At 51.5% G+C, this 70,361-nt stretch overlaps 2 protein-coding genes across 4 annotated transcripts in view; one reads left to right on the top strand and one right to left on the bottom strand.

Annotated features, from left to right (window-relative positions):
- Positions 1–16,170, bottom strand: part of SEZ6 (seizure related 6 homolog (mouse)) — a 45,471-nt gene extending 29,301 nt beyond the window's left edge. For 2 of the 3 annotated variants that reach the window (XM_012648305.1, XM_012648306.1), the window contains exon 1: positions 15,556–15,803. In XM_012648305.1, the coding sequence (XP_012503759.1) occupies positions 15,556–15,610 (55 nt within the window). In that variant the 5' untranslated portion in view covers positions 15,611–15,803. Of the gene's footprint in view, positions 1–15,555; positions 15,804–16,095 lie in introns of those variants that run through there. The other variant, XM_012648308.1, reaches the window with a different exon arrangement.
- Positions 16,171–50,075: 33,905 nt separating this feature from the next.
- On the top strand, positions 50,076–62,225 carry PIPOX (pipecolic acid oxidase). Its single transcript, XM_012648304.1, has 8 exons — positions 50,076–50,405; positions 52,112–52,260; positions 58,803–59,016; positions 59,288–59,470; positions 60,007–60,153; positions 60,464–60,622; positions 61,211–61,286; positions 61,567–62,225. The coding sequence occupies exons 1-8, from the start codon at positions 50,292–50,294 to the stop codon at positions 61,695–61,697; spliced, it is 1,173 nt and encodes a 390-aa protein (XP_012503758.1). The 5' UTR covers positions 50,076–50,291; the 3' UTR covers positions 61,698–62,225.
- Positions 62,226–70,361: the final 8,136 nt, after the last annotated feature.

Below are 70,361 nucleotides of genomic sequence, written 5' to 3'. Positions count from 1 at the left end.
AAGAAATGATGACATTGGGGCCCAGAATGGTTGCACAACTTCTCCAAGGCCACACAGCTAATGAGTGGCAGAGCCTGGGACTAGAGCCCAACGCTGGGCAGCTCCACAGCTCGGCTCCATCCACTGCTCCCACTCGCTCTCAGCCGTCGTGCCTGGGGCCTCCTATCTCCCCACCAACCTGGATGCCTGGAGCCCTGCAGCCTGTGCTGATGGGGAACAAAGTCCTGGTGGTGTCCTGGAGGGGCAGTTGTTGGGGTGGGCACAGGGATATACTCAAAAGGACCTTGTCATTGCCAGAGCAGGTGGCTTCCCCATATTTGCCCCATTTGCTCACGTGATTCCACCCTCTTGCTGTGGCTTCTCTACTCCTTGTCTCTGCAAACCCTCCCCATCCCTCAAGGCTCAGGTCCTGCACCCCCTCTGGGGAGCCATCCCTGCCTGGCCCTCCTCTTGACCTCCTGGGGGCACTTCCTGATGGGCCCCCAGCACACGATGGCTGTGTCCATGGGCAAGGTCCCAGCATTAGGCATCTCTCTCCCCATTTCTCTGCCCACAAATACTGACCCCTAGTGCTAGGTACAGTGAAGGGTGGGCTCAAGCAAGGCACACAGTTTCCAAGCGCAGATTCTGCCTCTCTGCACACTCAGAAGGCATCCTGCTCCCCAAAGTGCCTGGCTGTTGGCCAGCAGGGGTGGGCAGAGGAGGGCAGCGGTGTGTCCTGCGGGGAGAAGATGGGCAGCCAGCCCTTGGCAGTGCCCCAGCACAGCCCCAGCTGGCAGTTGATGGGGAGTGTCTGCTGGCACAAGCTGGTGGGTCCCCTGCCCCATACTACCCTCCCTTCCCCTGCCACGGACCATCTCCATCACACCCTCCTACCACCCTCTCTTTCCCGGTCACTCTGGGCAGTCCAATCAAATTTGGATTGCAAATATGATCGGGGGCCCCTCCTCTTGGCCAGGCTCCAGGCGAGGCAGCAGCTGGTTCCCGGAATCCGAGCCCTCGTGGCCTTGGTGAGCATCTCATCCCTCCCTCATTTATCCAGGAGGAAACTGAGTCCAGAGGGTTTTCACACAGAAAACCTGGGGCAGGGCTGGGACTCAGGATGTTGGAGCTTAGAAGGCATCTGGCCCAGCTGCTCTGAAAAGTGAACCCTCCGTTGCTTCTGGGGCTATCTGCCATCTATAGGCATGTCTCCAAGGACGGAAAGCTCACTGCCCCCTGAGCTATCCTACGGAGGGGTGGGGGTAACTCTCGGCTTTAGCATCTTCAAGGTTGGGGTCTTATTGCCAGATGGAGGGAGCACGGGTGGAAGTAGTGGGCACCGGCCAGGAGCTGGGCCACCCCATCCTGGTCCTGCCTGTAACAGGCCGGGTCCCTCTGCACATGTCATTTCCTTAACCTGAGCTTCCATATTCCCACCAGGAAAATGGAGAAAGTATCTACGGGCCCAGCCAGTTCTCACATTCCAGGATCCGGTGAACCATGAAAGGCTCTGTGAATAAAAATATTGAATACTACTGTTTACTGAGCATTTACTACCTGCCCAGCAACCTTCTTTTTCTTTTTTTTTTTTTTTTTTGAGACAGAGTCTCATTCTTTTGCCTGGGCTAGAGTGAGTGCCATGGCGTCAGCCTAGCTCACAGCAACCTCAAACTCCTGGGCTCAAGTGATCCTACTGGCTCAGCCTCCCGAGTAGCTGGGACTACAGGCATGCGCCACCATGCCTGGCTAATTTTTTCTATATATTTTTAGTTGTCCAATTAATTTCTTTCTAATTTTAGTAGAGATGGGGTCTCGCTCTTGCTCAGGCTGGTTTCGAACTCCTGAGCTCAAACAATCCGCCCGCCTCGGCCTCCCAGAGAGCTAGGATTACAGGCATGAGCCACCGCGCCCAGCCTCTTTTTCTTTTTTTGTTCCTGAGATAGGGTCTCTGTTGCCCAGGCTGGAGTGTAGTGGCATTATCATAGCTCACGGCAACCTCAAATTCCTGGGCTCAAGAAATCCTCCTGCCTCAGCCTCTCAAGTAGCTGGGACTACAGGTGCATGCCACCATGGCTGGCTAATTTTTAAATTTTTTGTAGAGACAGGGTCTCACTATGTTGCCCAGGCTGGTCTCGAACTCCTGACCTCAAATGATCCTCCCGCCTCAGCCTCCCAAAGTGCTAGGATTACAGGCGTGAGCCACCACCCTTAGCCCCTAGCAACATTCTAATGCTTCATCAGAATTTACTCAATCCCCACAAAAACTCTATGAGATGTGAACTTTTACTATCCCATTGTATAGACAAGGAAACTGGGTACCCAGGGAAGTGCAGTCCCCAAGTTTACCAGTTTGGATGTGTCAGATTCAAACAGCCCTAGAGCGGCACTGTCCCATAGAACGTTTTGTGGTGATAGAAATGCTTTATATTCTGCATGTCCCAAAATGGTAGCCAATAGCCACACATGGCTATTGAACACTTGAAACGAGGCTAGTGAGAATGAGGCACTGAATTTGAAATTTTATTTTACGTCAAAGAGTTTGCATTTCAATAGCCACGTGCGGTCAGTGGCTGCCATAATGGGAAGTGCAGCTCCATAACCTGACCCCTCAAGCCCCGCAGGATTCCCCACCTCTCAGGAGGGAAGAGCCTGGGGTGGGGTCCTGGAAAAGAGTTAAGATGGGGTGTCTGCTCCCCTCCTTTGGGGCCTGGGGTAGGGCAGGGAGGGATGATGACTGTCACCCACTGATGATGTTTGCTTCCCAACCTTGGCGCAACACTGGTGTTCTGAGGGTTGAGTGTTTGACGGGCAATTTGGGAAGCTCAGATAGAGCCAGTGTGAGGGACTTTATGGGTGGAGGACAGCCAGGAACACTTAGCCTCATGTGATTTGCCCTTAAGTGATTTGGCCCAGGATGGGGCCAGGGTGCGTGGATGCTCCATGGGAATGCCTGCTGCGCCCTAATCACTTGCCCCAGCCTCACTGCCCAGTGAGCAGCACAGAGGGCAGGGTGACTGGCCTGGCTACTACCCCAGGGCTCCTGGGACAGTCCTAGAGCAGCTGCCTGGCCTTGGGGCAGGCATTTACTGAGCACCCCACTATGGGCCAGGCATATACTTCCTAAAGAGCTGTCTTCCACCCACAGTGGCAGCCCGTTGTGTTTGGAATCAATATTTTACATTCTACATATGGAGAACCCGAGGCTGAGAGGCAAAGCGAATCATCCTAGTTCATACAGAGGGAAAGTGGCCAATAAGGGTTGAACTGGGTCTGTCTGTTCCAAAGCCTGGGATCAAAATTTCCACTACATTAGTTGCTGCTTCCTGGCAACATGTGTGTGTGTGCATGTGTGAGTACGTGGGCATATGTGTGCACATGAGCCTGGGCATGTGTGTGTGTGTGTCCAAACACATGCATGGGCCACAAGTCACCACCATATGTCCTTGCCCATGGACGCCACACCTGGAACCTGGCTTCACACAGTCCTCAAGCCCAGGAAGGCCGTACTCTCCAAAGAAGGGACATGTTTCTCCCCAGGGTGGCTGCTGTGCCCCCTCCCTTTCACTCTGTCCCCTTCTTGGACGCCATCGTGACCCTTTGCAGGGCCTCCGTCTTGGACAGCTCCTCAGGATCTGGGTAGGTGGGGGAGGGGAGACGCTAGTCTGGGCCAGTCCTTTTTGCCCCACTGTCATCTCTGTCCCTTGAGGCTGTGACCAGGGGCACAGGGTAGAGGGAGCTCCTGGCTAACTGCTACGTCCTCTGCTTTCCAATTTAAAATCTAATATGGTCTCGCCACTGCAGAGCTGGGGGCTGGAGAGGTGATTAATGAGGCCTCTGCTACAGCGTCACCTGCGGTGCTCTACACCTTCCCCTGCAGCCCTGTGTTCCCCCCTCCTGTCTGCCTGCTGGCCCTGGGGACCTGGGGGCCCTAGCCCTGCCTGCTCGCAGTTCCTGGGACTGGGCAGGTGGGATAGGAGCTGGAGGCCTGAGTGGGTGTTAGGGGGAGAAAAGGAACTGACTTTGGAGGCAGGCACAGGAGAGCTGACCCCAGCCCCGGGGGTGGGCTGGAAGGAATGGGAGGAGCAGCAGGGGCCCCCCCTAGTGTCACCCCCCTCTCACCAGTCTGCCAACTAATCAGTCTGCTGTACCTCACCCTGATTGCGCCAACTCCCAGTAACATGGCCGGGGCAGGGGTCTAGGTAGGGATGGGGGTGGGTGCTGGGCTTCCTTTCCTCCCTGGAGGGGGCTCTGTCCAGCAGCTCATTCTGTCCACCTGCTACCCCCAGGCCCCTTCACCTGCCTGCTGTGTTAGGCAGGGGCAGAGGAATGAGGAGCTACCGGCTGGTCCCAAGGTGGAGGTGTGGCGTGGGTGGGCAGAGGAATGTGGCCCTCAGCTGGGTGTTCAGGGCACAGTCCTCCCCCAGTGCCAGCCGCTTCCACCACCACCATGTCAGCAGCAGAGCCCGTATTTCTCGGAATGGAAAACCTTGGAAATGTCAGCAGGGATGAGGAGGGCTGCGGAGGCACGAACTGCATTCTCCCTGGAGCCAGTACCAGGGCCAGCTCAGGACAAGGGTTGATCCAGGGAGGAACAGCCATTCCCTGCATCCTTTTCTCCCCTGTGTGGCTCCAGATACCCACCAAGGACAGTCCCTTTTAGCCATGGAGCCCGGCAAGATGGGGCTAAAAGGTGCTAGGGCCCCAGACCCCCCCACCCACCCAGAGGTTCAAAAGCCAACACCATTGAGGCTATTTCCAGCACTTGTGTCCACTTCTGAGCTGAATCATCAGTCTGGTAGCCCCAAGATTCTGTGGTCTTTGGGTCAGATGAAGGGGCTTATTCTGTGCCCCAGGGCCAAAGTCACCTCCCTGACCTTGTGACCTTTGCCCTGTGGCTGTTTTTGTCTGCTGTATCTGGGAGGAGCTGAATAGGGGAGCTTAGCAGGGGATGGAAGGGCCCTGAGCCCAGACCCCTGGGCAACCCTGGTGCTGAGGGAGGCTCTGGCCACTTCCCATCCTGGAAGCCTCTAGGGTGTCTGTTCTTCGCTGTGGAAACCGAGGAGCCTAGTGAGGCCTTGTCAGAACCCTGGCTCCTGTGTGGAGGTAGCTCTGCCCTGACAGGCTCTGTGACCTTGAGCTTGTCCTGCCCTCTCTGGGCCTGTCTGGTTTTTCATACAGTACTTGGCTCCTGACTTTTTAGAGAGTCTTTGGGTGGGTGGGACAGAGTCATGGCCCCTCTGTTGTCGGTGCCCAAACCCAGAGGCTGATGGAGCCTCCAGGTGGGAAGGGGCTTGGCAGGGTGGGGGACTGTGCTCTGTTGAATTGCCATTTTCCTTCTGTGTGCACTGGAGCCCATCTCCTTGTCGCCATCTGCTGAGAATCTGGAGGGCCAGGCTGTGTGTGTGTGTGTTTGTGGGTGTATGTGTGCATGTGTATGCATGTGGGTGTGCGAGCATATTTGTGTGCATGTATGTGAGGAGGGCATCAGGTGGGAGTGGGGGATGGAGGTGTGAGAAGAGGACCCAGAGAGAGCTCTCACATTTCGGGGCACCTACTGTGTGCCAGACTCTGTGCTGCCCCTTCACCTACCCTGGCTGATTAATCCTCCCCGCCCACAGGTAAATAAATGGGGTCAGAGAGCTGACATGACCTGTGGGAGGTGGGCTAGCTCTGCCTGGGAGGTAGACCCTGGGGCATTCCTGCCCTGCTGAGCTCAAGAGACAGACAGATGCAGGAATGAAAGACTTCTGAAAGCAAAGCCAGCCTGAGCCCAGAGGCCAGGGCTGCCTCCCTCCTTGGTCCCTCAGTTCAGGCCCTTTGGACTGCCCTACCCTACCCCCTCCCAGCTGGTGCCAGTTTCCAGCAGCTGGGGCAGTGACGGGGGTGTCCGGAGCGGAATGAGCTGCAGAGCTGGGCTGCAGCAGGGGCCTGAAACCCCTCTGGGAAGTGCAAGGGCAGGTCCAGCAGTGCCTGGGTGGGTAACCTCATCCAGCTGTGCCTCGGTCCTCTCCACGCCCTGACACTTTGAGTCCCTCTCTGCCTATCCCATCTTCTTCAGGGGAGACCCAGGGGTGCCAGCCTTATTTCTAAATGGCCTAGGGAGGAGTCACTGAAGGCCCGGGCTCTGCCCGTAGGGACTTGGTGAGATTGGGGTGGGGGGACAGGGTAGAGGGAGGGCAGCCTGGGACCTTCTCCCAGCCTCAGGCAGGTAGGATGGAGCTTAACCTGCCCCGAGGTGTGGGCCCTGCACCTGTGAGCTACCCCAGGCTGCCCTTGCCTCCAAGGCCTGTGGGATGGAGGGGAAGGGGCCTCACCTGCCCAGCACTCCAGCTCAGGAGGCTCCCGAGGAGTGGCCTGTTCCTCCACTTCCTAAGCAAGCCTGAGTGGGGGAGAGGAGGGGTACAGAACTGCTAAAAATAGCAGCAGCAGTTCCAGCTATGAGTCTCCTTGAGGGGTCAGTGAAGCCCAAGATTGGGGAAGAAGAATGGAGTGGGCTACAGGGAGGGGAGACCAGCCTGAGCTGGGGCCTCCTGTGCCCACACCCAGACCACAGCCCTAGGATGCAGGGACAGAGGGTACAGATATGCAGGGTCATATGGACACAGACACCACAGACAGGTGAATAAGCCAGGCAGAGGTGCACATGGGCACAGCTACCTGCACATCTTGGGCTGCTTCTCCTCCATATGGGCCCAGCTGCACAGTCCCCAACCCCTCAGGGCTCTCCCTTGCCTCAACCTTGCTTTGACCTCCAAGGACCCCACCAAGCTGGGTGTGTGGACACCTTGAGTAGAGAGCACTGCCTCCTCCAGTCTCCTCTGCATGAGGCCCAGGGTGGGGAAGGCCCAGGGGGCACCAGAGGTGGCATCAGGGATACAGGCACAACACAGACCAGAGTTAGGGCACCACCCAGTGGCTGGGCCTCAGGAGCACCACCCCGGCCTGAGCAACAGGCAGCTGGGGGGGGGGGCATGGGAGAGATGTGATTGGACCCAGTCGGGCAGGAGTAGGGCTCTACCAGGACATGGTTGGGCAGTGGGGGAAGGGGAGAAGGAATTCTGGGTAAGGAAACGCATGGACGACTTCTCCTGTGTGCCTTGTTTGATCTCACCTTCACACCTTTGCCTGGAGATGTCAGGGGCTCTTCAGTTCTCAAAAGGTGACTCCATCTCCCACATTTCCTCTAACCAGCCAGAAAATAGGGCCTCATGACAGCAGGGCCCTGCCAGCTGCTGGGCCAGATGTTTCAAATCACCAGCACATCTCTTTGCTGGATGCTGATGACATCTAAGACAATGTCCATCGAGCTGCCAGCTAGGGTGAAGACTGGCTTCAGCACCCTGAACCCAACCTTCGTCCCTCTGCTCTGCCGGACTCACCCCCCACCCTGCTGCAACAGCCCAGGCCTGAGCTCCTGGGGCAAATGATTCAGGCTCCCCAGTGACTTCCTTTGATTCCGACGCTGTTCCTTGAAAGAAGTAGGACAGGGACAGGTACCATAAATTCCCAAGGAAACTGAGGCACACAGCTTGCCCAAGTTCACCCAGCCAGAAAGAACCAGTACTGGGTGTAAATCCTGGGGGCCTGGCTTCCTGACCAGCTCCTCTTATCATGTTCTTCCTTTGGGACTGCCCCCTCCTCCCTGAGGCATAACTTGGCTCCCCACACTGCCTGACAACGCCTCCCCCCACCCCAGGCTCTGGGACTCCGTAGGCACCTGCTGGATGGTGGGACTCAGGCCAGACACTCAGCAGGTGGCTGCTAGGGGCACAAAGGAGCTGGTGCTCAGCTGCTGGGCTGGGAGGGAGGGAGGGAGATGCTGTGGGGAGGAAGGAGGGCTCTGGGCTGGAAGTGGGGGGGCAGGGTCTGCTGCCTTTAACAGTCAGCAAACAGCATGCAAATGAGCATGGGGGGCTCAGCGGTTCAGGCACTCTTCACAGCATCCCCCAAGTTCTGCCCTGGCAGCCTGAAGACCAGCTAGAGGGAGGGGCCGGAGAGTAGAGGGAGGAGCGTGTGGGGAGGGGAGGAGTGGGGGACTGGGAGAGATGCTGAGGTTGATGCCAGGGTGTCAAGATGCTGGCTGGGCCCCGGGGGACAGTGTGGCAGGAGGGGGTGGGCAGGGAGAAAGAGCAAGGGAAGGGTATGGGGGAAAAAGGGGAGACCCACTGCTTGGATTCTGCAGCACATGCAGTTTGGTGGCAGGAGGTGCCCTGCACCCGCCTTGCCTTGTTGGGGGTTAGGGGCGCACCAAGACCCAGCAGACATGGGAAGAGTTGTGAGGGAGGGCACCGTCATGGCCTAGTCCAGGGACCCTAGAGGCTTGCTAGGCCCTCACAGACCCAAAAGGCGAAACCTTTTGCTACAAATGAGAAACTGAGGCCCTGAACAGCCCCCAGCCAGGAGTCTCCTCCTATCCCTCTGAAGGCCAGAGTAGTTGGATCATGTGGGTGCTGTTCAGCATCTCATCTGTATCTCATTCTGTTAAAATCAGAGAGTTGCTGGTCTGGCTGGAGAGGTAGTCACAGATGAGCTTATCAAGAAGGGAGGGCTGGGTTCGGTGGCTCACGCCTGTAATCCTAGCACTTTGGGAGGCCGAGGCAGGAGGATTGCTTGAGGTCAGGAGTTCGAGATCAGCCTGAGCAAGAGCAAAACCCCCTCACTACAAAAAAAAAAATAAGCAGGATGTGGTGACTTGCACCTGTAGTCCCAGCTACTTAGGAGGCCGAAGCAGGAGGATTGCTTGAGTCCAGGGATTTGAGGTTGCTGTAAGTTATGATGACACCACTGCACTGTAGCTTGGGCAACAAAGCAAGATGCTGTCTCAAAAAAAAAAAAAAAAGGAGAAGGGAGCTCCCCTCCAGACTGGGTGCCTTAAGGATGGGGATTATGTTGTATTCCTGCCTATCAAAGCACCTGGTAGGGTTGAATAGAGGGTTGTTGAGTGGAGAACAAATGGGTGGATGAAGGATGGACAGGCTAAGTTCTGTATGGGTAGCACTGGGTGTTTGGAAGACATCTGGGCTGGGTGGTTAGGAAAAGGGGGATGAGAGAACTAAAATAAGCAGAAGGACCCAGGACAGCATTCCAGGTGTGGAGAAATGGCTGAGTAAAGCTGTAGAGGCTGGACCAAACAAGACATGCACGGGGTCTAGGATTCACCCCAGCATCCTCACTGCGTCTCCCCATTGCCCCCTTCCCATTGTCCACTTGGTTCCTGCTCATCTCCCAGCAGAACTCCTTGCTCCTGATAGACGCAGCCAGGACCTCCCAGCCCACTCCCTCCCTTCCTGCCTGACTGCCTGACTGCCTGCCAGCAAGGCTGCAGATTGCAGCCAGAGACCCGGAGACCCAGATTGTTGTTGGAGAAATGGCAGGTTTGTGGATTGTTGTTGGAGCAGTGGCAGGTTTGTTTGCTCCAGAGCCCACGAGAAATCTCAACAATCAATGGCCAACAACACTCTGCCTGAGGCTGCAGCATCGATCCTCCCTTCCCAGGGCTGGCGGCTGAGGGGCAGGTACGTAGGTGGAAGGAAGCTGGGGCCTGTTCAGGCCCTCCTGTATCGGGGCTGGGCCTCAGGGAGGTTGAAGGGGGTGGAGTGGGGCAGCGCAGGATGCCAGGAGAGGAGTGATTGGTCCTCTCATTCACCAACCCCCAAAGGGTTGGACAGTAAGAGTCACCCAAGGTCACTGACATCTGGCCCAAGACTTCAGGGAGCACAGTTCACCTGACTCCCAGCCCCACGCTCTTTTCTGGCCTCTAAGTTTTAGAAAGGATGTTTTATTCCTTTGCCAGTAAGGACTAAGCAAGATGAAATGTCCCTAACCTGCAGCAGTAAGGACTGAGAACAGACATCAACAGAGAAGCAACTGTCATCACCAGAAATGTGCCAGAAGAAAGTTAGGGGCTGGTTATGTCTTGGGTCTGTGTAACATCATGGATTTGAACTTGGTCTATAAAAGGCAGATAGATAATAGCTTCTATTGCATAGAGATGATAAGAGGACGAAATGAGCTAATGTATATAAAGCACTTTGTACAGTACCTGGAACAGAGTTGGTACCTAATAAATGTTTGTTATTATCCTTGCTGTTATTATTATTATTTGGGTAGTGATTCTCTCCTGGGTCCCCATCTACCTGTACTGAAGCTCTGCCCTAGGAAGGAAGAGTGGACACCATGCTGGCTGAAGCTAGGTTTTGTAAAACGGGCAGGCACTTTGGAATAGCCTTACTACTTATTGGCAGTGTAGCCCCAGGGTAAATGACTTAATCTCTCCAAAACTCAGTTTTCCCATCTGTAAAGTGGGGATAACTAATCTTATTGTGAGTATTAAATAGAAAAGGCATGTGAAAGGCTTGACCAGTGAAGGCTGGGCCCTGGGGGTCCTGGGCCAGGCCTCATACCTCAATACATGTTTGTGGAATGACTGAATGAAAGGCGGGGATAAACTCCAGGGCCTGATCTTTTAGGATCTGTGGACCTGAATTGCTGTGGTCCTCAACGATTCTTAGGCCTCCTCCTCTCCATCGAAGGGCACGTGGGCTCAGAGCTCCCCATAAAGTTTCATGTTGGTCCCTCTAAGCTGCTTGAGTGTGTCTGAAGCTGAGATGGATGAAGGGGCTATGAAGCCAGATGATATGGCATTGTCCCTCGCTTACCTCTGTCTTTAACTTCCCACAGGGCAACCCTCTCGCCAGCAGGGGTGTTGTGGGAGGGAGTCAGGAAGCCTGGGCTCTGGGCTTACCTCTCCCTGATATCCACCTTTGCAACTCTCATTAATTTATTCAACATGTATTTAATGTCTGCCATGCTGGGCTCTGTGCCACTGGGAACACAAGTAGCGCTAGCATTATGGGGTGACTAGGGAGAGGCTTTAGCCACTCAGAATGGCCATCAGCACCCCACCCCCAAGCCACCTCAGCCTCATGGCCTGACAGCTTAATTTGTAGAAGGGAAAAACTAAGTAAAGGCTATAATTTACAGTTGGGATAATTGCCCAACTGTTAGGAAAGGGAAAAAATCCTAACATACAATCTATATAAAAATAGTGTGCTTGCTACGCAAACTCAGCTTCAAGATGCGGTCCCAGCTGCCACGGGCCCACCTCGCCTTTCTAACCAAGCAGCTGACCCTCAGCTTCTCCGAAATAGGAATTCTGGAGCTTCCCCAAGGCACAGGGGCTGAGAGAAACAGATGGGTGTCCTCTTCTGTGAGTTCAGTCTTGCTGCTGGGGAGGAGTGTCAGCAACTAGGCTCTGGTGACCCAGCAAGATGGGAACCTTGGCAGGGGAAGCTAAGGGATAGCGGGGTGGGGTGGGGTGGGGTACAGAAAGGTCCCCTGACCCAGGCTGGAGGACAGGTGAGGCTCCCCTGAGAAGCTATGCTGTAGCTGCTCCATAAATACGTACTAAAGGATTACAGGAAGTCCCAGCTAAGTTAACACTGGAAGCATGAGGTAGAGAGAGCCCAGTTGGCCCAGCAGGGGAAAAGAATTTCAGACAGAAGGAATGACATGAGCTCAGAAGCTGCTGCGAACTTGGCTAGTTTGGAGAACTGAAGCTGAAACTCCTTTGGCCTGGCTGGGTGAGTTGGCTTCCTGGAATTGCTGCTTCCAGTTGGAATTGGCCTGGGAGACCTCCTAGTGCCTGCTGACCCCCTCCCAGCTGGCATCACTGTCTCCTCCGAAAGCCTCTTCCATACAGAACCGGCTCCTGCACCCCGAGAGTGGTTCAGTAAGCTGGGGACCAGAAATCTGCAGGACTCGACAAGACCTCTGAGGCCCTGAAGTGCTCCCAGGCCTGGCAACCTTACATTGAAGGCTCCAGAAGTGGAGGCCCAGAGAGCGCAGGGCATGCCTGAGGCCACATGGGAGCCAGGCTCTTAGCCATCGGGGCTGAGAGCTTCCTTCACTAAAGTAACCCCTGCTTATAGGCCCTTTTCTGCACCCACTTTCTTCTTTTGGGGAGATGGTGGAGTACTGAACCCTGACAGCTCTGCCCAGGTGGGGGCGCAGCATCCCTGAGCTGATCCTACCCTGGCAGTCGGGGCCTGGTTGGGCTAGGAGAGGTGGGGAGAAGGAGGACTGAAGGAGGCTGGAGGGAGGGAGGGGCTGAGGAGGCAGGCTTGTCATATGCCCCCCATATTCAGGCCGCCATGGTGGCGGTGGTGGTGGTGGGGAACAGAAGCCCAGTTTCTAATTAAGCAAGCCCAGTCCCTGTGTCTTCTTGCTCCCCATTAGCACCCCACGGTGTCCCCAAGGCATTTTAAGCTGCCACTCTGTTGAGGAGGCCGGGATGGCCGCCAGGGCCTGCCAAGCTTGATGAGCTTCAGCCTGTGAGGGGCAAAAAGCCAACTCAGACTTCCCCTCCTGCATGTGGCAGTCTCTGGGTCCTCCAGTCTCCTCAGAAGCCCAGGGATGCCTCCTGCTCGCCATGCCAACCTCTGGGGCTCTGAGTGAAGTCCAGGCTCTTTCCCATGGGGCCTTGGCCCCAGCACCCCTTCCTGACACTGAAGTGCCAGGCTCGGGGACAGGGGGCAGGGCCTAGTACCAATAGCAGCCCCCAGACTCAGGAACTGTGCTGGTAGAATCCAGCACCTACCCAGGAGTCTGCAGGAAGCAGCAATTACCATTTTAGGTTAAGGCAGCCCTGCTTTGTTAACCCTTGTGGCACTGGGGCTCCTGGAAGCTAAGTCGTCCTTCCTCTTCCCTCCTTCTTCCTCCAGGCCTGGCCTCGAAGACACCACCCCCCAGTTCCTGGCAGAGTAGGCAACCCAGACTTGCCATCCCCAGCCCCCTCTTCCTACCACACTCTCAAGTGGAGCTCAGAGAGGTGGAGCAGCAGGTCCAAGGTCACACAGCCAAGGAGGCAGCCTCTTTCCCAAGAGACCCAACTTCACCCCAGTCTTAGCTGCTTCCACCTTCACAATCTCCCCAGGCCACATTCACACACGCAGAGTTTAATTAACTTTATTGATATTCAGAAATTAGGAGAATGACTAAAGGTAATTGCTCATTAAAAATCATTAAACTTACACAGCAGGCCCAGGCACGCGCAGCCCCTCCCACACCGCCGCCTTCCCCCACTGTGTCAGGATCGCCCAGGAACCGCCCACAGGTGGCGAGGACACCCTATTGGCCCACAGTACCCCTCACGCCTGAGGCCAGTTGTGCCCTGGAGGGTGCAGGAGGGGATAGGGGATGGAGCCTGTGGGTTTGGGCCCCAGCCTCGCACCCTCCCGCCCTACCTCCGCGGCTTCCGCCTACCCGGCCTCCTGCGGCTTCTGGGCTTCGCCTGGCTGCATCCTGCGCCTGCATCCCGCCTATGAGCAAAGCTCTGAGGGCCTTGTCTTGAGGCCACAAGGCCGGGAGGCTGAGGGACACTCGACTCTGGCCGCAAAGGCTCACAGCCTGAGGCCTTTGCTCCTCGAGGGTCGCCTTTGTACAGCAGAGGTGCCCAGGAGCCCCGAGATGGCGGAATGCACTGCTCCCCAGTGGGACGACGAAGTATCCCAATGACAGGGACCTGCGGCCCCGCTGAGGAGGGAGGGGCCACCAGGCCACCCAGCTCCCTTCACCCTGAGCTTTGGTAGTTGGGGGCCGCTTCCTCATCTCCCTTGGGGAACAAAAATAAAGGCTTTCCTCAACAGTCAGACCCCTACCCACATACCTTGGGCGAGCGGCCCCACGGGCACTGGAGATCCCGGCGGAGCAGGAACACTGGCCAGGGACACCCAGAGTGAGCAGATTCCTCCCAACACTCATACTCACACTCCCGGTGGGGCTCGTCAGCCTCTCAGCCACGCCGGCCTTCCTCCCGGATACCCAGTCTCACTCCAGCCCTGCAGGGAGCTCTCTGGCTGAGGCTGCAGAACACACTAGTGGCCTCACACCCTCCTCACACCCGTTCACTGCTGAGCCCTCACCCAACATTTGGACCTCCTGAAGTGCAGGCACACTGGGACCTGCTACTCCAGACACGCAGGAACCTGATTACACTCACCCAGACCCATGCACCCACACAGCAGGCCACAGACTACATGCCAGGGGACATACACAGGCCCTGTGCCCCTGGGGAGCTGTCCAGCGCCAGGATGCCAGACCAAGACCGGTCCTGAACTCCTAGGGGCATGCCCGGCAGCTGGGCCAGGATGCAGGCTACTCCTCCCCCATCCCCGTTGCAGGGGTGGGGCTTGTGGGACTCTTCCCCCAACCCCCAACATTAACACACGGTTCCGAGTTCCCAGCGCTGCTGGAGGAGCCCCAGTGGGCAGCCAGGTGACAGGGTGAGAACACTGGGCTGTGTGCGAGCGGAGCTAGAGGCTTAGAGGGGGACTTCTGCATCCCTGGGGCCACAGAAGAAAACTGACATCCAGGGGCCCAGTCTAGCCCTGGTGGTTCTGCCCTGACCTCGGACCAGGCCTGGAAAGACTGAACTCAGAGGTTAGAAACTCCACCTTCTCCCCTCTCCACAACAGGCGCTGAACCATGTGGCAAGGGAGGGCAGGTCCCAACTCCAAGCGCGGTGCCGGCGACCCCACGAGCCGACTGGCTGCAGCAGGAGTAGGACCTGGGCGTCAGTAGCTTCAATGAAAGCTTGTTTGAACTGGGACGCCAGGTCCAGAAGAAACCTTCCTTCTCCGGGGCGCAAAACCCTCATCCTCTCCCCAACACTCCCTTGCTGCCCACTGCATGGCCAAGCTTCCCTCGACCCTAGACCGATGAAGTTGGGGACCAGACTCCCAGAGGGGAGGCTGGCGGCCGCCGGGTGGGGGACTTGTCCTCCCTCCACCAGTCTGCTGCCATGGGGTGGACGGGGGCCGGGCAGGACGGCAGGCCCAGAGGGAGGCAGAGATTCAGGCGTGTGGGGTGTGTGTGTACAAGGAAAGGACTTCGGGGAGGACAGAGTCTCTATCCCAGGACCAGCTGCTGCAGCCCAGGGCAGAGCGAAGAGCCGGATAGGGGGCCCGGGACTCTGCGAATTTCTCCCTAGAATTGTGTTCTAGGTTTCGGCTCTGGCGTGGCAGCGCCAAGACGGAGGGAGGTGAGCGATGTCCCAACCCCGGGTCTAGCCGCCATCTGGCTCGGTCCCTCCGCAGTGAGGACGCGAGAGGCCCCGGAACCGGCGGCAAAGTCGAGCGAAGTTTGGCGGGCGGCAGGCGAGGCGGGACCGCGGGCCGCCAGCCAGACCGTCCCTCCCGACTCGCCGCCCCGCGCCCCCCCGCACGCGCCCCGGCGCCCCTAGACGCCCGGAGTGTGGCGAGGTAGCGCGCGGGCGAGCGCGTGTGTGGGCAGGGGGTGGCGCGTTGAATTGCAGCAGAGAAATCCCATTAGATCTGGGGAGATGATTAAAGGCGAGGTCTCGGCCGGGCGCGGATGGCGGGAGCCGCGGCAGCTTCCCGCCCGCGAAGCCCGCGCCCCGCCCGGCTCGGCCGGCTCCGGGGACAGCGCAGCCGGCGGGGCGCGATGCTTGGGCTGGGCAGCCGGACGCGTGGAGCCGGGCGCCGGGTCCTCCTTTCCCACCCCTAGAACCGCGCTCCCGCCCCGGTCCCGCCGCCGGACGCCGGGGTCCCTTACCGTGAGCCAGGAGCGCCAGCAGCGCGGGCAGGAGCAGCAGTGCTGCCGGGCGCATGGTGCTGGTCGCAGCCGCGCCCCGGCCCGGGGTCGCGGCGGGAGGGCGCGAGGGTCGGCGGGGCGTGAGCGCTGGGCAGGTGCAGAGCCGGGTCCGGCCGGGCAGAGGGAGCGGGGCCGCTGCCGCCACCGCCGCCGCCAGCGCCTGACAGAATCAGCACCACGGCCAGCGCCTGGCGTCGGCGCCGGGGATCGCCGCGCGGGGCTGGGGGCGGGGGCGCGGGAGGAGCGGCTTACCGTAAAGTCTCAAGCAAAGGCGCAGAGACCCAGCGGCAGGAGCACAGGCTCCCGCGCCACCGCCAGCTCAGGGAAAGGACTGCCCTACTAATGTGGGCACACGGCCCCCGCCCTTCCGCGCTGCCCACGCCCAGCCAAAGCCTGCCACCCTCTCTCCGGTTAGCAGCCTGCCAAGGAGGTGGGTTCTATCCCGATTCTTCATGAGAGCAAGCAACCCTCTCCCCATCTCTCTCCACCCCATCCTGGTACCTGAGGGCGCCAAGGGTGACCTGGGAAGACATCGAGAGTGAGGCAGCTGGGAGGCTCGCGTGCCCTTGTGGCAGCTCCGTCCTGGGCCGATAATGAAGATGGCCTTTGAGCGTACAAAGGACAATAAATTATTACTTTGCGTTCAATAAATGCCAGGGCTCCAGGCAGCTGCATCAGCAGCAAACTGTGCTCACAGAAAAGCTTAATTATCCTGATATTATAGTTAAAAGCCAGTGGCACTTGTGTCCTGGAGAGACATTCTTCACTTGGCAGGAGGCAACCCAGGCCAAGCTGTGGGCAGCTGAAGGTAGCATCCTGGGTCCCCATGCAGCCCTGGATCTCCAGGCCCCTGCCTTGGCCCCTCTGCAGGACCAGAGAAGCCAAAGTGACAGTCAGCACAGACCCTTCATGCTAATCCCTGTCCATTTTCCTGGAACTGGTGTAACAAATGGGACAGTCATGAGGCAAGGTTCCCTGGGGCCATTTTAGATAGAGATTTGCAGGATACCCAGGAGAGTAGCCAGGGAGGCTGTGCTATGGAAGGTATGGAAAAATATGCTTCCAGGGCCCTGCCTGGGCTAAAGAGCCCCGATGAGTCACAAGGGAGCAAGGAGACAGTCACGGCTGTGCCATCCCTGGGCTGCTCTTTAGACCGAGGGGTCCACGGATGGGCTCACTTGAAGAGCTTCAATGGGCGCAATGGAACATGACCCTATGGCTGATGTTATTATTTATTCCCTGTAGAGGAAGAGGAGGGCTGAACTCCCTTTGGCCCCCTGGGAGAAGGGCAGCTTTGTGTTTAGTTCTTTTCACATGAACTTGACTCCTCCGCAAAGCCCAGACCCCAGTCATTGTCCAGTGCCTTTCCTGACCTCATCCTGGAAGCAGGTGGCAAAATTTCTACCCTTAAGTCAAATTTGTTAGCGAGTCTTTGGATCCTTTTTTTTTTTTTTTTTTGAGACAGAGTTTCACTCTTTTGCCCGGGCTAGAGTGAGTGCCGTGGCGTCAGCCTAGCTCACAGCAACCTCAAACTCCTGGGCTCAAGCGATCCTCCTGCCTCAGCCTCCCGGGTAGCTGAGACTACAGGCATGCGCCACCATGCCTGGCTAATTTTTTCTATATATTTTTAGTTGTCCAATTAATTTCTTTCTATTTTTAGTAGAGACGGGGTCTTGCTCTTGCTCAGGCTGGTTTCGAACTCCTGAGCTCAAACAATCCGCCCGCCTCGGCCAGAGAGCTAGGATTACAGGCGTGAGCCACCACGCCTGGTGGTCTTTGGATCCTTTTGAGCTCTGGAGTCTTCCAGCTCTGCTCATCGGATTCCCTCCAGGTCCTCTTGCTGGGGGCTCTAGGGAGCCACCTTGACTGCTGTACAGAATCCCAGGCAGCAGGCAGGTGGCGTGTGGAATTAGATGCTGGGATTTCTGGACAGGCGTTTTGAGAAGGGGAGGAAAAAGAGGGCAGTGGCAGAAGGAGGGCAGAAAGTGGGAGGAGTTGATGAAAGAACCAGAGGTGAGGAGAGGAAGCCAGGAAACAAGGCGCAGAGGGGAAGGAGAAGGAGAGTTGCCGACAGAGGAGAGAAAGAGGCACAGGGTAGAAGGTTCTGTGGCTGCCAGAAGTTTAGGGACTACTGGCAAGTGTCATGGGATTCCTCCTTTTCTCCTTGAAAGTATTCCTGGGCTCCTCTAGTGTCCTTGGGTCCTTCAGGACTAGGCAGCTTGGGCAAAGGGGGGTGAGTCATGACTTAGGGATACACCTTGTGTGCCAGGATGATTCATGGGGACATGGGAGCTGGTGGCAGGCTTGTCTGATTCTCCTGGCAACTAGGCTTCTTGGTGGGCTGGGCACTACCTACAGGAAGGGCAAGCAGAGCCATCTGGGATCTTGCCACATGACCCTCCCTAGGCAGTCAGGAGGGGTCCAATGGGGACTACAAGTCCCAGAATACGGCACTCTTCCCTGAGCTCAGAGAGTGGGCTTGTGTTGCATGATGGGACTAATAATGCACCTGCGCTGTCCCTCCCTCCGAAGGATGGTCAACATGGCCTCTGTGCAATGGGTTCCCAGTTAGGTTGAGGCAGAGCCTGGGCCAAACTGGGAAGCAGTAGAGTTCCCGTCAAACACCCTCTGTCATACCCTCCGAGAGGCCTATTCTACCCAGACCTCGGCATCACCCACAAATTGAGGACAATAAAATGCCCAAGGGAACATTCAGCTGTATACAAGGCTTATAGGCTTATAGTGTACTTAATTCAAATACATATTTGAAAGTGGCATCCTCAGGGGGACTCACAAGGGTCCCCTCACTGGTCTCATTTCTCCTGTTCTCTGTGTTCCCCACCCAGCCTTTTTGCTCCCCGAGGACCCTGGGCTTCCCCTTTCTATGTAATTGCTGACTTAATTGTCTGCCTTCTCAACTAGTTGTCAATTCTGTGAAGGCACAGACTATGTCGGTGTCATTACCCACAACCTAGCCCAGTGGCCAGCACATAGTAGATGCTCAATAAATATTTGTGAGTAAGTGATGGGGGTGGGGAGTGTCTAAAGCCCAAGGCAGATCATTGGTGCCAAATGAGTGCTGTGAGCTAATGGGGAAGAGGGCAATTGCTTCTTCTGGGGATGAGGCAAGGTCAGTGAAGGTTTCACACAGCAGATGGGTGAAAACAAGTCTAATTATTTATTTATTTTTTTTGAGACAGGGTCTCACTCTGTTGCCTGGGCTAGAATGCAGTGGTGTCATCATCTCTCACTGCAACCTCAAACTCCTGGGCTCAAGTGATCCTCCTGCCTCAGCCTCCCAAGTAGCTGGGACTATAGGCACATGGCACCATGCCCAGCTAATTTTTTAAATATATATTTTGTAGAGATGGGGGTCTCTCTGTGTAGCTCAGGCTGGTCTCAAACTCTTGGCCTCAAGAGATCCTCCCACCTCAGCTCCCCCAAATGCTAAGATTGCAGGCATGAGCCGCTGCACCTGGCCCTCAAATATGTTTTGTGTTTCAATGGAGAGAGAGAAATGCATCCAATGTGGGGGACATGGCTTATGCAGAGGCAAAATGTTGAGAAATGCAATATAATCTGGGGTCAGTGAGAAGACTGGTTGGTGGTGGGGAGCATGGTCCTCCCCTTGACCCCCCCAAAGCAGGAGGAAGGGCTGGAGTTGGCTGGGGCTTGGCTGTGAGAGGCTTTGTGGTCATCTGAGCTGAAGGATATCCTTGGTGGCTACACTGAAGAGGTTACCTCATCACAAAGATATTTGCATGAAACAGGGGAGTCTGGAATCATTAAGGTAGGTTTTCAAGCACTAAGGCAAGTGGCAAGTGATAGGAACTGTGGGGTTTACTGCTGACTCAGAAGGTGGGGGTGGGGGTGGGGGTGAGATACAATGGCTGAATTAGGATTGAGAGTCAGAGAAAAGGAAGAAGGGGATCTCCAATCCCAGAGACCCTGGCAGCCCCTGCCCAGCCAAAGCCTGACATCCAGACCCCATCCCTGGAGAAGCCAGCCTCACTTCCCCACTTCCAAACAGCCCATCAATTTGCAGGATCACAGGCACATTGGTGACTCATTTTGAAGTCTCTGCTGGGATGACACTTGCTTTCTGAGCGAGAGGAGGAGAAAATTACTCTCTTCCAAGACAGCTTTCAAACCCGAGATATATCTTCTGTGGCGCCAAAGGGGTTTTGGGGTTTCAGGGAAGGAGGGGCAGGGGATGCCACCTTACTCCAGAGACTCCCAGGGACACAGAGCTGGCTGCTCACCTCAACCAGCTTCTTGGAGCAGGCTCCCGGACCTTGCAGTCTGGAACAGTCGGGGATGCTAGGGCTCCAGCCGGGCTCCCTGGATCACCCAAAGTCAGCCCTTTGATTTAGGGGCAGGAGGAGGGCCCTGCTCTGATAAATGGAGAGTCCCGGCTCCTAGGCATTTGCTCCCACTCCAGGAGCGGGATCAGACCAGCTGCAGCAAGAGCCCAGGGTAGACGGAGACAGCAGCAGAAAGTGGTTTGATGTGAGCTACTTTCTGTCTCCAAACGGAGGCCTCTAGCCTGCCCACCACCCCCAGCCAAGGCCTTTGATCCTCCACAGCTCCATAAATGTTTAATGCCACCGGCTGGGCAGAAATGAGGCAGGTGCTGGAACAGGGAGACTGGGGATAGTACTTAAGATCCACGGTGTTGGCTGGATCATTTTCACACAGGAGCTCTGGGATGGGGGGGAGGAGGCCTTCCCCCTCCACATGGTGGGAGAAGTCCTAGGGTTTGAGTTTGTGGCACTAATAAAGAAAACTCTTTGAGAACCACCAAGGGGCTGAAAATAAAATGAATAATCAATTGCAAAAGCCCAATCTCTGGTTTGATGAAGGAGAAAGATGGAAAGTTAAATGACAATCAAATGCAAATACAGCTCAACAAACACCACAGCAATTACCAGGCACGGGAACCACATGGTGCTTGCAGGCAGCAGGGGTGGGGGATTTGGAAGCCTGGGCCTGTGCAGAGGTGATGGGCATGGGACTGTTTTAATGGACAGTTAAATAGATGCAAAAAGCCCTGCATCTACTTTGCATACACTGTTGATAAGTGGAGAACTGGAATTTTGGCATCCAGAGGGAGGTTGTGCTACCTTCTGTGGCTGCCTCTGCATCATTTCAGAAGGGAGGAGGCCCTGAGTGCCTGGGAGGTGAGGCCAGAGTGAGCCCCTGTGCCAGTCTCATGGGATTCTTCACACCAGCTGGTGCTGAAGGTGCAGGGATGAAGTTGAAGGGAGGCCGTAGAGTCCTCCACAAAGGACTCAAGGCACTGGCCTTCCAACGGCTCAAAGGCCCTGGTAAGAAGGGCCTTCTCCTTTGAATTTGCATAATGCTTTGCATCTCATTTGAATATTATTAATTTGGTGTCAGGCTAGGTTGGCACAGTGTAGGAAAGAGAACAGCTGGCCTTCTCCCTCCCCTCTGTACCCCAGGGCTTACTCTACGCGTAGCCTTCCCCAACTTGGGGGGCATGAGGCCTCCGCTTTCACTATGCCCTCAGTGTTCCCTGACACTTGGAGTGTCTCTTGGTGAAGCCAGCTCCTAAAAGCCAAGGCTGCCTAGACAGTGTGGCTACCTGCAGAGTTATGCTAAAGGAAGAAGAAAAGGTCCCCCAAGGTCACCTTCACCAGACCCAGAGACACCATGGGAGGATGCTGGGAGCCTTCGTCTCCCCAGCCAATGAAGGCAGCTTGGCTTGGAAAGTGTCCAGTGATAATAACCAGGAGAGGGAGGGAACAAAGACAGACGAGAATCCCAGAGAAATATAGAGGGCTCTAGAAATAAAATTCTCTGAACTCAATATTTCTAGTGCTTGAACTTCCATAAAATACATTTGTCCAGAGACACTGGGTTTATGGTGCTGCTCTGGGACTGGGGACCTGGTGCCAGGTTGATGGCCATGTGATGAGGGAGTGGGTCACCAGGTGGGGTGAGCTCCTGAGAAAGAGGAAGGAGGGCCCAGGTACATCCTGTGGGCTGCCCCAGGAGGTGGGCATCGAGGGGCTACAATGAGATGAGTATCAGTTATTTGATGGAAGAAGAAATGAAATGCATTCGTGCAGAGGGAACAGCATGTGCATGGGTAGGCAGGACTGAGGGATGGTTAGTGTGGCTGCATGGCAGAGAATAAGAAGTGTGCTATGGGCTGTAGCTAGAGAGGTAGGCAGGTGTAGAGCTCCAAAGCTTAGGGGGTTTTATGTGATCTCTGGGCTCCCTCCCTGCCCACCCATCTGTCCATCTATTTATTCATCCTTCACCCAACCACCCACCCAGTTCATTCATCACCCACTCACTAATTCATTTACTGAATGAAGGAACATTTGTTGAGCACCGTGTGTGTGCCAGGACCTGAGCTGGCTGCTGGAGGGGTAGAGCCCCCAAGGAGCGCCCAAATCAGAGAGGGGAGACAGAGTCTCCACACACTGTAATGCAGCATGTCCATGTCTACAAGGTACTTAAACAAGGCTCTGGAAGCCCTAGAGGCGGGGTCTCCCATGGTTCAAGCTTCCTGAGGCAAGGGTCCATCATTCCCTCCAGGGAGCTCTTCCAGCCACACGGTTCCTCCTGGCGTCTAATTCTCTTCCTTCCTGCTACAAAAATAGCCTATCTCTTACAGCTCTAAAGTGGTGGGGAGTGTTTCTGATGTCCCTTTCCACTGACCCTTTCTTTGGGTCTCAGAGCCATTGCAGTCGTAGGAGAACCCAGGAGAACTGACAGAACATGATCGGGTCTCCTGCAGCTGTCAGAACCCAGCCTCAGATACCCTGCTAGCCCCTTCCTTTTCTGGGTATGAAAATAGGACAGAAATCCCCAACGTCTTTCAATTCCAGCCATGCATTCCCACTCCTACTCCTCCTTGAACTACTTGTCCTCTGCTTGTGACATCACAATGGTCTCTATGGCAACTGATCGTGAGGTCACTAGTCCTTAAAGCAACAGAATCTGTGGGTCCAAACAATGGCCTGGAGGACAGAGGAACAGTGTGAAATGGTGGCCTGAGATAGAGATCACCTCCTGCAGGGAAAGGGGAAGGCCACCCAGGCCTACAACCTACGGAGGGAGGAGGGTGTTGCTCCTCAGCCCATCTGCAGGGAGGCCATATTCGTGGTTTGCAAGAGCAAGGCCTGCTAGAGAGAGGGACTGCTCCCGAAGAGGCTGAGGGACACCCTGAACAGGGTCCAGGAGTTCAGGCCAGAGTTCAAATCTTCCCAGCCTAACACTTGCCTTGGGCAAGTTTCAGAGACTTTGCTTCTTTACATATAAAAGGAAAATGATGTCACTTGCCTTTCAGAAAAGCATTCAGTGAGATAACCTGCAGGAGGGCTTGGCACCTAGTAGGTGCTCAATAACCCTCATTATATTTGTTTTTCTAGCCCCTTAGCCCTTAGCCTAGGGCCTTGCATATGAAATGTGCTTTATTAATACTCGTGACTGTAAGCACAGGCTGAGGAATAGAGGGCAGTGTTTAGAGCAGGGGAAATCAGTGGATCTGGATTCACATCCTGGCTCTGCTACTTACCAGCTGGAAGCCTTTGAGCAAATCACCACACCGCCCTGTGCCTCAGTTTCCTTAACTGTAAAATGGGAGATAGTAATGGTATTGTCTTCATAGGGCTGCTTAGGACGAAATGAGACACTACAAATAAACAGCATGGTTGAGCTGGGCACAGTGGCTCATGCCTGTAATCCCAGCACTTTGGGAGGCTGAGGTGGGAGCATCAACTTGAGACCAGGAATTTGAGACCAGTCTAGGCAACATAGTGAAACCCCTGTCTCTACTACAAAAAAAAAAAAAAAATTAGCTGGACATGGTGGTGCAAATCTATATTCCTAGCTACTGGGAAGGCTGAGGCAGGAGGATCGCTTGAGCCCAGGAGTTCAAGGCTTCAGTGAGCTATGACCCGGCCACTGCACTCCAGCCTGGATGACAGAGCAAGACTCTGTCTCTAAAAAAAATATAAAATAAATAGCATGGCTTGGCACATGTTAGCTGCACAGCGGACAGTGGCAATTGTGTTCAGTCTTTTTTTTTTTTTCACTCCCTTATTTTATGTAAAAGTGTTCAGTCTTAAGTGAGGCTGTTTCTGCACGTGCCACACAGTTTCTGTTCACAGTCAGCTTTCAGGAAATGTGACTTCATCTGTCAGGTGTCCAAAACTGGAGAGTGGGGGAACCTCAAGACACAGCCACAGGATGGCAGTCTCCCAGGAAAGGGGCCACCACTCCCTTGCTAGATCGCCCCAGGGCAGATACCCAGTAGCGCTGCCAGCTCATACCAGTCCCGGGGGCTGGGAGCTCCTTGAAGTCAGGAGTCCTTGAAGTCAGAGTGAGCCGTGTATCACCTGTCTGTGAAGCCCAGGCCAGGGTCTGACCCATGGCAGAGGCTCAGCAACAGTTAAGTGAGTTGAGTTAGAAGATCTTAATAATATACTGACTAACGTATATTCTGTGCATACCCTGTGCCAGGCTCCATTCTAGGCACTTGACATGTTGTTGTTCCTTACAACAATCGAGGAGGCAGATATTATTATTATCCATTTTTAAAATGAGGAAACAGAGAGGCTAAGTAATTCACCCAAGAACACACAGCAAGTTAGCCATGCTGGAGCTGGAATTTGAACCCAGGCTTCCTGGCCCTAGAACCTACACTCTTAACTCCCACACCACCGCCCGCCCTGTGAGCCCTGTCCATCCATTTTACCATTTCTGCCACCACGAACTTCCTCCCCCAGCCCTCCCACCTGCCCCTCTCTTCTTCTTCCTCCAGCTGAGTCTGGGTCCAATGCAGCCCAAAGAATGCAAATTCTGCCCCCACCTGCCTCAGCCGTCTGCCTCCCCCTTTCTTGAAATAAAGCTGTGGCTGCCACTGCCACAGTGGAAGCCACCACTGGATCTCTTGCTTATTTCAAGTCCTCCTAAAGCTTGTTGAGTTCTTAACTTATTAAAGATAAGCACATGGAAATAGGGAGCAAATCTCTTTATTTATGACATAATCTCCAGCCCAGAAAAGCGGCAGGAACAGTGTTGCCTATATTAGGGAACCAATAGGAAAAAAATCAATTAGATCCGCCAGAGCGTTTCGCTATTAACTTTCTTCTGATGTTTCTCTCAAGGGTGGCCACAGGGGTCTCTGCCAGCGGCCGGGCTGGAGGAGAGAGGAGAGCTTTGTAGGAACAGAGGAAGGAATGTCACCAGGAAGGCAGCAACCACGCTCCCTGACAGACACAGGAATCCTCCATGTGTGGTCTCCTTCACTGCCTTCCAAACCTCAGCTGGGAAGTCCTTGTGTGGGTTTAACCTCCACATTTCTTGCTGCAGTTTCGTCTGGTGTCTTTAGGGGTCAGCTGGTTTACTCTTTGCTTCTTGCAGACTTGAACCTCAAGTCTGACCACATTTCTGCAAGATCTGTTGAGGGCAGGATCTTCTTTTTCCTGGACGAACAATATTCTGGAGGGGCTCATGTTGACTGATTTCTATTGCTGGGTTACACTGCCCCAGACCTACAGCCACCCCACGAGGTCCTCACGTCCATCTGCCTCCACGAGCTGCCTCCAAGCTGTCTCCCAGAGCTAGGGCTCACCCATATTCCTGAGAGGGGGATACCCCAGCTCCCAGAGTAACCCCGGATTTCATCTCCTCAAAGGCAGGGATCATGGCTTGTTTAGTAGTTTTGTCTCAGGGCCAGGCATATAGAAAGGTGCCCAATAAATATTCGTGGAATCGATAATTATTATAATAGCTCCATTGGTTGAATGCTTACTATGTGCCAAGGCTGAGAAGGGCAGGTGCATTGTCACCCGAAGGAGGACCCCTCTGCCACTCCCTGAACCAGACGACAGCTCAGAAGAGCCTTCCAGTTGTGTTATTTTGTTTTGTCTTGTTTTTTAGCCAGGTGCAGCCGTGGCAGCAGCTCTGAGAAGTTTACAGACGAGGAAGTAGATTCAGAGAGAAGAAGTAACTTGTCCAGGCTAATAAGTGAATCGGATATTCTATATCCATCTGCTTTTGGTCATTGGGAAGTCCTTCTTGAGGTCTGACCTAAACCTTTCCTGTTTCAGCAGCACTGGTTCCTTCTCAGTCCCATGGAAACAGAGAACAACATCACTGCCCTGCAAACTTCTCTCAGCTCAGGAGTGTCCACCAGCTTTTCGAACACTGTTGATTCGAAATGAATATTAAACACCGAACCTCACAGAGGCCAGCCCTGCAGGGCAGGCAATGAACCAACCCTCCTCATGCCTGTTCATTATTATAATTAATATTGAGCTGGTTCGTGGCGACCTCGCCCTGGCCAGGTATTTGGGCTATTTTAGAAGCTTATTCAGATCAATGACAGACAGCTCCGAATAGATAAACTCCCCGCCATCCAGACGAATCAATTTCAACACTGCCGTCACAACAAGCCCAAGAAATCAATCTGATTTTAGGCGACATGGTAACTCAGCGCTGGGCAAGCTGGCTTTAATTGCTGTGTGGCCGAGACCCAGCTTCCTCTGCTCACTGGAGCACCCCTTTTTCCCAGCTGGTGCTCCATGCACACAGGTGCCCAGGGCCCTCAGAGGTTTCAGGCCAAGGGGAGGGGGAAGCTGCATGGAGGACAGGGTGACGAGAAAGCTGTGTGACTTTGAGGAAGGCTCTTGAACCCCCAGACTCAGAAGGAGCTGACTCAGATCCACTGCTGGGATCTTTGTTTTGCTGGCTTCAGCTTCGATTTTCCGCTGCCCTTTGCAAAATCCAAGCCTGGAGGCCTTTCTGGGCTGCCTTCCAAATCAGGGAGCTGCAGAGGTAGGCTGCCTATCTCAGGAACCAGGACAACTGCCCTTCTTGGGCTTGGAGATTGAGTTTGTCTAGCAGGGTAGCAAAAAACTCATTAGGACAGATATAGCCATTTATTGGGTGTTTACTTTATGTGCAGTCACTATGCTAAATACTTTACATATCATCTTCTTAACTCTCATAGTAGCCCCAAAAGATAGGTAGCAATTATCCGCATTTTGCAGGGGAGGAAAACAAAGCTCAGAGAGGTTAAGTAACTTGTCCTGAGTCACACAGCTTGGAAGTGGTAGAGTCTGGATTCAAACCCATGTCCATTAGACTCCCATGCCTAAGCTTTAGCCACCACACTCTCCTAACGGTGACATCAGATTCTCACAATCTGATTCTCACCATCAGCAATCATTCTCTGAACTCTCACCCTGATGCTTCAGGTACTGAGTTGAGGGTGCTGAGGAGATGAGAGGGTCACGAGTCTGAGCCGGCCACCTTCCCACACCCCGGCTCTGCACACTCGTCCCCACCTCTGCCCCATTAGTATATCAAGATGATGAGAAGCGGGGCTGGGACAGGCAGCAGCATGTTGGGACATGTGGCTTTGGAGTCAGCAGACATGGGTCCACCACGTATTAGTTGAATACACCTGGGCAAGTCTGGGAACTGCCCTCATCCTGTCCACATAGTGGGGATAATATTACCCAAACTGCAGGTCGTGAGGATTGAAATGAAACATAGCATGTAAAGTGCCTGGCGTGGAGTAGGTGCTCAACGTGCATGCGGCTTTCTCCCTTTTTTGGCCCTGCTTTCTGGAAGCCCATGCTTTGGGTCCCCAGTTAAGAATGGCCAAGGTCAGGGCCTTTCAAATATGTTTTAGGTAAGAAACTCTTTAATCAGAAGACACCTTATGAGGAAGGCAAGTGTACAAAGCAGATAAACAGAGAGTTGGTCAGATGGAGCCGGGAGCTGGGAGCCCTCCTGCTTGAACCCCTCTCTTAGCCCAGCCCCATGGTAGCCCCTCAGGTGCTTCCCCCAAGCCCTGGGCCTGGGTCACTTTCTGGCTCCCACATTGTCTCTTAGCTACCAGCTACCTTGAGCCTGTTCTGGATTCAGAGCATGACAATTTAGGTGCCAAATGGGCAAAGCTGTCCCTGGCCGCAGGCAGGCCTCTTATGCATCTGCTCTGGGGTGGGGGGTTAGGCTGGGCATTGTGGCTGGGGAGGCATAGATCTGGGGCCCAGATGGCCCAGGACTGTCCATCCTGGGAGCAATGGGCCTGCCTGCTCTCGCGGGGGGTAGATGCCTGTTCATCCCGCTCTGCACCTTATGTCCTCCCTGAGGGAGGCAGGGACCTCAGGCCACGGAAACCCTGCAGTGGAGAGTGACATACAATACCACACAGTGAGCAAGTCACAGGAGCAGATGCAAAGCCAGGCCTGCGCGGCTCCAGAGGGCGGGAACCGCCCTCCACGCTCTCCTTTCCATACAGGGGCTGCCCCTACGCGCGGTTCTGCGGCCCTTTCACCCACCAAATACAGAATATGAAGAGAGAAACTTAAATTATAGCAGGAGGGAATGGGATTAGCTGCTGGGAAGGACTTCCTGACCATCGGCTTGTCTCTAGAACAGGTGGTTAGAGAGGCAGTGTGCTCTCTCTCTGGAGGTTTTCTGCTGGGGTCTCAGGTCACCTGGACTCCTGTGGCTTCCACTTCCTGAAAGCTACCGAGAGACAAGATGACCTCTGATGTGTGTGGCTTTGTCTTCCGTAACTTTTATTTCTTTCATAGGTAATACCTGCACATGGTTCAAAAAATAAGGGTACAAGAGGTTGTTCAGTGCTGTCTCCCTCCCGTCCTAGCCCCCCAGTTCCCCACCCCAGAGGCGAGCAACATTATGCGCTTCCTGTCTAGACATATACAAGCAAATACGGACACATATTCTCTTCCTTTAGTCCTATTTTTAACACACAAGACGTAGCATACTCTGCACACTGTTCTGTGCCTTGCTTTTGTCACCTGACAATATATCTTGGAGATTACTCCGAATCAGTACATAAAGAGCTGCCTTACTCTTAGGTGCCTTTTTATGGTCACAGGCTTCTCAGGAGCTCAGAAGTAATCACATCTGGTTTGATTAGCTTCACATTTCCATTTACGACATCCCCGCCCAGAGAGGGCAGGAAACCTCTCCAAGGTCACGCAGCGAGGACTAGGGACACTAGGGACTTGCAGCGCTTCTCCCCCTCCGTCCCCAGCCCCTGCCCCCAGCCACCTGGAGGCTGAGCACCTCCCAGGCGACCACAAAGAGAGGGTCTCTAATTGCAATGCCCTTCGCGCTGCGGGTGTCGCGATGGGCGCGCGGGGCGCGGGGCGGGCGGGGCGCCGGGGGCGGTGGCCGAGCGCCCACGTGGGGCCGCGAGCCCGGCCATTCCCGGGAACCCCGCGCCGCGTGCGTCCCGGTAATGAGCTCCCAGGGCCCGAGGTGAGCTCCTCCGGCTGCTCACACGGCAGCCTCGTGGCACCAAAGAACGGGGACTTTTTTTTTCTTCCGTGCCTGACAGCTCATTAGAAGAATTAATTTACTCCAGCGTTTGCAGTTTAAAGGACATTAGTTACTGGTTAATTGTTGTTATTACAAAATGTTAAATATCATTATTTATTTCCCAGGCCCTGACAGCTTTTCTGACAGGAATTTATGAGGTGGGACTATCACCGGTGGGCGCCCCTGTGCGGGGCAGCGTTAAGGTGGGGAGTTTGCCCCCAAGCCGAGGTCTCTGGGTAGGGCGGGCACTTTGAGGGGCAAAACATGAGCGGCTGCACCCCAGCCCACCCCAGGACCAGTGACCATTGTCCCCTCACCCCCCATTTCTGCGCACTGATGGCGGGGGCAGGGGAGACTGGCAGACAGGGCACTCATACTTGCATACGGCTGCAGTTTTGGAGGCCAGTGGCAGTTGCCAGAGGCCCAGCGGCCAGAATGAGGCTCGGACTTTGGGTCCTGCGCTTGGCTATTTCCAAGAACATTAAGTCTTTGGACCTGAACTGAACTTTCCTGAACTGACAGAATTTAAGAGCTGGAAGGAAGCCGAGTGGTCAGCTGGTGCGCAGATCACAAACTGGTGGCCTCCAGGCTGTAACCGGCCTGTGGAGTTTGACCTGTTCAGGAGACTTCACATAAAAATCCAGATTCCTGGCTTCTCTTGAAAAATCAGAAAATCTTTTTTTTTTTTTAACAGCAATACAATATTTTTTACTATTAAATATCTGTCCCCAGTCTATCTGTTAAGTCCATTTTTTCAGCATTTACCCACATAGATTATTTTTTATTAAATACATTTCCCAAATATTACGTTCTTTCACACCACTGTGCCCTTCACTTACAATTTTCTTTGCTCGGAATTTTCATTCACTTTTTTTTTTTTTTATTTCAGCATATTATGGGGGCACAGATGTTTAGGTTACGTATGTTGCCCTTGCCTCCCCCCCACCCAAAAAATCAGAAAATCTTGCCACAAGACTTGACCCACGGTCTTGTGTCAGTTGGCGATGACCAGCCGGCACTGAAGGGCAGTGCGGTGTGAGGGACACACCTGCCCTCTAGCACAAGCAGGTGCCACCATCCACCTTTGTCTCGCTCTCCACATTATCTTCCTGGCCCCCGTGGGCATTTGAGTTTTCAACCCCGATCTGCTCTAACGATCACATGTAGATGAAGAAACAGCCCAGAGAGGTCCTCTCCGATGGCCAGGACCACAGCCCGGTCCCCTTTTCACACCATGCTGCCCCCAGATTACTCTGTCCCCACCTCCTCTGGGTCCGGTTTGGAGTGAGTTCTGGCAGGAAGCAGAGGCAGCCTGGTGAGAATTTACAAGGATCCTGGCTCTATAAATAGAGTTCATTTATTCATTCAACAAATAGTTTCTGAGGACCTATTAGGTGACAATAAAAGTGATTTGGACACAAATCGTGCCCTTAAGGAACTCGGTCTGTTGAGACTGTGCATGAGACCAACGCACAATTACAAGGAGATGTCTGAGTGGTAGAGGCAGAGGAAGCTGCGATGGGGGCGTTGGAGCGGATCAGGAGGGGAGGTTTTCCAGGGGAGGGAATTAATACCTTACGGAGCATTTTCTAGGCTGGGTGGACTGCCTGTGTCCTCACGCACAGACACACATGTCTTATTTAATTCTCACAACACAGCTGATTGAAAATATCTGTCATCAGTTGATAAATAGCAGCTTTACCAGGCCTCAGGGAGCCCCTGACCTGCTTCCTCCGGGGGGGATGCCTGCAAACCGCTCCAGCCCTGGGGACCCTCTGTTCTGAGTGGGCGTCGCCCACATCTCACAACCAGTCTATGGGGCAAGGCCGGTTACCCGCATTTTACAAGTTAGCAACCCGAGGCTCAGAGGCAGATGACAGAGCTGGGTGTTGACACATGAGATGGGCCCAGGAAGGAGAGAGGATTGTTGTCTGAGAACAACACCCAGTCCTGGGAAATGTGGGTCTTGCAGGCAGACTTCAAACAGTGGCCCTTTAGACAAGGTCTTTGTCCCATCCTTTCCTCCCCAGGAACCTGACAGCAGTGGGTAGCCGCAAGGAAAATTTGGAGAACTAAAGGGAGATGAAAAGTTCTTTGAAAAAGTATGAAAATGGATTCAACGGAGCCATGACTGTTGCTATGCCATATACTATTATAAAGTTATTTCTGGCTGGCGGCCTGGCTTATTTTAGACCCTACCTCATTTCTTCCAAGTTATAGGCCCTAATTCCTTGCCTGTTGAGACAGAAAGTGACCAGCACCATTGGAGTGAGTCCTGAGCCGATTCAGAAACTCTTAACTACAGCTTGAGGAATTTTACAGATTCTCAGAATGTCAGGGCTGGCCATCCTTCGAAGGTCTTCTCCACCAAACCCCTCATTGCATTTTATTGCCATATTAAATTTTTAAAAATTTTAATTCATTTTTGGAATAGATAATACGTGCCCAAGGTGCAAAATTCAAAAGGCCTGAAAGAGTATTCGGTGAATAGACTCTCCCACTCCTCAGAGGCAGCCCGTGCCACCAATTGCTTGTGTTTCACTGTAGTCAAAAATAACATTGTTTCTCTTTTCAGTTCATGTAGAAAATACAATAATTCCTGCAGAGGAAAATAAAAATCATATGCAATCCAATATTTAGAGCCGAATACTGTTTACATTTTGGCGTATAATGAGCCAGCCCTTTCTCTTTGGGTAGACACATGCATCTATAGTTACATACTTGCATAACCTGGTTTTATCACTTGTTTACCTTAAACATGATTCTTCAAAAATAAAGATGGGTGAGGATACATACTAAACTGATAACAATGGGTACCTGGGAGATAGTAATGAGATTGGGCTAGGACTAAGGTGGAACTTTGCTGTATCTTTATTATTTGAAATTTTTTTAGAATGCAAATATTAATATAGTGATATATTACTTCCTCCTGATATTCCTTTCAAACGACTGGATCAGAAGGCTACTATTTAACCAATCCTTTATTATTGTGGTTGTTAAGATGTTTGCAAGTTTTGCTATTATCGACAAAGCTGGGATGGACGTTTTTGTATATCTCTGCACACTTGTCTGGTGCTTCCTTGGGGTGGTTTTTTTTTTTTTTTTCAACAATAGCTCTTTAGTTTATATCATTGTATGTGCTGTTCTCCATAGTATCCTTGGGGTGGTTTTCAAGAAACGGAATTGCTGGGTCAAAGGGTATGTATACTATAAGGCTTTTTGATCCATCATGTCAAATTTCCTCTTCTCTGGGCTGTTACGAGGTCCCATTCCACCAGCAGTGCCTGTTCCCCACCCCCGAATCAGATTTATTCGGCACAGCGTACGTGTAATGTTTGAGAGACAGCGGGGCAAAATCATGGGAGGCTGGGGCAGCTCCTTCTCTGGGCAAAAACCCCAGGATGCTGGCAGGAGCCCAGAGGGGACCTCAGTGGCCAAAGGGAAAAGGAGGAGGAGCAAAGACTGGGCGCAGAACCCCCAGGCAGACAGGGCAGGGGCTTCCACCAGTCCAAATTACAAGGCCAAAAGTTGTGCAGCAAGCACCTGCGGCTGGATCCAGATCTTTCCTCCAGGCATCTAAGTGTCAGGGTGAGTACAGCCCCACCTCTGCAGTGGTGCTGCAGAGCTAAGTGGCATGGCTGAGATGGCTCCTCTTGGAGCTCTTCCTGCCCGTGACAGTTGTATCCCTCAAGTTCATGTGGCACATGGTGGACCGTCCAGGATCAAGGTCTCCAGCTCCTGCCCCCTCTGTGTCTCAGTCTTCTCTTTGATCGTAAGTGCTTGTCATTGCCCCATTCCCGTGGGCCTCACTGACAGCCTTTGCACCCTCAGATTCTCTGGCAAGTTGACCCATGTCATTTGGAAAGCTTCAGGAGAAACAAGACAGACATGAGATGAATTTGTTGATTTAATTGAAAGGATGGTGTTTTTGAAACCCGCCCCCTCCTCTGGAGCCTGGCATCTCCATAGTAGCTGAGATTTCCTCTTGATGGGGCGAAAAGAGAAAGCCCAGGATTGCATCTCATTGGTGAGATGAATAATACATTTGAAGTATCTCACAAACTGTGTTTGATCCGCCTAAAGCTTCAACTGTTAACGTATTTCTCTTTATCCCCAGCAAGGGAGGGCTAGGAACTGTCAACATTTTCCTTTCTGCCTAATTTGTGCATTCTCCGTAAAGAGAAAAGCAGGGGCTGGGGGAGGGAAGGAGGCAGGGAAGGAGGGTGGGACACAGCTCCCTGGAACAATGCAAGGGGCCACAGGACTGGGGCGGGTGGTCAGGACAGAGCAAGGGGAGGTCAGCTTCGGGGAGAGGGGCTGTGCCGTGCATGCTGGGCCCTCCCTGGGCCTGTTTGCAAGACTGCGTTCCCCCAGGAAGTTGGTCACTGCTGAGCCCATCTCCAGTGTTTCTGGTGGGAGATCACAGGTGGGCAGTTGAGGCTTGCTATTAATAGTTGCCAAGCACCAAAGATGCTTCCTTCATCTCATGGGAAGCAGAGAGTAACAATGTTAAAACCTGCTGTTAACTGAGCTTGGGTCCAGCGCTGTGCCCCCGCTTTAACCTACACGCTTCCAGTCACTCCTTGCATCCCTCTGAGGGATGACCTGAGTGCTAAGGACCCTATCCAGGGTCACAGGGAGGGTAAGCGTCAGGCTATCTGGCCCAGAAGTTCACATTCTTGACTATAGCGTCTTTCTCCCTCTTAATACTTCGCCAGACCTGTGTCCTGTTCTGGAGGAGGAGGAGAGAGACACGATTAAGAGCACAGATTCATTTTCCTCATGGGTAAAATGGAGACATTAACAACAGTACCGACCTCAGAGGATCGCGGTGAGGATTAAAGAAGTAAAAATCCTCAGGTGCTCAGAGCGGTGCCTGGAGCATAGCACGCACTGTGTGTATTAGCTCTTTTGCTTCCCCACTTCAATAAGCTGGTCTGTCTGTGCATCGCTGACTCCCAGCCTACGCTATTCCACAGTCTAGTAGCGGCCGCTCCCTCCCAACTGACCTTGAACCTATGTCATCTTCCCTCTCGGGACCGCCCATCTGTGTCCCATTCCACCTTATTTCCCAGCCCTCTTCCCCTTCTGCCCAGCCTGGCTTGGGTCCCACTGTCAGACCCCTTCCCACTCGCCCCTCCCCATTCCTGGGGGCTTCCCTGGGACTCCCTGGAGCGCTGTTGACACCAGATTTCACCAGGTCTTCTGCCTGATTTCTTTAAAAAAAATTTTTTTAAATTTTAACTTTTAATTAAGTAATACTTGTATGTATTTATGGGATACAAGGTGATGTTTTGATAAATGTTTATAATGTGGAATGATTAAATCAGGCTAATTAACGAATCCATCACATTATGTCACTTATATGTGGAATCTAAAAAAGTTGAACTCATAGAAGTAGAGAGTAGAATGGCGGTTACCAGAGGCTGGGGGGTGGTGGATGGGGAAAGGAGAGATGTCTATCAAAGGGTACAAAGTATCTGATTTCTTTTTTTAAAAATGTATTTACTGTACTATAACAACATTTTTTATTGGTACATATTAGATGTACATATTTCTGGAGTACATGTGATACATTCAAATAATTAAATCAGGGTAATTGGGATAGCCATGACCTTAAATATTTATCTTTTCTTCATGCTAGGAACATTTGAATTATTCTCTTCTAGCTATTTTGACATGTACAATTGATTAATGTTAACTGTAGCTACCCTACTGGTCTATCAAACACCAGGTCTTATTTCTTTATCTTGATGTATGTTTGTACCCATAACTCAACTTCTCTTCATCCCCTCTCCTCCCTACCCTTCCCGGCTTCTGGTAGCCACCAATCTACTCTCTGTCTTTACGAGATGCACAAAATGCCTGATTTCTAATAGGTCCTCTCATTCCCACGGACCTTGAGGATTTTCATGGCTCTTTTATCTCCTGTGATGGCTGGTACAGGAAACGCCCATTCCCTAGGTAACCGGCAGCGCATTATTGCAGGCGGGAGAGCACTGAGAGAGATGAATTCCCTGGGAGGGAGACAGAGCAGATAGTCCCCACTGGGGAAGGCACAAGGGATGGAGGAGTGACAGAGATGTTCCTAATAACTAACAATGTGTCTCCATCCTCAGCCATTCATTCCTGTACTTCTCAGGTTCCCCCCACCTACCTCCAATGGAGACACTACTCATCGTGTCTACCCTTAGTCCCTCCAGCTGCAGCTGTGAACTGGGACTTACCCACAGCAGCAAAGAAACCCCTCAGAATTCCCAAGTTCACAACAGGAAGAGGGAAAAGCGAGTAGTGAAACCAGATTTTGGAGAGGAGTTTCCTGAAGTGTGGGTGGCGAGAGGGTGGTGCTAGGGAAGTGGCACCTCTCTGTGGAGGGCCACGCAGGCCTGGGGGTCCCCAGCAGCCTGGCCTGTGTGCCTGCCCAGTGCCCCAGAGCCCTTCTGTTCAGGCCTGGCATCCCACGGAGGTGGCACTCTGCCCGGGAGCTCAGAGCACAGACAGGGAGGCAGGCATTGCCGAGAATCGATTTGCGGAGCAGCGGGGCTTTCTCTTTCTCAATACTTCCCTGGTCTTTGATCTCTTGTCCTCCCTCCATAGTCCATTTCTCCCCCTCCTTCTTCCCTTGATTTTCCCCTCTTTCTCTTCCTTTAGCTGAATCATAGCTGCTCCCTAGAAGCAAAGGAGGGGGAGGCAGTTCTTTGTCCTCTTTCTTTCCCCGACTGGGTACTGGCTGCCCAGGTCCCAGTCTCCTACCCAAGTCACGAGGCAGGATTTGGCCATGGGGAGACACACACACACACTCACACACTTGAAAAGCAAGAGCTGGAACAGAAGGAGAAAAACAGCCTAGGAGGGGTGGGGAGCAGCATGGAGAGAAAGACAGACAAGACTCAAAGCATCTTCTGATGATAGTGAAAGACAGAGACGGGAGAGTCAGAGACGACAAAAAGAGAGAATTCAGCAAATTAAAAATTTTACAACCATCCGGCAAGTCTGCAAAAATGATCTTCCCTGCGGTCTTTCATTTATCTCATTATCTGACTCCTAATGTGCTTTTTCCCCCTTTTCTTTTCTCGCCACACTTGGTGTAAAATCTTATTAGTGTTTTTTTTTTTTCTGGCAGGGGCTTCATGTAGTCTTTTTCATTACATTTCCTAATAAAAGCAATCACTAGGACAGCATGGCTGGAGGATTAAAAAGCCACCTCAGCAGCCTCCTGGCCAGCAGAGCCACGACTCGAAGTGCTGGAGCCTTGTTTGCGCTGCCAGGGGAGCTGGCTAGCCGGGGCCAGGCCAGGGGATCTGGGCTATGCTGTGGAATGTTCTGGGGCCCGGAGGGGCGCCTGTGGCTCACAATATCATGGGAGGCTGGAGGACAGAAGAGCTACAGGAGGGGTCCCTTCCCGGAGCTCCTTCAGGGCAGAGGACAGGCCCCTGTAGTTAACCCAGCTGACCCCAGCTACTCGGCTCCTGCCAAGAGAGTATTTTGGGTCTTTCTCTTTGGACTTTCGTCCACTCCATAGCAAATTATTTTGACAACATCAGTGATATTAAATCTTTACCTTTTGAAGGTAGATTTGATTTTGTTATCTAGACATTTTTTTTACTGTGATAAAATATACATAATGTTTTTCCATTCTGTGGGCTGTCTATTCACTCTAATGATAGTTTCCTTGGCAGTGCAGAAGTTTTTTAATTTGATCAGATCCCACTTATTTATTTTTGTTGCTGCGGCGATTGCTTTGGGGGTCTTCTTCAAGAAATCCTTACCTAGGCCGATGTCTGAAAGGGTCTTCCCAACATCTTCATTTAGAATTCTTAAGGTTTCGTGCCTTAGGTTTAAGTCTGTTATCCACCTTGAATTGATTTTTGTGAGAGGTGAGAGGTAGGGGTCTAGTTTCAGTCTTCTGCATGTAGCTATCCAGTTTTCCCAGCACCATTTATTGAAGAGAGATTCTTTTCCCCAGTGTATGTTTAGGGAAATGAACAGAAACTTTTCAAAAGAAGACAGAATAATGGCCAGCAAACATATAAAAAAATGCTCAACATCTCTAATCATTAGAGAAATGCAAATCAAAACCACAATGAGGTATCACCTAACCCCGGTGAGATTGGCCTCTATCAAAAAAACACAAAACAACAAATGTTGGCGAGGATGTGGAGAGACAGGAATACTTCTACACTGCTGGTGGGACTGCAAATTAGTGCAACCTCTGTGGAAAAGAATTTGGAGATACCTCAGAGAGCTAAAAATAGAAATACCATTCGATCCAGCAATAGCACTATTAGGCATCTACCCCAAAGAGCACAAAACATTCTACGATAAAGACATCTGCACCCGAATGTTTATGGCAGCACAATTCACTATTGCGAGAATGTGGAAACAACCCAAGTGCCCGTCAATCCGTGAGTGGATTATCAAAATTTGGTATATGTTTACAATGGAATATTACTCAATCATAAGAAATGACAGTGATCTAGCACCTCTTACACTTTCCTGGATTAAACTTAAGCCCATTATCCAAAGTGGGGCACCACAAGAGCAGAAGAACGGGATCCATTTGTACTCACCATCAAATTGGTATTAACTAATCAACACATAAATGCACATATCAGAACAACATCTATTGGATGCTGGGGAAGGGGGAGGGCGGTGGGAGGAGGGAGGAGGAGGGAGGAGAGGACGGGTATTTGTATACACAAGGAATGCAATGCGCACTACCCGAAGGATGGACATATTTGAAACACGGACTTGGGGGGGAACCAAGGGCAACACATGTAACCTAAACATCTGTACCCCATAATATGCTGAAATAAAAAAAAATATATACATAATGTAAAACTTACAATTTAACCATTGTAAGGGGACAGTCCAGTAGCATGAAATACATTCGTGTTGGGCAACCATCGCGATCATCCATCTCTAGAAATTTTTCATCATCCCAAATTGAAACTGTACCCATTAAATAGTATCTCACCCTCTTCCAGCCCTTGGTAACCACTCTTCCACTTTTTGTCCCTGTGAAGGGACATAGGGACATTTGCCTATTCTTGGTACCTCCTATGTGTGGAATCAGAATATTTCTCCTTTTGTGTCTGGCTTGTTTCACTTGGCGTCATGTTGCAGCATGTATCAGAATGCCATTTCTTTTTAAGGCTGAATAATATTTCCTTGTGTATATATACCACACTTTATTTATTTCACCCTTTTTAAAAACAGAAATATTTCCACGTGAGGAAAGTGAAACAAAGAGAAAACCCACCGAGATTCCTGTCACATTAATATAACGATTCTTTTCCCTGTCGTGTGTATCCATCTCTTTCTTGCTGATAATTATATCTCTGTCCCGTCATGAATAATCCTGTCCTCCGAAGGCTGCTCCAAGCCACTCTGAGAGAGCAGCTTGGCAGAGCATTTGGTGTTCGGGAAGGGCCAAAAGTTACGGAGAAACAAGTTGGATAAATCAAGTTAAGGGAAAGGACGGGAACCCCTATAAAGTAACAAGACATTTTATTGCCCGGGTAATAAATTGGCCCTGAAGGTAAGTTCACACATCACCCGCCAGGGATGACTTGGGCCACACACTGAGCACCACCGGATTAACTCTACAGCTTCTCAAGGAGACCACTTTGAAGAGAACAATGGTATTTGAAAATAGTTGGTCTGGCATGTTTTAAAATAAATATACAAAAATCAAACTGAAGACAACTGCTGCATCCCTCAGGTGCTTGACCGGGGCTGTATGAGTTGGTCCCAACCAGCGTTTCTCAAAGACCAGAGAGCATCCCAGATGTCGGAGAGCTGCAAGGGAAGGCGTCACCGCAGAAGTGTGGACAGCACAACCTGGAGTCCCACACGCTGCTCCCAGCAGGGTCTCCCCAGTCTCGGCCACTGGTTCAGTTAATCTTGACGTTGCCTTGTATCTGTGGGGTCCCTTGGGATCATTTTACCTTTCATTTCTTCCCACTCTCTTCCAGGACCCCTTTGTTCTAGGTCTCTGCCAGCTTCGTTCCCTGTCTGGGATCCTGGAAGATGGCAGATCCTTCTCAGGGAGAGTAGGAGCCTCGAGGTCACAAAGACAGCCTCACCGAGCCCCTTTCCTTCCCTCATCTTGTGACAGAGCCCCTGAAATGAAATGCGGATTTTACCACTTTTCCTCTCTCTGCGTAAGCAGAAGGTATTTATTTTCCATATGCTTAACAACTGGGTCTTTTCCTCATAGGACCTAACACTGACAAACACAGACAGACAGACAGACACCCCCCAACCCTGTTCCACCAATATCAGCCCTTTCTAGGTCACGCCCTTTCTCTCCAGAAGCTGCCCCCTCCCTTCCATCAATGCTGCAGGGGGCCTTTATTTCTCTTTTATTCTTGCCTCCCTATCAATCAAGGGGAGGGGGAAACACTTTATCTGAACCCTTGGTGAGCAGCAGCAGCAACCAGCAGCTGCCAGGGCAGTGGGAACTTCATTTTCGGCGCTGACATTTATAAATGTGGCATGGAATACCAGTAGGGACTGGAATAAATCAAACAGCTTCTCCCAGGGTCCCCAGGGGCTGCTTTAGAATTTCTTCCCATTGGGGGTCATGCTCCTTCGCTTTCTTTGTAGGAGTGGGTGGAGGTAGGGAGTGCTGTTATATGCAACACGGATTGAACCACATTTTCACCCCGTCTTCACAAAAGAACTGAGCCCAGGACCCAGGACTCGGGACCCAGGACCACAGACCTGGGATGCTGAGGAGTGCAAGCAGGGCCTCTCTCTGGATGTGGAGGAAGGCTGGGGGCTTGCGGTCTTGGGTAGAAGTGGGAATGCTGGCTCTGTCACTTTTTATTTTTTATTTTTATTATTTATTTATTTATTTGAGACAGAGTCTCGCTCTGTTGTCCAGGCTAGAGTGCAGTGACGTCATCATAGCTCGCTGCAGCCTCAAACTCCCGGGCTCAAGTGATCCTCCTGTCTTAGCCTCCTGAGTAGCTGGGACTACAGGCATGTGCCATGACACCTGGCTAATTTTTCTATTAGAGATGGGGTCTCGCTATGCTGCCCAGGCTGGTCTTGAACTCCTGTGCTGAATTGATCCTCCCACTTTGGCTTTCTGTCACTTTTGTCTATTGTTTGCATTTCCTCATCTGCATATGGGGATAAAAATACCTGCCTGTCCCCTTCATGAGGCTGCTGTAAAGATTGAATTAGATGCCTGTGAAGTGAGTGCCCTCAAAGCTGTGACAAACCTGTGTGACATGACAAGGAGTCATGCAGGAGCGATAATGAGGACCAGGGTTTTATCCAGCACCCTAGGGTGTCGGGAGAGCTTGTCGAATGAGCTGTAGGCAGACCTCCCCCCGGCCCATTCCTGGAACCATCACTTTCTCCTTTCCTTTAAGAATTTTGGGCAAGGAGCCCAGATAGTCTGTTCCAAACACAACTGGAATCTTCCCAATGTCTTTTCTAACTAAACCTTTCTTCCTTCTGCCCCTCTACACAGCAAGAAGATAAAGGTGGACAAGAATGAGAGGCGAGAGACCGGGAGATGGAGAGAGAGAAAGAGAAAGGAAAGCCAAGAGTCGGCTTGGGAGGGAGCTGCCAAGGACAAGGCGGGAAGCAGGGAGCAGTTGGTTAATACGTACCGTGCCACTGAGCACTCGGCACGGGTCCTCGGAAGGTTCTGTATGAGAACCTGCTTAGTGAGACGAGACCCGGTGTGGCCCCAGCAATCCCGCTTCCTTTATATTCTCTAAATTTGAAATGCTGCACATGACCCTTCCTTCACCTGCTCTCTGGCCTTCTGTGGATTTCAGTCCTACCCAGGCCAGAGCCTGGCTGTGGTCGGGAGCTTAGGTACAGACAGATGTGATGACGCCTGGAGCCCGTCCCTGAGTCCCAGCAGGACTGCAATGATCTGTGCAGCATTTTCTTCTAAGTCTTTTTCTATATGTAGCAAGATTCCATCCAGCTTCGCTCCCTAGAGGCAACTAATGTTGCCAGTTTCTTGCTATCCTTATAGAGAGAAAATTGATTTTCTTTAAATATTTGTTCACCACTTTATTTAAAGAGGTTAGGTAGTGCAGAAAGGAAGGATGAACAGAGAACCGTGCTTCTGTGTGGTTCTGAGCAATTCAGCGCTGGTGGGCAATTGCTGCCCCATTCATCAAAACAAAAGCTGTGCGGCAAGCAGGACCCACTCTCAGCCGAAAGCAATTAACCTTGGGGGTCACAGCCTGCACCCGCACCTTATCAAAATATTCCTTCTTTTAAACAAATGCAGTGATTCCCCAAAAGCCATTCTAGCCAGCAAAATGCTCTTCTAACTTACTCCAATTCATGGTGATGTTTTAGGGTCCCCTGTATACTGGCCCCTCAGCCAAAGCCTGGCCGGTCCACACCTAAATCAGGCTCTCATGGTGACAGTTATTATGAGATTCCCGCTCTTGCTTCCCTCTGAGGGAGGTGGTCATCCTTGTTGACAGCTGCCATTGTCTTTTTTTCACTCTTTGTATCTGAGGAGGAAGGGGCCAGGGAAATGGGAGATCAGTATATATATATATATATATTTTTTTTTAATTAATTAATTATTTTTTGAAACAGAGTCTCGCTCTGTTGTCCGGACTAGAGTGCGGTGGCATCAGCCTAGCTCACAGCAACCTCAAACTCCTGGGCTCAAGCGATCCTCCTGCCTCAGCCTCCTGAGTAGCTGAGACTACAGGTGCGTGCCACCATGCCCGGCTAATTTTTCCATTTTAGTTGCCTGGCTAATTTCTTTCTATTTTTAGTAGAGATGGGGGGGGTCTCACTATTGCTGAGGCTGGTCTTGAACTCCTGACCTCAGTCGATCCTCCCGCCTCAGCCTCCCTGAGTGCTAGGATTACAGGAGTGAGCCACCACACCTGGCCCAGGAGACCAGTATAAACGAAGACCATGCTGGAGAGCTTATGCATTCTGGGTGTTACTAATCTGATTACAACCAAGTTTGGAAGCCTAACAGTGGCAGGCTGAGTTATTTGGACCAATTATCCCAGTAAAAACAACAAAAAAAGCTAAATATCAGAAACATCTTGAAAAATCTGAAGAGTTAATAAAATAGTAAGGAATTAACAGGTCAACATGGAAGAGAAAACTAGAGGCTAGAAACCACTTCCCTTAAAGAGCCTCTGCCAATCCTAGCAAATCTGAACTTTCATTCTGTGATCTGGTAGAGTGAGGCAGATAGAAATCCAAGCCCAGTGCCTGCTCATGGTGGAGAGTCTAAAGGAAGATTCTCCCATCAATATGCCGAGACAGCTAAGGGCTATACCATCAGGGGAAGGGTAAACTGAGGTAATCCAGCCCCCTTCACACTGCCTGGGTGGTGCAGGGATCCTCAGGCTGGGAACTCAATTTACATAGCTCTGGGCTGGTGGTGCCCCTGGTTCCTGGTGGAAGGAAGCACAATCCTCTCTAGAGGAAGGCCCTTTTATACTCCAATTATTCCAATATATTCTTTTTTTTTTTTTTGAGACAAGGTCTCACTCTGTCTCCAAGGCTAGAGTGCGTGAACTCATCATAGCTCACCGCAACTTCAAACTCCTGGGCTCAAGTAATCCTCCTGCCTCAGCCTCCCAAGTAGCTTGGACTACAGGCCCACCCCACCGCACTAGGCTAATTTTTCTGTTTTTTGTAGAGACGGGGTCTTGCTCTTGCTCAGGTTGGTCCTGAACTCCTGGCCTCAAGTGATCCTCCTGCCTCAGCCTCCCAAAGCGCTAGGATTACAGACATGAGCCACCTTGCCAGGCCCAGTATATTCTTTGTTCAAGCTCAGTTACCAGAAGATAGCCAAACTTATGAGAAAATAAGGCTCTGTGAATGAAAATTATAGAAACAAGAGACAAATGAAAAAAAGTTGTTAGGACTTCAAACATTACAACGAATGGACATAGACTATAAAACAGCCATGCTTACTGTGGTCAAATAAATAAAAGACAAGCTTGAAAATGTTTGCAGCGGACAAAGAATTATATAAGGTGACAACATGGACTTCTTTTTTTTTTTTTGAGACAGAGTCTCACTGTGTTGCCCGGGCTAGAGTGAGTGCCGTGGCGTCAGCCCAGCTCACAGCAACCTCAAACTCCTGGGCTCAAGCGATCCTCCTGCCTCAGCCTCCCGAGTAGCTGGGACTACAGGCATGCACCACCATGCCCGGCTAATTTTTCCTATATATTTTTAGTTGTCCAATTAATTTCTTTCTAATTTTAGTAGAGACGGGGTCTCGCTCTTGCTCAGGCTGGTTTCGAACTCCTGAGCTCAAACAAATCCGCCCGCCTCGGCCTCCCAGAGAGCTAGGATTACAGGCGTGAGCCACCGCGCCCGGCCACAACATGGACTTCTTAAAAACTCCAAATAGAGATTCTAAAAATAAAAAAATCAGTAATGCAATTAAAACTCAAATTATTAATTTAAAAGCAGCTTAGATGTGGTGGAACAGAGAGTTAGAAAAATAAAAGATAACAATGAGAAATTACCCAGAATGCAGCATGGAGAGAAAAAAACAGGGGAGAATAGAGAGGATAAGAGATAATACATACAGAGATTTAACATATGTTTAACATCCCAGAAAGAAGGGGAAGAACAGATAGGGCAGAGACAGGTATTTGAAGAGATAATGGCTGGGAGTTTTCCAGAACGGATGAAAGACACCATTCCACAGATTCAAGAGGCATGAGATGTCGAGCAGGAAAGTCCTACGTGAACCAGTAGTCAGATGAGAGAGGAGGGAGGGGTACAACTGAGAGTCGCTACCCCAGGTCCCGCAGGCTTAAACTTCCCACAAAAACCTCAATGAGAAGAAAGAGCAGGCAAGGCACGGTGGCTCATGCCTGTAATCCTAGCACTCTGGGAGGCCGAGGCGGGTGGATCGCTCAAGGTCAGGAGTTCGAGACCAGCCTGAGCAAGAGCAAGACCCCGTTTCTACTAAAAATAGAAAGAAATTATCTGGACAACTAAAAAATATATATATATAGAAAAAATTAGCCAGGCATGGTGGCACATGCCTGTAGTCCCAGCTACTCGGGAGGCTGAGGCAGGAGGATTGCTTGAGCCCAGGAGTTTGAGGTTGCTGTGAGCTAGGCTGATGCCATGGCACTCTAGCCAGGGCAACAGAGCCACACTCTGTCTCAAAAAAAAAAAAAGAAGAAAGAGCAAAGTGTTGTAGCTTTGGCACCAAAGATGCCCTGGCTCCCCTTGGTCTTTCCACTGCCTCGAGGCTGCTCCCCCCGCCAGGCCTTGATGTCTTACCATCCATCTACAAAGGTCTTCCCTTAAACCTTTCTTTCTCTCTCTCTTGACCTCAAGGGAAGGAAGGGAGCCCAAGGCAGAAACAGAAAAAAGAACAGAAGAAGAAGAACCAGTGGGAAAAAGAGCAAGAGAGATGCATCCTGCAGGCATCACGGCTCGGGAGATGGGCCCAGCTGGCTTTGGGCCAGCCTGGAGGCCACAAGCAAAAGGTGGAGATTGAAGACGACTCGGAAGCTGCTGTCCAGAGTTCAGCTTCCCTTCCTTCCCTCTTTTCTCTCGTGCTTCCCTCTGATTCTCTGCCTCTGTGGTCCCATGTCTGGCAATATAGCGTGGAGAGGGCCCCAGCTTCCACGTCAGTCTGCATTCCCTAATAAACAGCAACATTGGCAGGTCCAGCTGCAACGGTAGGAGGGAAGACCACATCTACCCAAAGGGTAGAGAATACTAGAAGGCTGAACCCTGGAATTAATCTTCCTGCATGCTACTGAATTTTGGTTGCCATCTGTCAGCTGTCAAGACAGCCCAATCCATGCAAACGCTATTTACTTTTCCTACTCCCAATTTCCACTCTCCCCTCAACTGCCCACCACGGAGGACAGTGATATCCAGGCTGTGAAGCATGGGGAAGACATGGAAATGCGTCCTCTCGAGAAGGGAGGGAGGCTGCTGACAGGGGATACAGATCTAGTCTCTATCCCAGACACCGAGGAGAACTGGGACACCAATTCTTGGCACTCTTTGATTTCTCATTTTCCGCAATGAGACCGAGATGCCTAGCGGTGGAAATAGACCCACTCGGATGCACACGTGCGTAAAGACACCTACTTAACGAATAGCCGGGTATGTGTTAGAGCACCACAGTCAGATGAGTGTGTGCATACGCACATGTTTTGTGCAGGGCTGGGGTAGAACCTGGAGATAGGGTGAGGAAGATTCCAGTGTTCATCTTCAGGGAAGTTTTCCCTTAAGACAAATGAAAACCCCTCCTCCCTCATTTTTAATGCGTTTCCTTTTGTCCCAGTGAGGTCTGAGGTACCCTTTCCTGGGTATATCCTGCCCCCTCCCCTAGGTGAAATGATGATTTAATATGTTCTCAGAGGTTTCAGTCCCAATTCCAGGACTTTTCTTATTTTCCTCCCTCCCCCAGAGTCTGCCTAGCAATTGCACTCTTGTGTCTTGAGGGAGCAGGGTTGTCCCTAATATCTGCCATTTAACAAATGCAAAAACAGAGACGTGGCAGGAAGCAGAAACCAGGGTCTCTGGGTGTTCCACCTCCACCATCTCCTGGTCTGAAGATGGGTACCGTCCTTGGCACTCACAGAGGGCACTGTCAGCCTTTGCTAAACCTTGCTGGGCCAGCCCATGACAGGCATGTCACGCTCTCTGAGCACCCAAAACCGGACAGCCAGAGAACCACATGAGTAAAGGACACCTGTGAGAGCCAGAGAAACCCACCATCTATCAGCAAACCTGTATGGTGACTTCTCTGTCCCCAGCGCCTCCTCCACACCATGGAGCACTAGGTGGCCATCAGGAAGAAGGCGCCGGCTCCCTGTGACCGATGTGGATTGCCAAGATAAAGGAGATGAAAACATCAAGGTGCCGTATAGTATGCTATTTTTGAGATAATGAAACGAATATTCTGGATAGGTATGTTTGTATACCCATAGAACGTCTCTGGAAGGACACAAAAGAAAATAGGAACAGTGTTGCATCTGATGAAGTAAGCAGTGAGCATAGGGTGGAAAGGAGACTTCCTTTTCACAGTGGCCTCCTTTGTGCACCTTTGTATGCATTACCTATGAAAAAACGACAACAAAAAGAAGCCTCCCTCCCCTTAAAGAGCTGGAAAGGCAGACACGCAAACAATTCCAATACAATGTGCTCATTGTTATCACCGAGAGTCTGAGGGTGGGGAAGGAGTGTGGGACAGAAGCCGTCTAAGTGGGGTTGTGCGTGTCGGGGAATTCGGAATTATCATGGTGAATGCTGGAACCTCGCTCAGCTCAGCGTCGCTGGGGCACAAAAAGCACAGTGAGAAGGGACCCGTGACGGAGCTGCAGGAGCAGGCAGAGGCCAGAACGTGAACTGCCTTGTGAGCCCAGCTAAGGAGTTTAGATTTTATCCTAATAGGAAACGGGCAACTATTAAAAGAATTTTCAGCAGAGATTGATCTGTTCAGCATTTGCTGTTCAGAGAGATGGCTCTGGCAGGAACGTGAGGATAGATTAACAGAGGCAAGGATGGGGCGGGGAGAAGCGCTTGGAGGTTAATGCAATAATCTAGGTGAGAGGTGGTGAATGGATACCCCGAGCAAAGGGAGCCGGGATGACAGAGGAGGATTAAATCTGAGACCCGAACCGGGCGGCGGTGTGTATGGAGACCACGCACAGAGCCTGCTCTGCCGTGCTTCGCTTTCTCACGCTGGCATCCTCTGCGCATGTGGGGCCCCAGACACCCCAGCAGCTGGCTGGATGGGTCCAGAGGGGCCTGTCCCCGTCTGCCTGCTTGCTCCTTGCCCCAGGCTCCTTGGCAAAGTGGGGCAGGGAGAAAAGAACAGAAACCTCTCCCTCGACATCCAACTCTTAGGTCTGTCTTATTTATTCTATGCTCTCGCTCAGTTCGGGTCCTCATTATTTCTGATCTGAACAGCTTGCTGCTTCCCTGGCTCGTCTCTCCCAACCCCCGTCTGCAAAGTGTCAATCAAGCCATCAGATGAGCAGCTCAGCCTCATATCCTCAGCGTCTCTGCCCCAGGACACGAGCAGCAGCGATGGCTGACACACACAGGCAGCAAGGTGTAGAGCTGCTGGCTCTCCCTTTAATAGTCTTCCGAGCCAGAATGCGCGTTAAAATGAAATTTGAGTGGGTAGCTTCTCTCTGCCTGCCCCTGTCATGACAGCCAGGAGGACGGGCAACCCTGAGAGAAGGGGAAGCCTTCAGAAGCCGATTTGCTTTTCATGTCAAGGTTGGACCATGGCCAGTGTGTGCTTTCGGAGGAGCTGTTTGAAATTCTTAACAAGAAGCAGAATGCTTGAGTCCAGGAATCCAGGGCAGGCTTGTGAAGTGGGGATGGGGAAATGGAATTGTCATTTTATCTCTGAAGGGATATTATATTAAACGAAGTGGAGGGGGGAGGGGTACAGAGATGCTTTGCAGCTTCCCTGGAGGATTGAACAATGAGAAATGTCGGGGCACCAGGAAGAACTGAGATTAGAACAAAGAATGAACTTCCCCAGGCCCTGGAACCAGTGACCAGGGAGATTTGAAGCCTCTGCTGCCCCAGGGGATACAAATTGTGAATGGATGTGCCATTTTTATAGAATATGGAAACTAATGAGCATTAAGCTCAATTACCTCACCAAATTCTCTTTAGATCTTCTATAACACACGCAGATAACACAGGGCTGCGATTGGCGTGTCTATCTGTGTTCTTCTCTCCCTCAGTATTATTTCATATACACATTTCCGCGGAGCAGAGTCCCCAAGCTTGTCATTTTGAATAGCTACATAGTATTCCATTGTGTAAACGTGCCAGAGTTTATTCAGCTAGTCCTGGTTGTTGGGTTGTTTCCAATTTTTTTTTTTTTTTAAATAAGATCTTGCTCTGTTGTCTGGGTTAGAGTACAGTGGTGTCATCAAAGCTCACAGCAACCTCACACTCCTGGACTCAAGTGATCCTCCTGCCTCAGCCTCCTGAGTAGCTGGGACTACAGGTGCATGCCACCACATCTGGCTAATTTTTCTATTTTTTGTAGAGATGAGGTGTCTCGATGTTGCTGAGGCTGGTCTTGAACTCCTGGCCTCAAGTAATCCTCCTGCCTTGGCCTCCCAAAGTGCTGAGATTACAGATGTGAGCCACCGTGTCCAGGCTTCAATTTTTTTATATTATAAAAGCACAGATATAAATGCCTTCATACCGTTTTCTCCCATTGGGGTCTAATTCCCCAAGCAGAATGTCTAGGTCAGAAGGTTTAAGCCATTTTATCCTGATCATTGTGTGTTGCCTCAGCAAACTCTAGGAGACCCAGACACCCCGAATGGCCACCCTACTGTATCTCCATCCCCGCAGCACTGACAACACAAGATTTTGTCATGTTTATTTATTTTTGCTCATTTAATAGGCACATAATAGTACCTTACAGTTATCTAATTCCGATTTCTTTCATTGCTAGTGGGACTGGGCACACTTCCATGTGACGATTTATTGTCTGCTTTTCCTTGTGTGTAAACTGTTCATCTCCTCTGACATCTTATCAAGAGAAATCTGGGGGCTGACTTTATGTATTTATATCAAGCCTTTACATACTTAAATAGTACATTTTCTCGGTTATGCCTGCGATTTTTTACTCTAGGGGAGCTGTCCAATTGTTGAGAGGTGGGTGGCATGGAGTTGAGATGACTTCTAGACTCTAGAGTGATATTTTTTTCAGAAGAAAAAAAAAGCCAGTCGGGTGGCACCCCCTCCCTGGGCTCCTGGTTTTCCAAGAACAGAAAGGCTGGGCTGAGGGGACAGCCAGTTGCCAAGGCCACTCTGGGGGATTATTTGTGGAAGGAGGAGCGTTGCTGGGGGCCTCAGCAGGCCACCGTGCTGGAGCTGCATCTCCCCATAGTCATCTGGGCTTCCTGGACCTTTATTTTCTCCTACTCACAGTATGGCCATGAGAGAAACGGCAAATACTGACATCAGAATCATCACTATAAGTCTGACCGATCCTCAGCACAGCACAGTGGTTAAAGCCATGGGCTCTGGTGCGGGCAGACCTGGGTTCACAGCCCAGTGTCTCTGCATGCCAGGTGTGTGGCTTTGGGCAAGACATAACCTCTCTAAGCCTCCGTGTCTTTGGCTGTTAAGTAGTGATTCAGTTATTGCTGTGTTAAAAAACCACCCCCAAACCTAGTGGCTGAAAACAACGACCATTTTATTCTATTGCACAATTTTGTGGGTCAGGAATTCAGATGGGGCTTGACTGGGTGGTTCTTCTGTGCCATGTGGCATCAATTGGGTCACTCAGTGATATTTTGCTGGTGGCTAGGCTGGGCTGGAGGATCCAAGATGGCTTCACTTTTTTCCTTTTTTGTTGTCTTTGTTGAGACAGAGTCTCGCTCGCTCCATTGCCCTGGCTAGAGTGCAGTGGCGTCATCGTAGCTCGCTGCTATCTCCAACTCCTGGGCTCAAGCGATCCTCCTGCCTCAGCCTCCCAAAGTGCTAGGATTACAGGTGTGAGCCACTGCACTCAGCCTCCTTTTTCTTAAAAAGGAGCCCCAAACTGTATAAGAATCAGGCCGTACAGATCCTGGCTCTGTCCCCGGTGCCGGTCACAACACTTACTCGGCCCACTGCCTGGCACAGAGGCGCACTCAGCACGGGTGCTGTAGGCGCTAGGCTAGTGCCTGGCCCCGCTATGTCTGAGCAGAGGGCTCCTTCTCTCATTCTGTCCTTCTCGTTTTTTCAGGATCATTTTTTCTTTTACTTTCTTCAAAATGAAAGTAAAACATGAAGAGAATAATTTCATAATCACAAAACTGCCCTCCCAATGGGCCCTGCCTGTACCCCTGACATCACCACCCACCAGGGAGGTGGGCCTAACCCTGGGCATCGTGTCAAGTTCTGAGCTTGGCCCTCTAGAATCTCTAAAGGAAATCAGGCTGAAAAGGGAGAGGCCAGCAGGGGGAGGCAGCATTCCTGGTGCCCAGCTTGGTCTAGGAGCCATTGAAATTCCAGGGCCGAAGTCCTGAGACAAAGATCATAATGAGACAGGAAGGTGGCAAAGGAAGGAGTCCATTTGCATGACAATAATTGAGCCAAGAATAGAAAGCTAGAGGGATGTAAGGGTGAGGCTGGCAGCTGAGCTGGGCTAAACCTCACAAATCAGACTACCCAGCTCTGCTCTGCAGGGGAAGAGAGGCTGGGCCCTGTGCCAGGCTTGCAGGGAGGGCTGGAGAGGGGAGAAGGGTGTGACCCCGGGGGATTGTGGGAACACTGGCTAGGCTGGACTTTGCCTCCCTTTACTTCAGCTGGGAGTCACCTTTGCCTGCCTTCTGTTTCGTGGGCTCTGCGACTGTAGGGCCGACCAAGTGGACACCATGGCTACTCAGAAAGATCTCTGCGACGCCATCGTGATTGGGGCAGGCATCCAGGGCTGCTTCACTGCATACCACCTGGCCAAACACAGGAAGAAGGTCCTCCTGCTGGAGCAGGTACTGTGTCTCTTCCGCACTCCTGGCCTTAAGGACTGTTCCTGTCCTCTGCAGGAGAGGGGTTTCCAGAGCCAGCAGGCTATGAGGCAAGGTCAAACGGCCTGAATCACCCCAAATCTTGTGTAATTTGTAGCTTGGCTGCCTGGCGTCTTTAGTGACAATTCCAAGAGAGTTTCACCATCCCTTAGACCCACATCGGGTTTCTAGGCTCATTTCCTCCTTTCACTGATTGCCCTTGGCCAAGAAGTGCCCCAGGCCCTGTTCTCTTCCTTTTTGCCACCCTCTGTCTTCCGTGCCCACATGGTTAATCCAGGCCAGAAAAATAATCAGTTCTGCTCTGGGTACCCTGAAGTAAAGATAATTTTGCCTAGAAGCAAAGGTTGACTTACCAGCCTGAAAGGTAGGATTCTCCCCTGCATATTCCTGGCCTTGCACCCCACAACCCACAGAAGCTTCAGTTTTCCTGCCTCCTCTGGACAATAGCAGCCTCTTTGTTTGATAGACAGGAAGTAAGACCTGGGTCTCGTTTTTCTTTAAAGGAAAAGTGATGCCATGCAGTGCAGTCTGCAGCGACCTCTGCACATGCGGGTGGCCCTGTGTGTCTGCAGGGTCCTTCCAAGGCCAGGTCCACCCCTCACCGTTAGGGTTTCTGCTACAGGAGGCCCACCCTTCCCATTTTGCTGACAGCTGTCCGGGCTAGTTATGGTTTACCCTTCTTGGTTACGAGCTGGAGTAGTTAGAAACCTTTTTCATTTCTCTATCGGTTTTATCAAAGCCTGAGGAATCCCTGGTTCATCTTCTCAGGAGACTCTCCATCTTGTGCTGGTTCCCTTAGCCTGAGTGGTCTGAAGCCACAGAAAATAAAGTCAGCATCAGTTTTCTTGTTCATAAAACGAAGGGACTAGACTAGAATGATCTAGAAGATTCTTTTTTTTGTTTTGTGACAAAGTCTCGCTCTGTTGCCTGGGCTAAAGTGCAATAGTGTCATCATAGCTCACTGCAACCTCAAATTCCTGGGCTCAAATGATCCTCTTACCTCAGCCTCCCGAGTAGCTGGGACCACAGGCATGCACTGCCAAGCCTGGCTAATTTTTTAAATATATATTTTGTAGAGACAGGGATCTCTCTGTGTAGTTCAGGCTGGTCTTGAGCTCCTGGCCTCAAGTGATCCTCCCACCTTGGCCTCCCAAAGTGCGAAGATTACAGGCGTGAGCCAGTGCACCTGGCCCTCAAATATGTTTTGTGTTTCAATGGAGAGAGAGAGGGAGTGCATCCAAAGTGGGAGCCATGGCTTATGCAGAGACAGAGTGGTGGGAAATGCAAGATAGTCTGGGGTCACTGAGAAGACTGGTTCTGGGGGAGCAGAGCGCCCCGCCACCCCGCTCTGGGAAGTAGGAGGAAGGGCTGGAGACTAGACCAGAGTCTTCTCTATGAATCAAAGTGGGGTGAGATTGCAGCAGAATGGTTACAAATTAGCTAACAAAGGGACTTCTGGATGTGAATGATGTTAACAAAAAGGAAGCCTAAGTTAGTGCTACTGAAGAAGTTCTATCTTGCTTGCCAAGTCAGTAAATCGGTCATAAAGGGGAATTTGGAAAGACTGTATGGAAATATTTAAAAGATAAGAGGCTGCTGGTTGACAGCACACAAGGAGATGACAGTGTAGGCGCAGTGGTTTCCTTGTCTCTCCTGTTCTCCACTTCCAGTTCTTTCTACCGCACTCCCGAGGAAGCTCCCACGGACAGAGCCGGATAATCCGAAAGGCGTACGTGGAAGACTTTTACACGCAGATGATGGATGAGTGCTATCGGATATGGGCCCAGCTGGAGCAGGAGGCTGGAACCCAGCTGCACAGGTGGGCTGGGGGAGGAATCCCTGGAGTCATGGGGCCCCGCACCTGGAGGTACTTCTAGTGTGTCAGGTGGCAGTGCCACGAACACTGGAAATTCAATGGGAGGGACACAAGGTCTAGAGGAGTGCCGGATGCACGGAAGCTGTCATTCTGCTCACTGCCATTATCGTCACTGCACAGGTCCAGCTGGCTCCTGCTGGGCTCTGAGTTCCAGGACTGGGTTCAGACCGCGTGTGACCAAGGCTAGCCGAGGCCGTATTGGCAAAACTGCTGGAGAGGCACAGAGCTGGGCAGGCTGCGAGGATCTGCTGGAGGTTGTACCTGCGCCTCTGCAGAGCCCTCTGAGCCTTAGCGCAGGGGTTGAGATCGAGGACGCAGCTGCTTTTTGGGTTCTTCATATTCCTACCAGTACCATAACTGTTCATGCTGGGTCCTCACCCCAATAGTGACCCTATAAGTCCGTTTCATTCTCTCTCAATTCCTTCTCCTGTAGAAACAGGCCGGAGTGCTTGCCAGGGAGCGAGCCCTCACCTCTCTCTCTGTTGCCTCCACGGCTCTAACACTTAAGCCTCCTCCCTCACTGACCCTTCAGACACTCACGGGAAAGCCAGTGACCTGTGATGCAATAGGAACTTTAACCATCCTGCCTCCCCTCCCACCTCCCCTGTGACTCTTATCTGAACTTCCCACAAACCCTGGCTCTACCCCACAGGGTGGCAGTTATTGTAATGGAGGGGAACCAAGAGGTTACTGTTCTGTTGCAGAAACACCATCAACTTAAGAACAAAGTGAAATCCATTATGCAAATACAGCCAGGGCAGCTAATTACAGATTTATTCAGAGGCAGCTAATGCACACAGCACCCAAATAAAGGAACATGTCTTGCTGGAGGGATGGCCTGGCAAAGGGACCCTTCTCTGTCAGCTGCCTGTGAATACTGCTGAGTATCTTGTGCTAAAAGGATTGCCCCAGGCCTTGGAGGGCACACGGCTTCCCAGCAGACAATGAGGCAAGTGAGAGAGGTCAGGAGAGGATGTGGATTTCTCAGAGGAAAGCTGATTCTGGAGTCAGACAGGCTTGGGTTTGACTTTATGCTCTACCCTGATACCAGCTGTGTGATCTTGGAAAAGTTGCTTTACCTCTCTGTGCCTCACTTTTTCTCCCAGGGCTCCGTGAGGATTAAATGAGACTTTTGTAAAATACTTGGTGTATTGCCTAGGAACTGTCAATAAGTGGCAATTCCTTCCACCGGTTCAGGGTCGGCCCCAGGCTGGTTCCATTGAGCAATGGAGGGAGAAGGCAGGAGGAGACAGAGCAGCTGCAACAACCGCAGACATCGAGGCTGCAGGACAGAGGAAAAGGGACCCCTGTGTAGGGGATTCTCAGAGGCTCACAATCTTCCTCTGTGGCAGGAGGACCGGAATTTGGAAGGACTTTGGATCTAGTCAGGCTTGCCTGTAAATCTCAGCTCTGACGCACTTGGCTGCGTGGTTTGGAGTGAGCAGTGTCACTTCTGTGAGACTCAGTTTTCTTGCCTGCAAAGTAGGGGTAATAATACCCATTTCATGGGCCCATCGTGAGGATAAGTATGTAATGAGCTCAGAACTACATGGAAAATCATCATTATCCTCCTCATCACATATTTAGGGCTAACAGTAAGAAACTAGGGGCCAGGTGCGGTGGGTCACGCTTGTAATCCAGCACTTTGGGAGGCCAAGGCAAGAGGATGGCTTGAGGACAGGAGTTTGAAACCAGCCTGGGCAACATCGCGAGACCCTGTCTCTACAAAAAATTTAAAAAATTAGCCAGGCATGGTGGGGCACACCTGTAGTCCCAGCTACTCGGGAGGCTGAGGTAGGAGGATCGATAGAGCCCAGGAGTTTGAGGTTATATAACAAGCTAAGATCATGCCACTGCTCTCCAGCCCAGGTGACAGAGTGACAGCCTGTCTCTAAAAAGAGAAAAAAAGAAACGGGGCTATTCTAAGTACTTCATATATATAACTCATTTAAGTCTCCCCACAACCTTATGAGAAGGTCGCTACTGAGTAGTCAGAGTCTTAACCCATTAATGTAAATCACAGAATTACTATACTCTTGATCTGGAACAGGAGTTGGCAAACTTTTTCTGTAAGTGGCCATGTAGTAAGTATTTTAAGCTTTGCAGGCCATGAAGTCTCTGTTAGAACTATTCAACTCTGCCATTGTAGTGTGAAAGCAAGATGTAAATAAATGAACCTAGATGTATTCCAAAAAAACTTTATTTATGGACAATGAAATTTGGATTTCATGTAATTTTCATGTGTCATGAAATATTATTTTTCTTTTGATTTTTAAAAAATCAACCCTTTAAAAATTTAAAAACCGTCTTGGCTCATGAGCCAGATAGAAACAGGCAGAAGGCCAGGTTTAGTTCCTGGGGCATAATTTGCTGGCCCCTGGTCTAGAAGATACCTGAAACTGCTTCCCTGGTCCATTCCCGTCTGCAAATAAATTCAAGCCTAAGTCTTCCCACGTCAAAAGTTTGCTACTCTTCATTTGAAGACAGGGAAGTATCACAGCCCCTCTTAAAAGACCATTCCAATGCCTCACAGCTCCAGTTACGAAAAATGAAAAGTAATATGAACGTGCCTTAAAAACCTTTAGAGTACAATAGAGTGTTAAGTATTATTATTATTGTTATTATTATTCTATTATTAACAAGTCCTTTCTTATGGCTAAACTGATTTACTCAGGCACATTAATTTATTTGGTTCTCTTACTTTGCGGGGACACAGAATAGATACTTCCTGTTCTCGGAATGGTATCTGAATATAGCTCTACCTTCGGGCTAAAAGCCATTCCGACTCCTTTAGCTTTTATTCCTGATTCTGATTTTTTAAATGATTCATCATCTTTGTGGTCCTTACGTCTCTCCAGGTTCTTCTAGAAGAACCAGCACCATCCCATAACTGATAAATATGAACATACTTAATGCTATTTGATGATGATTAGAGAAAAACACATTAGGAGTAGGTAGTTAAGGTGGTTGTCCAGTGCTTTTTATCTGGCTGCTTCCCATGACAGTGGCATACTAAACATGGGTGGGTTCAGGATATTTGCATATATTCTGGGAACAGACAAAGCCACATGTGTCAGATCACAAGGTCTGAATCTTTTGTGATGTGTACAGCCAGGACGCTGACACCAACAGCAAAGCCCAGCTCTGCGGACCATTTCTTTCCTGCCCCGCCTTCTCCCTTTGAGTCCCACTATCTAGCTCCTGACCTGGGCTGCCCTTGCTTAGCTGACAATATCAGACAAGATCACAGCCGTAGGCAGTACAGCTGCCGGCAGAACCTGGTGGCCCCTTCCGCAGCTGCTGCTTCTTGTGTCTGCGAAGTGTCTGGCTTGTCAGCCACGTCCCCTCCCTGGAGCAGTCTTTGTTAACCAATTCCACCTCAGCCCGCTGAGCGGAAGATGAAACGCAAAGAGCTCCTCTAAAACCAACAAAGACAGCAGCCATTACCAAGTCCCCATGCGAGCCCCTTCCTCAAGGTGACTCCGAGAGTTGGCTTGCCTGGCACTTTGAACCCAGACAGGGGAAAGCTGGAGCTTTGGATGGGAGAGGTTTTCAGAATATATGCAGGGGAAGCTGTCTCCCCCTCCCATTCCCCCGCCCCCCATCCTGCACCCTGTCCTGCTGCAGTAACTGGTGGACATCCCTGATTGCCAACTCCCTACATCACTCCTGAGGCATTGGTCGGGCCACAGGGGAGTCAATAAGGGCCTTGGGAGAAATCTTCAATCACCTCTTCCTAGTGCTGGATCAAACTAGGGCTGGGAAGAAGGCACAGTTCCTACCAGTTGCTCTGGACTCAGCAGACGGGCATCCTGGGCGTTAGGAGCTGCACTCTTTTCTAGGGTTCACTGCAACCCCAGTGCTGGCTTCCGGCCCTTCTTTCTAGCTAGTCCTGACCAGTCATTGCCTGCTCATTTCTCCCCATTCAGGTACCCTTGTCTCTTCTCACCCTTCTCCTTCCCAAACTTCGTAGCCCAGGTCTGAGCAGAAAAAGAGGAAGGGGAGGCCCAAAGCACAGAGATGAGAAATTGATGCAGAATGAGCAGTCTATTTATTGGTATCTAGAAAAAGCCATTAAGAAAATAAGCACTTAAATGATTTTCAATCTGCCCATGGAAGTCATCTATCTTCATCCTGGGGGGAAAGACCCGGTCTCCAATCCCGGTTTTGATTGACTGATTTCCAATTCTCTAAGCATCTCCCATAGGAGCCTCTCACCTATCTCCCGTAATGACAGGCCTTTGCATTTCAAGGCAGTGTTTTACATTTATTTCCGATTTACTCATAATGGTCAAGAATCTCTCTCCAATCCAAGGCATTTCTCCAGCAGTGCATGGTTTCCCTCAGGCCAAATAGCTCAGCTGTGATCCACGGAAAATGAGAATTTCCCAAACACATCTTCAGACCAGGGGGAGGGTCCGGCATCACAAATTCAGACGGAAAATTTCCCACCGTTAGATCAATATCTGGGCTAAGAAATAAATGCCACAAGGGGCAGAGAGCTGGAGCAAAATGATTACAATCGGCACAATTACATTCACCGGTGGAATCAGCTCGCTGATTACTCCCAGGGATGGGGAGCTCCCGCTTCAGCCACCGCAGGACGGCTTGGGAATTAGAACATCACTCAGCGTTTCATAATTCGACAGGTTTGCCCGTTGTCTTGGCATGAGTTCATTTTTCCCATACAGCACCTTCCTGTAAGAAGAGTTCTTAATTCAAAGAAGGAAGGAAGGAAGGAAGAAGGAAGAAAGGAAAAAAGGAAGGAAGAAAAGGAGGAAGGAAGGAAGGAAGAAAAGGAGGAAGGAAGGAGGGGAGGAGAGAAGGAAGGGTGGAAAAGGGAAAGTAAATCTCAGAGTATAGAGAGGCCAAGACTGGTGTATGGCAGGCAGAGGTTGGAATATGCTGCTCTGGAATTTCCGGGCCAAGGATTTGACATTACATCTGCTGAGATGAGGTGTGAGCCACGTCTTTCCCGGAATCCTATCCAGCCAGGACCCCGTCTGGTAAAAAGGGCTCAAGAACAGATACCTGGATGACTTTATAATTATCTTGTTGACTAAGAAGTTTGCCAGGCAAGTTTTCATTACCTGAGAACCAATCCGAAGTCCTTTCGGGGCCAGAGAAAAAAGCCTATCTCCTCCTAGCGAGTGGGGATTTCGACAGCGTCCCTCCTCTGCTGAGCTTTGAAGAGGCAGCACTCTCACTGCTGTCTCGCCAGTGGTGAATGCTGGGGAGGCGGGGGCCGTGGCGAATGGATTGGGCACGCTGCGCAGCTCTGTGTACTGACACCCGCCCCAGGGCCCACTGCGTCCCTACCCCCTCCCAATCTTCTCTTTAATCCCCCAACCAGATAATGTGGGATTTGGAAGCATGTAATATCCATGAGACTCCATTATAGGCTATTACGAGCTTTATACGCCGTACCTGAGGGATGTACCAGGCTGCCGCTGGTCAGCGCGGCTGCTGGGACGCACAAGGACCACAGGAATGGTCCCAAGGGCCAGAGTGACCCTTCTATTGTTTAGATCTACTCCCCCCAGAAGGGAGCTCCGGTCTCTTGTGACAAAGATGCAGGGAGCATGAAAGAGAAACTGCCTTTGCTCCCTTAGGGACTAAGAGACATAGTGGGAGGTACAGGGAGAAACAAAATCACAGAATCACTGAATTTATTGCTGGAGCCCTAAGAGACCATCCACTAGTGCTTCTGCATGAGGGCACCATTGGCATTTGGGGTGGAATCTTCTCGAGCATTGGGGGTTCAGCATCCCTGACTGCTGCTCACTAAATGTGAGTGGCACCCCCAGACACAGTGACAACTACAAAAATGGCCCATGCCATTTCCACTCATCCCTGGGTGGGTCGGGAAGTACCACCCTGGTGTGGAACCATCAACAGTCCAACAGGCACGTGTTATGGCAGAGGAGTCTGGGCCCTGAGAGGTGAGTAACCAGGTCAAGGTGACACCAAGGTGATGCCAGGACTAGAAGCAGAGCCAGATCTCCAAATTTAGGACCCTTTCCACAAAATGGGCAGCCTCTGAGAAGGAGCTAAGAGACAGAGGCAGACACGCAGGAGGGGACAAAACATTGTATGACAAGAAGAGGGAAAGAGGAGAGGAACGGGGCAGAGGGCTGTGTGGGGAGGATGGGAGCATTATTCGAAATAGCGAGTGGGGTCAGGGGACAGGAAGAGGGGATAAAATCTTATCAAAGCGACTTTCAAGGTATGGAAGCAAGGACAGGCTGGATGCTGAGGAAGGAGGATAGGGGACAAACCAACCAACAGTGACAGCCAGGGAATTCAGCTCGAGAGTCCCAGGACTCTTATGACCGGGTCTAGATGATGCCTCCTGCCCTCTGACCATGAGGTCATGACTCCCCTGATGACCAGGACCTGGATCCTTGCTGAAGAAGGAGAGCGAGTGGCCCAGGGCTTTGACACGTACCTTCACCTAGGTGGCTTTTTTTTTTTTTTCTTTACAGGCAGACTGGACTACTGTTACTGGGGATGAAGGAGAATTCAGAATTAAAGACAATCCAGGCCACTCTGTCTAAGCAGAGGGTAGAACACCAGTATCTCTCACTTGAGGAAATGAAGCAACATTTTCCAAATATTCAGTTGTCCAGCGGAGAAGTGGGGATCCTGGACAGGTCTGGAGGAGTTCTCTACGCAGACAAGGCCCTCAGAGCCCTCCAGGTGACGTCACACCGCATTGGGGCAACACAGCTCCCCGCTCTGGGCCTCCTGGGTCCCAGCCGGCCAGCCCGAGCGCCCCTCCGATGAGGGCCTCTGCCCTGCTGCCTTTAGTCATGAACTGTAGGGCATATGGACAAGGGCAGGGCCTTGTCCACACGGGGGAGGAGTCTAGACTCTGCACTCTCTTCTCTGCCCTAAGCGAAGGGCTCTTTGTCCACCAGGGTGAACAGCATGCGCGACCAATGTGCCTTTCCCTGCCCCGCCCTTTCAGGATGCAGTGCGGCAGCTGGGAGGCGAAGTGCGTGATGGAGAAAAGGTGATGGAGATAAAACCAGGGCTGCCGGTCGTGGTGAAAACCGCCTCCAGGAGCTACCAAGCCAAGAGCCTGATCATCACAGCGGGTCCTTGGACCAACTGGCTCCTCCGTCCCCTGGGAATCGAGCTACCTCTCCAGGTAAGAGGAACTGGCAGCCTGAGAGTTGGTGCTTAAGAGAAGAAGCCTTGGAGCCAGGTGGAGTCGAGTGTGAGTCCTAGATCTGCCACTTGCAAGCGGACGACCTTGGGCAAATTAGTTCACCTCACTGAGCCTCAGTTTTGTCACCCGTGATGTGGGGAGTAATAGCTACCTCCTAGGGCTGTTGGGGAATTAAGTTATATGATGTGTTTAAGTCCTTAGGAGACTTGGCCGTATAGCAGCACCCAGTAACTATGAGGTGTTATTGACTCCCAGAAAGAGGGAGAAATAGGGGCGGGGTGCAACTGTGGGAGGAAACCGCGAAGGAGGAAGAGACAGAGGTTTGGAGGTCTCTGTGTGCCGTAACGTGTGCAACAGGGAAATGACGCGAGAACTGGGCGAAGCAAGGACGGAGGAGTTCAGCGGGCACGCAGGCTTGTGTTAAAGGGCTGCAGGGCTGCAGAAGAAACTGCTGTCGCTGCTGTAGAGTTCCTTGGCTTTCCCCTCCCTCTTCCCCTTCCTCTCCCTGCCTCAAGACCCTGCGGATCAACGTGTGTTACTGGCAAGAGAAGGTTCCTGGGAGTTATGGTGCATCCCAGGCCTTTCCGTGCTTCCTGGGCCTGGGCCAAGCCCCCCACCACATCTACGGGCTGCCCACGGGAGAGTACCCGGGGCTGATGAAGGTGAGGTGCCTGTGCAGATTTGGGGCAGCTGCTCTAACTTTCCCCTCCGCAGCCTACTTCGCTGCTGCCATTTGCAAGGAAAGACCCTCAGCTGCTCCGAGGGCCAGCCACAGGAGCCCTTCCTGCAAACGTAGGGTGGGGGCGGGGACCGACAGCAGGGCAACCTCAGGTGGCTCCCAGCAGCATCTGCCAGGATGGGGGAAGCTGGAATGATGGATGGGGCCATCCTGTGGACAAGCCTGCCCCTTAGCCATGGGTGTGCGTGGAGGGCCAGGCCCTTGCTGCTCATGTCGCTCTGATTGGGAGACAGGTCAGCTATCACCACGGCAACCGTGCAGACCCCGATGAGCGGGACTGCCCCGCAGCACGCTCAGACAGCCAAGACGTCCAAGCCCTGTGCCGCTTCGTCAAAAATTACTTACCTGGCCTGAAGCCAGAGCCTGCCGTCATGGAACACTGCATGTACACGGTAAGGGGTCAGGGCAGCCTCGCCGGGCCCTCTGACGGCTCCAGAACGGGGAAGGAGACAGACAGACCTTGCACTGGCCAGGCCTGACTCTGTTTGACCCCTGACGTAGTCTGCGACTTTAAACAAATGAGTGAATAATTTCTGTGGGTCGGTTCGCCTCTACCAGAGAGGGGCCTGTTTGGGATTATTCATAATCTTTTTCGTTAGGAAACTAGGCTTATGCCTGGCAGTCCTTCACTGTGTTTCCCAGAAGTGCTCTAAAAATTATTTTGGCAAGATCCTCTAGTTGAGCAGGCCTTAGGGATAAAGAGAAGAGACAGATGTCACCAGGGCCTGAAGCATCTTGGCTAAAGTTAGTTTACAGAGATTAACTGAGCACCTACTGTGTTCATAGCTCTGGATGAGAAGAGAGGCAGATGGACAAATGAGAAAGACTGGCACACCCAGAGGGGCCCTGGCATGCGGAAAGCGTGCCTGTGCCCCACTCCCATTCTTTTTGGAAAGAAATCTAGCCCAGGCCCTGCCCGTCAGAGCCTGCAGTTTCTCCCTCTATCCTCAAAGGACGCAAGTGTGATTGTTTCTTTCTAGAACACCCCTGACAAGCACTTCATTCTCGATCGCCACCCAAAGTATGACAACATTGTCATTGGTGCTGGATTCTCTGGTAAGCTGAGCTGGGGGAAATGGGGTGCCTTAAAGCCAACCTACCACAATGCCAGGCAAAATGGTATTTTCCACACTCTTTGCTGCCCAGATAAGTACTGAACCCTGGACATTGAGTGTATAAGGAGGCTGGGAAGTCAGAGGAGGGGTGCTCACGGTGGGATATGACCAAAAGGACAGTCAGCCCTGTTCGGGTAAATAGGAGACTTTTGGAGAGCTCAGCTTCTCTCTCTCCGAGGGTGACAATCTACTTGCTTGACAATCTACTCTTCTTTTCCTAGGGCATGGATTCAAGCTGGCCCCTGTTGTGGGGAAGATCCTGTATGAATTAAGCATGAAACTAACGCCATCTTATGACTTGACACCTTTTCGAATCAGCCGCTTCCCTGGCCGGGGCAAAGCTCATCTTTGACCCCCGGCCAGCAGCTTCCCCTCTGTGCACCGGAGCCCCTGCTCAGATGCAGGAAGTGGCCCTGAGACGTCATCCTTTTCTGCCTCTCTTGAATCCCCCGTAAACCCTGGATGATCGAGTTGACCTTCTTTCGCCAGCCAGCTCCCTAATCCCAACTACTTTTGTGCTTGCAAAAGGTCAATCAGACATTCTATAATCACAGAGTAGCAAGGACCTATGGGATGGATGTTTCAATAAGGAAGGGCACAAGGACTGGCTCAGGAGACCAAAGCAGTTGTTAAAATTCTCTTTGCTGGGATGTTTGATGAACGTGAAATGGATTTGACTAAATCTGCCCAGGAGAGGGGGAACAAGATGGTCTCTTATAGGTCACTATTACCGTCGGAGTTCCTTTTTCCACAGTTAGAGCCACCCTCCATCACAAATGCCCATAAAATTTCTGGCTGATCTTAGATGCACAATAAATATGTGTCAAAAGAGATTTGTTGAACAAACAAATAACTGCATTTCGAGTCCATGGTGGGCTTTCTTTTCCATGAGAACTTATCTCTCACGAGCTCTAATCGTCTACATTAGCACCACAGAATCCATTAACCCAGGAACCCCTGGAGTCTTGATCCCCTTGAGGCACTGCACCCCCTTTGTCTGGGTGTTTTGCCTCCTCATCCTCTCTCTGGTTCTGCAAGGATGCTCAGCCCCCGGTCTCTCATTAAGGTGTATTGTCAGGTCTTTATGAAGATGGAGCTGTTATACCAGAAAGAAGGAGAGAGACACACTCGCTCAGAAACCCTGTTCAATGTTTGAATGTTAAATGTGCCATTTTATTATCATTAGGATTGCTCCCACTTAATGAAACAGCATTAGCACCGCAGCGGCTGGCCTCCTTGCACTAATTGCTTTGGAAGGGAACAGGCTCATAACCACCCCAGGGTGGGTGGAGGGGTGAGGGCTGTAACAGGCGCTCAAGCAGGTTTGACCCCAGAGGACAGGAGTTAAAATGCTCTGGGCAGAGAAGGATGGAGGCTGGGTGGGGTGGAGACATTAGGAGGAGTCACTGAGCGGTGAACGAAGACGGGGCAATGGGAATGAGAATAAAATATTCCCAAAGGAAATACAACCAAGAGGAAATTACTCTTCAACTGCCTGAGTCCTCAAGGGCCTAGGCCTGTGTATGAGCACTGATTTCTCCAGCGAGTTGTAAAAGCCAGCAAGCTTGTCGACTCTGTGCCAAGTCTGCTTTTTGGGTGATCTCAGACTGTTACCCCAGCCTCAGCCTCTGTAAAATGGAAATAATAATACTGACCAACTCTACAGAGCTGTGTGAAGTTCAAATAAGATTATTCACTCATTCATTGACTACACAAACATTTATGGAGCCTCTTCTGTGTGCCAGGCACTGTGCTAGGCCCTGTGGATGTATCAGTGAACAAAACAGATCAAAATCTCCATTTTAGGCCGGGTATGGTGGCTCATGCCTGTAATGCTAGCACTCTGGGAGGCCGAAGTGGGAGGATCGCTTGAGCTCAGAAGTTGGAGACCAGCCTGAGCAAGAGCAAGATCCTGTCTCTACTAAAAATAGAAAAATTAGCCTGGCGTCATGGCCTGTGTCTGTAGTCCCAGCAACTCGGCAGGCTGAGGCCAGAGGAAGCTTGAGCTCAGGAGTTTGAGGTTGCTGTGAGCTACGATGACGCCATTGCACTCTATCCACGGCGACGGAACGAGACTGTCTCAAAAAAAAAAAAAAAAAAAATCTCTGTTCTAAAACAGTATGGTGGTTCCTCAAAAAAGTAAAAATAGAATCCCCATATGATCCAGCAATTCCTTTTCTGGGTATATACCCAGAAGAATGGAAAACAGGGTCTAGAAGAGATATTTATATACCCATATTCAGAGCAGCATTATTCACAATAGCCAAAAGGTAGAAACAAGTGAGGTGTCCATCCTTGAATGAATAGATAAACAAAATGTGATATGTACACACAATGAATTATTATTCAGCCTTAAAAAGGAAGGGAATTCTGACCCATGCTACAACATGGATGAACCTTGAGGACATTGTGCTAAATGAAACAAGGCAGTCACAAAGCCAAACAGTATGATTCCACGTATGTGAGGTATCGAGAGTTGTCAAATTCATGAGATAGAAAGTAAAATGGTGGTTGCCAGGGGCTGGGAAGAGGAGGAAATGGGAGTGTATTCATGGGGATAGAGTTTCAGTTTTGCAAGATGAAAGGAGTTCTGCAGATCAGTTGCACAACAATGTGAATGTACTTAACGCCACTGAACTATATACTTAAAAATGGTCAAGATGGTAAATTTCATGTGTAGCTACCACAATTTTTAAAAATCCCTGTTCTTACAGAGCTTACAGTCCAGTGGGGAGAAGACACATGAGGAATACATGTAAATAAAATCTGTCTTATATCAGAAAGTGATGAGTGCTTTGGGGAGAGTGGAGCAGGGTGATGAGGAGGTGACAGGGAGTGCCGGGGGAGGGTCTGCCCTTTCAGACAGGTGCTCAGGGCAGATATTTGGATGCATGTGAAAGAATGTTAAGAACCTTAAAGCAGGGTATTGTGTTATCATTGAGGGAGAGAGAAAAACGAGGTCCAGAGGGACCCGTGTAAGATCCCACCAGCTCCCAAGCCTGCAAAGTTGGGGAGAAGGGGTGCTAGGAATGTCCCCTCGGCCCCACTGCTGCCCACAGTTCCCTCTGCCTTCTCTCCGTGCCACCGCCCCCTCCCCCAGCCAGCTGCAGCTCCCCTTCCAAAATATCCAGCCTTATTCAGCTTGTTGGTGACAACTAAAGGAAGGCCAGTGTCTGGAGGAAGCTGAGAAAGGACGAATGGGGGATGCCATCAAGCCCTGCCTGAGCTGGCGGAGGCCCTGTGCTCCCAGGAAAGAGCAGAAGGCAGGGGTATGAGTGGGGGAGGAGGGCGTGGGGGAGGGGTGGCACCTGCGAAGAAAGGAGAGAGACGAGGAACAGAGTGGGAAGAGACTGGCAATGTGCAGACCTAGAAGGCAGACAAGGACCTCCTGGGATGCTGCGCACTCCCAAAGCCACAGGAAATGGGCCCAGAATGCCCAAGTGGGAGGACGCGAACATTCCTTGGTTGGGGTGGGGCGGGATCATAGAGGAGAGGGGGTCGGAGGACAACTCGTGGGTTTCGGTCATACTGGAGGATTTGCCAAAATAGACATGCCAGTATCATCTCGCCGCTTCCCTTCCGCCTGAGTGTGGCCAGGCGTCCCCTTTCAGGCAGACCCTGTGCATCTTCGAGATGGAAGAAAATCAAAATCAATCGGGCAGGCAGTTAGAGACCTCGGGAAGGGCAGCTGGGGGTCTGCACAGGCTGCAGGGCAGAGATAAGGGCACCAACGAGGAAGAGGCCGGCCTGGGTGCCAACCAGACTGAGGAAAGGGAAGGAAGCTGAAAATAGCCCGGGGGCGGGGAGGGAGGCGAGCAGGCCAGGAGAGGAGAGAGAGCAGCGGGATCGATGCCATCTCGACTCTGACCCAATTTTTCATCTCTCAGCCTCTCCAAAAAATGGGAGGAAGGAGGGAAAGACTGGCACAGAGGGGAAGAGTCCGGGGAAAGGAATTTGAGTCCTAAGAGCTAGGCGATTGCGGGGTACGCATCAGTAATCACAGTGGGGAAAAGGGGAGACGTGGGCTGCGTTAGTGTCATTCAACCCGCTCCAGAGTCTGGTATCCGAGAGCAGGTGTAAGAGCTTGAGCAATGTGCGTATAACCTGGAAGGAGGGTCAACTATCTAGAAAGGTGAAAGGCAACAAGGACGAGTCAGCCTGGAGACAGGAGGCTGGAAAGGGACTCGGTGCCTGCATTTGACTCCTCAAAGGAGTGATTCGAGAGAGTGTGGTTATGGCCGGGCGCGGTGGCTCACGCCTGTAATCCTAGCACTCTGGGAGGCCGAGGCGGGTGGATTGTTGGAGCTCAGGAGTTCGAAACCAGCCTGAGCAAGAGTGAGACACCCCCCCCACCCCCGTCTCTACTAAAAATAGAAAGAAATTAATTGAGCAACTAAAAATATATATAGCCGGGCATGGTGGCACATGCCTGTAGTCCCAGCTACCCAGGAGGCTGAGGCAGAAGGATTGCTTGAGCCCAGGAATTTGAGGTTGCTGTGAGCTAGGCTGACGCCACAGCACTCTACCCGGGCAACACAGTGAGACTCTGTCTCAAAAAAATCCATCCCATTAAGTAGATTTGGGAGGTATTAAAACATGTAGATGGGCATGTTTATGGTATTCTAGCCTTGAAAACCTACAAAATGAGAAGTCCCTCTGTATGGGCCTGTAGAGCTCGTCTGGAGGCCAGGGCTTCCCCACACAATCTCTGGAAGGCTGCTGGCTGGAGAGGGGACCTAGGATTTTTATTACCCTGCAGGTAGGGTCTGAAATGGGGATCTGGGAACAGGGCCTAAGACAGGGCCAATGCAAGCCCCTGGGTGGGAGTAGGGGGAGGCACAAGGTAGGGTGCATCTATCAGCCCCAGGAGAGGCAGCAGGGACAAGGGGCAGGGTTCTAACATGCAGGACCCAGTGGCATTTACATAACTTTGAATAATGAATAAGCTCGGCTCTGGGGTTCCTAGTCAGCGCTGCTCATCTGCATCTTTATTAAGCTTTATAAATGACTCAGCTCCCTACCCCTTCCCCGCCCCTGCCCAGCCTGCCCCAAGCATCAGGGTAGTTGACTGCTCATTACTTTAGACTAGATTTGTTTCACCAATATTCAGTGAGGCATGGAGTGAGGGACACGGGAGGGAGGAACAGATCCCAAAGGCAAGTGGAGTGGAGGGGTGGGGCGGGGGGTCAGGAAGAGCAGCCATGGGAAGACAGGCTTGCTGGTGTGAGCAGAAGCAGATAGCTAGGGTTGTGGGCTTCATTCTCTAAAATGCTCCTGGGGCCAACATCTTAAGGAGAGCAAGGTTTCTTAGATTCCCCCGAATGCGCTGGGTTCAAGTCCCACTCAAATCGCCAGTTTTCGTCACATCTGCTGCCAAGCCCCCAGCAGGCCCCGCTCAGCTCCAGCACGGCTTAGCCCCTTGAGCAGCCAAATGAGTACAGCCCCCGGGGAAGTTTGCACTTTTTCCTGAGGCAGGAATTTTGCTATTTTCACGGAAAAAAAAATCATCTATGCTTGCAAGGCAAGAACAAGCACCAGGCATATTAGGGGAGAAAGAAATAGGAAGAGGTACACATGGGACAGGAATTTGTAGGGACAGGGAGTGTTGTGTCCACCTTGAAGGAGGGGCCTCGACTTGTCCAAGCAGGCTCGTTAGTGCCACCGCTCTGAGAGCCGCCAGGTCTGCTGGCCAGAGACAGGGCGAAGGATTTAATGGCCTGAGTGTGGAGGAGTTAGCAGGGAACTGGTGGGGGGGAAAGGTAGAGCATTTTCCAATGCTGGCTGCACATTAAAACCACCTGGGGAGCTTTCAAAACGATGGCGCTTGGGCCCCACCCAAGACCAATTAAGTCAGAATCCCTGAAGGAGAAGGCACCCTGGGCACAGTGTTTTTAAAACATCGCTTCAATTTTATATGGATCCTCGTTTAAACAAATCAACTTTAAAATATATATATAATATGAAGTGTATAAAAATATATAATAAAATAAAATCGGAGAGATTTAAATATTGACTGGATATTTGATATTAAGGAATTATTGATCATTTTTTAGTTGTGATAAGAGTACTGGGATTATGTTTTTTTAAAGAGTCATTTTTCTGGCCGGGTGCAGTGGCTCACACCTGTAATCCTAGCACTCTGGGAGGCCGAGGTGGGAGGATTGTTTGAGCTCAGGAGTTCGAAACCAGCCTGAGCAAGAGCGAGACCCCGTCTCTACTAAAAAAATTAATTGGACAACTAAAAATATATAGAAAAAATTAGCCGGGCATGGTGGCCCATGCCTGTAGTCCCAGCTACTCGGGAGGCTGAGGCAGGAGGATCGCTTGAGCCCAGGAGTTTGAGGTTGCTGTGAGCGAGGATGACGCCACGGCACTCTAGCCCGGGCAACACAGTGAGACTCTGTCTCAACAACAACAAAAAAAAGTCATTTTCTTTTCTTTGAGGGATAGACACTAAAGTATTTCCTGATGAAATGACATCATTTCTGGGCCCAGTTTCAAAATAATCCAGTGAAGGGGATGGGGAGGTGGGCAGGGACTGACAAGGGAGATTTGCCATTGAGCACTGCGGAAGCGGCTTGAGGGGTAAACAGGTTCATTCATTAGACTGTCTTTTTCACTTCGTGTTACCAACCAAACAGCCAGGGGTGACAACCACAGAGCCCACCCCTTAGGACAGGGGCCACTGAGGCACATCTGTGAGCAGAACTAGTTTCTTGAACAGGTTTGCAGGACCCTAAATAATAGGGGAGGGTCCTCCAATGTCCTGAGTCCCCAGGCAGCACAGCAGGGGCCACTTGGTGGAAAAAATGACTGTCAGAGATGCAAGTGGGGGGCTGAAGGGTTCTGCACGCCCCCTATACCCACACAGCCTCTGGGGACTCAGAGCCCCATGCTCTGTGCACTTGGCCTGGCTGCTGGACCGAGGGAACGGCCTGCATGAGGCACCCAACACGAGCAGTCAGCCTCCCTCCTCTCCCTCCCTGCCCTCTCCAGGCTGGCCCCACAGGGACTGGACCCCCATCTCAGCTGGAACCCCACTGTCCCTCACCACGGTTTCCCTGCTCTGTCACTCCCCTGACAGGCTCATCTGCCTCTCCCAGGGAACATCAGCCCAGCTGACTCCATCAGGGAGCAGGGGAGGCTAAACATGAGTCTAGGGTATCATGGGCACCCAGGCGCCCACCGACAGCCAGGGAGAGAAGACTCCAGTGGCGGCTGCCCGAGCCATGGGAGCTGCCGAGAGATCCCCAGTAGCTTGATCCTATTTGCATATCACACCTTTAATGAACAAATCCAAATAAATCCCAAATTCTCAGGTCTCTAATGTCCGAGACTGGTTGGATCTTCTCGCCCTTGGCCCACCCACGGATGAACAGTCCCCTGTTCTCCACGTGCTCCCGAGAAGTGATTTTCCACCCCACAGAGGCGGACGCCCCTGCCCTGCTGCGGAACTGAGCCCCGGGCTCCACCCAGCCCCGCCCGGGACACCACCAGCTTGGGCCTCCTGCTCAGATTGGGGCTCTATCTGTCTTCTTCGCTCCATTACCTTCCCCGATGGCCTCTAGGGGCTGGGGAGGGGAGAGAGTTGGAGGGGGTCTGTTTAAGAGATTTTTGGAATCTGTGCCTGAGCATCACCCGCTGCCATGAGTTATTTCAGCGTCGATGTTTGTCTCGAGCCGATTATTCCAGCCCGAGAACAGGTGGAGCAGCCTGCGGTGGCTTATTCGTCAGCCAAGGCCATCTGTTCCCAACAAGCTGAGATTTGTAGCTGATTTCTACTGTGGAGCAAGGAGTGGGGGCGGGGCGGGAGATGGTGATCACACCCACGCTCCAGGGGACTTACTCCTCCCAGACCTTCCCGGATGCAGAAGCCCCAGGTTTCCCCTTTTACTATGGATAGCTCATGTTCTCATTTTCGCAGAGAAACTCACTGGTCACTTGACTCAGCAACAATACTTCCTTAAGGGGCTAAACCTTCTCAGATGGAATCCAGAATTAGAAGCACAAATCTATCAGCCAGGCCCAGAGTCTGGCCAGCGAGCTGTGTCTGCCCCACCCCTTTCTTTAAAAAAAGAAATTCTATCACTATGTCACGGACTTCCTAAATGACCTTCTCAACTCTTGGCTTCTCCTCTTCCCAACTCCACCGCCAGTCTGTATCAGCAGGACCATCCTCACCTAAACCAGTCGCCTGCAGGGCTCCAGGCTGCAGGGGAGGGCTCGCTCTAAATGCTCTTCTCTCCCCCGCCCTGCTCCTCTCCCCTAAATACCCCATTCAAGTTCCACCCTCCAATCTGTTCCTCTTCCAGCTTCCACTCACAGCCATGCCAAGAGACGCCTGCTGCTTTAAGAATGGCTTTCCCTGAGCAAGGGATCTAAGCAGTTTCTAAGCAGCTTTGCCACATGGTTCACCCCCCACGGCTATGATTTCTGTATATGAAAAGCCGGAAAAGAAGCTACTCTTATAGTCACGTTAATATGACAGTTAGGGGCCTTCTTTGGTGTCAGTACACACATCTGTACTGACTTTTTTTTTTCTTGAGACAGGGTCTGCTGCCCAGGCTAGAGTGCAGTGGCATCATCGTAGCTAACGTCAACCTCATATTCCTGGGCTCAAGCAATCCTCCTGCTTCAGCCTTCAGAGTGGCTGGGACTACAGGTGGGCACCACCATGCCAGGCTAATTTTTTTTTTTTGTAGAGACAGGATCTCGCTATTGCTGGGCCTGGTCTTGAACTCCTGGCCTCAAGCAGTCCTCCTGCCTTGGCCTCCCAAAGTCCTGGGATTACAGGTGTGAGCCACTATGCCTGGCCTGGACTGACTATTTAAAAAAAATTCTGTGAAAACTTGATATTAAAAGCGCAAATACTTCATCTATAACCCCATGTCTCCAAATAAAACTATAGTTTTCAGAGTTTCCTTCTAATAGTTATTTATTGATCTGTGTTTTCACATCTACATGTAACCTTAAGAACCCATTAGTAGAGTTGTAAGAATGCCTCACTTTCTAGTTG

The sequence above is a fragment of the Propithecus coquereli genome, unplaced genomic scaffold (assembly GCF_000956105.1).
Source record: "Propithecus coquereli isolate 6110/MARCELLA unplaced genomic scaffold, Pcoq_1.0 Scaffold281, whole genome shotgun sequence".
Lineage (NCBI taxonomy): Eukaryota > Metazoa > Chordata > Mammalia > Primates > Indriidae > Propithecus > Propithecus coquereli.
Note: the sequence above shows the minus strand (reverse complement) of the source record. Positions and strands in the feature narration are given on the sequence as shown.

Bases quoted from the DNA above. Each gene is read 5' to 3' on its own strand.
- PIPOX (XM_012648304.1), top strand. From the start codon at position 50,292: ATGGCTACTCAGAAAGATCTCTGCGACGCCATCGTGATTGGGGCAGGC. The intron at 59,471-60,006 runs GTAAGAGGAACT...CCCTGCCTCAAG, and splicing joins GAATCGAGCTACCTCTCCAG to ACCCTGCGGATCAACGTGTG. The intron at 60,154-60,463 runs GTGAGGTGCCTG...ATTGGGAGACAG, and splicing joins AGTACCCGGGGCTGATGAAG to GTCAGCTATCACCACGGCAA.